Consider the following 71,859-nt stretch of genomic DNA (forward strand, 5'->3'; position numbering starts at 1 on the left):
CCAGGGCCAAAACCGGGATTCCTTCTCCAAATTTCTTTATATGCAAAGATTGTTCCCAGATGAAATCTGCCAGGAGAGACAGGTCTCATTGCCTTGGCCACCCAGGGGCCACCTCTCATCGGCCTTTGAGACACTGGGACCATGTACTTTTCTTTCTTATGGGAAAAAAACATCCATCTCAACCAGGCACCCATGGCCAAAATGGGGCATCAGCCTCCAGAATTCCCTATATCCAAGGATAGCTCCCAGACAAAAGCTGCCAGGGGAGACAAGTCCGGCTGGCCTTGGCTTCCTGAGGGGTGGCACTCATGTGCCTCTGAAACACTGGGGCTCTGTGCTTTCCTTGCTAATGAAAAGAACTCATCTTCCTGTCCAGGCGCCACGGCCAAAATTGAGATTCCACTTCCAAAATGCCCTGTGTCCAAGGATAGCCCCTAGACAAAAGGTGCCAGGAGAGACAGGTCTGGCTGGCTTGGCCTAAGGGTGGCCACCTTTCATCTTCTTCCAGAACACTTGGATTTTGTGCTTTTCTTTCCTATAGGAAAAAACCATCCATACTGACCAGGCACCCATGGCCAAAATTAGGATTCCACCTCCAAAACTCCGTACATCCAAGGATTGCTCCCCAGTGAAAGCAGCCAGGACTTAAAGGTTTGGCTGCCCTTGGCCTCTAGGGAGCTGCTTCTCACCTGCCTTGAAACACTGGGGCTCTATGCTTTTCTTCCTGTGGAAAAAAGCCATCCTTCTTCTCACGGTGTCCATGGTCAAAATTGAGATTCCTCCTCCCAAATTCCATATATCCAACGATCCTTTCATGACAAAAGCTGCCAGGACAAGCAGGTCTGGCCGGCTTGGCCTCCCAGGAGCCACCTCTCTCCTCTTCTGCCTTTGAAACACTTGGGCTCTGTGCTTTCCTTCCTACGGAAAAGAACCGTCCTTCTTATCTATGCAGAAATGGCCAAAATTGGGGTTCCACCTCCAAAATTCCCTATACCCAAGGGTTGCTTTCAGAAAAAAGCTACCAGTACAGAGAGGTCTGGCTGCCTTAGGCCTCTGGTGGCCATCTACCCTTGAAACACCGGTGTTCCATGCTTTCCTTCCTATGGAAAAGAACTGTCCTCCACCCCCAGGTGTCCATGTCTGAGACTGGGATTCCACCTCTAACATTCTGTATATCCAAGGGTTGCTCCCAGCCAAAATCTGCCAGTACCATCCATTCTGGCTGGCCTTGGCCTCTGGTGGCTGCCCCTGCCACACTGGGGCTCGGTTCTTTCCTTCCCATGGAGATCACTGTGACACGGTGGGGACCTCATGGAAGCAAGGGGATCATTGTGGCACCACTGGAGCCCATGGAACCAAGGGGCCATGGTGACACAGCGGGGCTTCATGGACCCAGAGACCATTATGACTCTGTGGGGCCTGTCGGAACCATGGAGGCCATTCTGACCCTTCAGGGCCTCGTGTCACCAAGGGGGCATTGTGACACCTCAGGGCCTCATGGAAGCAAGGGACCATTGGGACACTGTGGGGCCCCATGGAACCGAGGGAACATGGAACAGATCTGGCTGGCTTGGCCTCCCAGGGGCCACCTGACAGGTCTGGCTGATGTTGGAATGTTAAGGGCTGCCTCTCATCAGCTCCTGGAGCACTGGGGCTCTGTGCTTTCCTTGCCATGGAAAAGGACTGTCCCTCTTTTCAGATGCCCATTGCCAAAATTGGTATCCTCCCTAAAAAATATCCTCTATGCAAAGGTATCTCTCAGAAAAACCTGTGAACTCTGGCTGGCCTTGGCCTCCAGGGGTCACCTCTCATCTGCCCCTGAAACAGAGGGTTCTGTTCCTTCCTTCCTATGGATAAAATACAGCCTTCTTGCCAAAGACCATGGCAAAAATTAGACTTTGGCCTCCCAAATTCCGTATATCCAAGGATTGTGCCCAGACAAAAGTAGCCAGGACAGACAGGTCAGGCTGGCCCTGATCTCTGGTGATTTTCTTAGATTATGAGCTGAATGTTTTCACTTGAAAACATCCTGGAGAGGGCCCGGAGATCTTGCAAGCTGGGGTTTTGGGGCCTTGGGCACATGACCACTACATATGGACAAAGGAGCTCTGTGCTCTGTGCTGTTGTGGTTTTGCATCACAGAAGTGATGTCCTGAGAGAAGCTGCTAGCAGTTTCCTTGGTGTCCGACAAAAAAAAACAATCAGTAATTGGCTTTGAGAGCTGACAGTCTGTTAAACCACTAAGGAAACTGCACACGCTTCTGTGAAGACACAAGTTAAAGATGGAGAAGCCTGGCTGGGTCTGTTTCCCTTCTGGCCAGCAAAGAGGTGACCAGGCCGGCCCAGCCCCGTCTCAGCCAGGCCGGGCCGGGCGGCTCCTGCCGTGGGGCCGGGCCCCTTCCCAGGGAGCCGCCAGGCCCCATCGGCTGCCGGGCAGGGCAGGGGAGGCCGCGGGGCCGAGGCCGGGCCGGGCCGTGGCTGCGGTTGCTGACATCTGGCCGCTACCGAGCCCTGCTCCGCCGCCAGCCCGGGCCCAGCCAGGATCCGCCGGGCCCCAGGAGCAGCCCCGGGCCGGGCCGGCTCGGCCAAGGTTCTGCCGCCCTTGGGGTTCGCCCGCAACCAGCGGGCAGGGGGAGGAGAAGCCATGGGCCCCAGCCGTGCTGCTGCTGTGCTCTGGCCTGGCTGCTGAGATCCTGGCCCTGCCCCAGCGCGGCCCAGCCTGACACAGCCCCAGCGCAGCCGCTGCAGAAACCTCCATGGTAAAACAGCTCCGGCCGCAAGTACCGAGCCCGGCTGGGGTCACGGAACCATCTGCAGGCCCCGGCTGAGATATTGACTCTTCCAGTGCTTCCATCCTCCCTCGAGTGAGAGAAAAGGACAAAGTGCAGGCACACACAGGAGCAACATGAAGACACCGAGGTCAGTGAAGAGGAAGTTGAGTCCCAGATGGGAGGGATGAGGAGATGCCTTGATCTTGGGGCTGAAATCCTCTGGTAACGCTATGGAGAAGGATGTAATTGATACATCAGACTCTCTTTTTCCCTATAACACATTGAAAAGAATTGGCAGATGACTTGTTCAGCAAAGGCCTCCATGCTAATGTAAGGAAATGTTGAAGTAGCTGTGATCCCATGAGAAGTTTGAACAATGAAAGACAGCAGAGTGATGAGAACCTATGCCCCCAGGGAGAGACGAAGACCTCTGTTTCCAGAGATGAAGATGATTTCAGAAATAAGTGAAGAGAACCTTTGCTCTTAAACAGCTCATCTGTAAACTAATACCTCATAAGTTGGCATGGCCCATAAACACAGCTGTGGGAAAAGCTGTGAAAAATGGGAGGGACTTCACCATTGCAGGCAGCTGCTTTTCATGGAAATGAAAAGCCATGAGACAACTGTTTTCTTGTGGAGAAGTCTCCATAACATTTACAACAGGAACTTCTCTCCCTAAGTGAACTGAAGAAAGACTATTCTAGAGGTGGAAAACTGACTGAAAATTTTAGGTTTTGTCTCTTTACATTGTCAGGTTGTATGGAGAGAGGAAGTGTCCTGAAAGTTTTGTTCTGATTCTTATTACTCTTTATTCTACTTACTATAAATAAACTTTTCTTTATACCCTTTTAAAGTTTTGAGCCCACTTTGCCTTTCTCCTAATCTTATCTCAGAGCAAGAAATTAGTAAGTATATTCTAGTGAGTGCCCTGGTAATTAGCCAACACTGAACCCACCACAGTAATTAACACATTTGCCGAGAAATCTCAAATTGGAGAAGCAAAGCCAATACAAAATCTTCCTGATGAACTGCCTCAGACAAGAGGGAAATCAAGGCACAGCCATGGTTTCTCAGGATTTGTTTGTTCCTCATGAGCCCCGTGGTGCATTTAGAGCTGAGCCCTTGAACCTCAGGGCCCGAGAGGAGATTGCACAAAACTTTCCAGGAGCCAAAGTCAGAAGAAAACCCCAAAGTGTCTCAAAGCATAAATGGGACCACTGAGGTCCATCCCCAACAAAGGCTCCTCATGGACTCCTTGGAGGAGAGAACAGGAGGCCAGGATGGCACAAAAACTTCATGGCTGGAGCTTTTCCAGGAGGCCCCAGTGCCTCAGGACAAGGTGTCTCCTGACAGCCCTTGGTGGCACAGAGCCTGCTGTGCCCCAGGGCACCAAGACTTGGCTTCTCTTTGTCCCCACCTGTCATCAGTGCCTCCAGTTCTCTGCTCTGCCTGGGGCCTGGAGACACTTTCTCAGTCGTGTCCCTCAGTGGGACCCATTGTCAGGGTCCGCAAATGCATGCAGGGTCCCTGATAGGTTCTTTTTGGAGCTCTCAAAGCACAAAAGACACAGCAGGGGACACAACACTTTGCTTAAACAAAAATGCACTTTTATTTAGTGCCAACAACTGCGATAGTGGGAGAGAAATAAAGAGATAGAGTGAAAGACAGAGAAAGAGGGGAAGGGGATTATAGCTACCAGTCTGAAGAGACAAGGCCCTCGGAGCTTGACGAGATGCTCATAGGCTGTCTTCTCCAGGTGGGGTCTGGACAAAGTCCTCAAAACTCCTTCAGTCTTTTATAGGGTTCCTCAAAGCGGGTGGCATCTGGCCAAAGCGGCAGCTCTCCTGGCTACACGGTGGGTGTGGACTCGTTGTTTTGGGAACCAGTCGCAACCGTCGCGTCGGTGCGGGACCAAGGGTACAGGACCGAAGGTACAGGACGAACTGATTAGGACTCAGTCCACCATGACCAGTCCATTGTTCTCGCACTGAGTTCCCATGGCATCGCATACCACTCCTTAAGGCTTGGCAGTCTTTCCACCTCAGCCAGGCTAGAGGTACTTTCAGGGTCTAGGGTCTCAGTCCTTGGAGACAGTCGTGAGGCAAACATGAGGGATTTTCGGACAGACTCTGACAACTGTCTGCATCTTCAAACACCTTGGCTAGAGCAGCAGGAGTTCCTTTTACAGCTGTGAACAGCAGCCTGAACTTTGCAGCCCCAGCAGAGCTGCAAAGCCCCTCTGTCCGTCCCCAGTCACTCTTGTATCACCTTTCTACTGAAATGAGCTTTGTGTGAACTCTGCCCAGGTTGGCATCCCTCTGCTCCTGGCAGGAAATGGATACTTCAAACAAGTTGTATTAGTTCCACGGAGGAGTTTGGGAAACTCTTGTTCTCCCTTAGCAAGAAAAAAGTCTTGGTTTTGTTTTAAAACAAAAGCTTATTTCAAGCTCACTTTGGAAGTGACTGAGTTTCTCTCGGTGGACATAATTTTAACACTTAGAAACAATGAAAATTTTGGGTTTGTTCTAAAGTAACAGCTTATTTCAAGCTCATTTCTGAAATAACTGAGTTTCTCTGTGCTTTTAATTAAACCACCGAGAAACAGAATGTATGGAAGTAATTAACATTTATCAGGACTAGTAAGTATTGGGGTAAGAAGAGTAAAGCGGTTACAGTATTCTTTATGAAAACATTCCCTAAATTCAGTGTCTGAGACAAGAAAGAAAAAACCTCTTCTCCAGTCTCCGGTGCACCTGCTGTCACAGCAGATCCTCCCCTCTGCCACAGTCTGCAGGCACTGATGTGCCTGTGCCACTCCCCTTCCCACAGAAACCCACAGCAATCTCTTGTCCCCAGGGGATCAGGCTGGGAGCAGTGGCTGAAGGAGAAAATAGCATGTCTTTGTTGGGCAGCAGTAAGTTGAGTCTTTTGGGAAAAGGCACAGTTGGTGATGCACTAATTCACAGCAATCCGTATTTTGCATTTGACATGGGAGAAACTCCTCAGACAGCCACCAGAAATAATACTTGCTTAATAGTAGTTATTAGGTGGTTGACAGTTTTCCATTTATATTTTGCTTTTAGATGAGGTCTGATTTGTTGAAGGATTTGGTGTTTGGAGCTTTGAAGCAAAACATTTTTATTTAAGATATGACTAATATTTTAAATTTTTTTTTATAACATGTTTCTGGGCTCGTGTGTAGAGATAGGAACATAAAAGCCTTGATAAAAATACTTACGAAATTGGCCTGAAATACTTCTTTCCTAGTGTTTTGATGATAGGAGCAATATTCACGTGTTCTAAACAAGTCACGTTGGAGGTTGTGAGGTACCAGATGCTACACAAAGAAAAAGCTCTTTCTAGAAAACTGATCATCTGAAGGGGGGAGGCAGGGGAAGGGAAGGCAACGAAAGTGACCTCAGTGCCTTGCCCATCAAGTTTGTCAGGAATGTGGGGACATCCCAGATCTATTATACCTACCAAGGTGCAGGCCTGTGGATCCCACTTCTTTGTTTTACATCCTAATTTCTCTTCCCCGTGTTCCTGCACTGGAAGGAGCAGACACACAAAATCAGAGAACAAGCCCTGAGCAGGGAACAAAGAGCAGCTCTTGAGGCTAATTCGTCTGGGTCTCACTGCGATCAGCTTTTAGTGCTGATGCAGAGCTTTTCATACACAAGGGCTTTTCAAAGGTTGGAGATGCAAATAGGTAGAATGTCTTCCTCAATGCGCCTGCAGCCTTTGAACTGCACCTGACAAGAACAACCCAGGCACGGCCCCGCCCAGTGCGGCTGGGCGCGCGCGGGCCCGAGCGCAGCGCCCCCCTCAGGCCGCGCGCCGCCGGCGCAGCCGCGGCCGTTGCGCCGGGGCCGTTGTGGCGACAGCCGGCGAGCGGCGCCATGGCGGAGCTGCCGCTGCCCGCCGGGCTCAGAGCCAGCGCCTTCCCCGCCAAGCTGTGGCGCCTGGCGAACAGCCCCCGCGTCCGCTCCGTGCGCTGGGACAGCCGGGCCCGGGGGCTGCTCATCCACCGCTCCCTCTTCGAGCGGGAGCTGCTCAGCCCGGGCGACGCCCAGGGCCCGGCCCCGCACACCTTCAGGGCCACGCAGTTCCGCAGCTTCGTGCGCCAGCTCTACCGCTACGGCTTCCGCAGGGTGCCGGGCCGGGTTGGCTCAGCTGCGCCGGGCGATGCCGGGGCTTGGCTCCACTACAGCAACCCCTGCTTTCGCCGCGACCGCCCCGACCTCCTGCTCCGCATCAGGCGCCGGAGCGCGGCCAACAGGCAGCGGCCGGCGGCGGGGCGGGAGGGCCGCAGGCGCCCGCCCCGCGGCTCCCAGCAGCTCCCCGGGGCGCGGCCGCTGCCGCACGGGCGGGACGGGCGCAGCCGCTTCCAGCCGCTCTCCAGGGAGCGGCCGCCGCTGCCGCCCGGGCGCCCGCCCAGCGGCTTCCTGCTGCTGCACAGGGAGCGGACGCTGCCGGACGGGCGGGAGCTGCGCAGCCCCCGGCCTGGCCGCTTCCAGCCGCCCCCCGGGCAGCGGCCGCTGCTCGCCCGGCGCCCGCCCTGCGGCTTCCACCGGCTGCACAGGGACCGGCCGGTGCCGGCCCGGCGGGAGGGGCCGAGCCGCTTCCAGGAGCTCTATGGGGAGCGGCCGCCGCCCGCCGAGCGGGAGCTGCTGCGCATCCCGCCCTGCGGCTTCTTCGGTTTCTACGGGGAGCCGCTGCTGCCGCTCGGGCGGGAGGGGCCTCGCAGCCGCTTCCAGCAGCTCTACGGGGGGCAGCTGCCTCCCATCGACCGGGAGGTGCTCAGGATCCAGCCCTGCAGCTTCCAGCAGCTCCACAGGGAGCAGCAGCCCCCAGCCCACGACCCGCGAGGTATGAAAAGAGTTGTAGCCTTGCTTTTCCAAAAGGTCTTGAAAAGTGACTGCTTGAAGTATTTTTCCACAAGGCTCTGTCCTTCTCGGCCCAAAATTCTCAAGCTTATTTAGAAGGGGCACCTAGAAAGGCAAAAGATTCTCTGCCTGGTTTTCCTGCCTGCTTCCTCTGATGGTTGATCCAAGTCAGCAACAGAGATCAGTGTCCCAGAGCCACGTTGTGGAGTGTGACCAATGTCTTTGGATTCTTGCAGCCACCTCGGGCACTTCAGCCCCCAGCGCTCCACCTGGCAGTGCAGGTTGTGCAGCATCGACGGCCTCCGGCTCAGCCTGGAATGCACCTGGTGAAGAGCAATTGCCACCAGTGGATCTTGGCTTTGCCGTCGAGCAAATGATCCGGGAGATCAGGAGATCCCTGCCTGAAAGGTCTCCCTCTGCTCAGGTAACCCATTGGAGGGGAATGGAAGAGGCTGGGCTGAAAGCTTTTGAACACTGTTACATGGAGAAGGAGAGTAACCGTATCTTTGATGTGATTCCAGCAAAATACTGAATAATCCTTAGTTTTCTTTTTTTCTATTGTTCTTTTAAGGGCAATATGAATGTTGCCCCTGAGTCTTCAGGAGGGGAGCCTGTGAACGGGGCTGCAGCAGAGGAAACTTCATCTGGCACCGAGAGCTGCGAGAACAGTTCCCCAGAGCCCGAGGAGCCTGGTAAGGACAGAGCCCCCGTTGGTTTAGAGAGGTGTGAGACAGCTGCTCTGAGCCTGCCTCTGGCAGGAAGGGAGACGAGAAGAGTTGAGTTCTTGTCTGCAGGGTTGGTGCTTCCTGGTGCCTTTAGTTCAAAGGCACATGCACAACCTGCCCGAGCCCTGCCCTCCACGCTTCGCCAGAGGCTTGGGCACTGAGTCCTCTGCTGTGGCAAGAGAGCAGGGAATAAACCTGACCTTGTGGGAGTTGTGCCACCAAGCTGGGTGTCCCAGTCTGGTTCATACCTCAGCCCCCAGCAGCCTTCAGCCATTTCAGTGAGGACTGTGGTCTCTCTGTCACTGGGACTGTCTGTGTTTCCAGCTCTCGTGGGTGCCATTTGCACTGTGGGTGCTGAGGCTTTATTAGAATACTTAAATACTTTACACAGTTCCGTTTTGACAACTTGGAAGGATCCCTGTTCTTTATAGAGCAGGCTTCAAATTGCCAAGTGAGAGTCTGCCTTTCAGGCCGTCTTTTAATGTCCCTGATAGAAGGACAATTGGTTCTCAAGGGACACTTGCACAAGGGCCAGGATTGTCTCAGTGTTCCCTTTGCTTCCCAGATCCCGTGTGATCAACATGTCCAGGAGGGCTGCCCTGTGTGCCAGGAAGAGACAGAGACAGAGAGCCTGTGGTCATTGGGCAGGTAGAATTCCTCTGTCTCTAGTTATATTTATAGATGTGCATAGTTATATTTATTGATATATGTAGTTTTCTTTATAGATTTATGTAGTTATATTTATCTATCTACATAGATATTTGTCTAGTTAATTTATTTTTAGTTTTAGGTGTATATATTTATATTTTTAGATGTGCACTTATAGTTGTAGATGTCCATAGTTGCATTTACACATGTGTATAGTTACATTTACATATATATAGTTATATTTGTAGATAGGCATATTTATATTGATATATGGGGGTTTAGTTACATAGATTGGTATCTGTATAGGTGTAGGCCTCTTTTTAACCTCTTCCCCTGCTCTGCTTCCTCCCTCACCTCTTGCTTTTCCCCCGTGCCCCCTGTGTCCCCTGTCCCTGTGCTGGGTCCGAGCTGGCGGCCGGGCCGGGCGGAGCAGCAGTTCCAGCCCCGGGTGTCCCTGGAGCGGTGGGAGCTGCCGGTGGCCCCAGGCACTGTCCCCTGAGGTGCTGCTGAAGGACGGTGAGACTGAGGGGGCTGAGGGGGCGGTGACGCTGAAGGGACGGTGACCCTGAGGTGCTGCTGGGGCTGAGGGCTGTGGGGCAGCCGAGGGCGATGGTGGCACTGAGGTGACAGGGAAGTGGCACAGGCCGAGGGGTGGCGGGTCTAGGGGGATGGGATGGGTCAGAAGGGACTGAGGGGCTGAGAGGACTGTGAGGGGCTGAAGAAACTGAAGGGGGCTGGGGGTTTGCCGAGAGCATGGCGGGGCTGAGGGGATGGAGGGGGCCGGCAGGGAGCACAGAGGGCTCCGGGACTGCAGCTCTGCCAGGCCTTGGAACCAGTTGCAGAGCCTCCGCTTTTGCCACAGCTGCAGTGGAGACCTCGAGGACAGCCGGAGACTGACGGGAGCCAGCAGGGAGAAGCTGAAGGCCAGCAGCAAGAGCAGGGAACGGGGACCTGCTGCTGCATCACTGGAGAGAGCCCGGGTGAGGCCACAGGGCCGGGGAGGCAGGGTGGGGCTGAGGGTGGCGTGGGCTGTGGCCATGGGCACTGCCCGGCGGGGCAGCAGCGGACCCTGCCCGTGCTGGGGCTGCTCAGCGCAGCTGCCCCGGCCGGCACAGGGGCTGTCCTTGGGCAAGGCAGCTGTGCCGGCAGGGCCCGGGAGCTGTGCCGGCTGTGCCGGGCTGCCGGGGCTGCGGGACTGTCCCGCCGCGGCTGCGCTCACCACAGCCTGGCCCGCTCAGCTGCTTTTTCTTTCTAACCCTCCTGGGGAGGCTCTGAGTTCTTCCCTTCCCTGATGGAAGTGCAGCTGCTGCCAAGGAAAACGTCCCCATACTGACTCAGTGCTCCCTTTGCTTCCCAGCTGTGCCATCTGCCGTCCCTGTCCAGGAGAGCTGCTCTGCACGGGAGGAAGAGCCCGAGGGAGAGGCTTGGAAGATGGGGCAGCTGGGATCCCTCTGCTTGCTGTTCTGTTTAAAGTTATGTTGCAGTGATGTTTGTATTTATGCAGTTGGATGGGTATTTACCTTAGCACAGTGATATTTGTATATTTATAGACAGGTTTGGTTTATATATCTAATCTATTGATAGATATAAATGTATGTATATCTGTTGTATGTAGCATGTGATGTTTAATCTATATTTACATCTGTAAACTGTTATACTTGTATGTGCATTTATATATATGTGCATGTACATATGTATTTAATTTTATTTTAAGATGTATGGAGGGCATTGTTGTATAAGTCTATTGATTGAATTCTTAGTGTAGGACTATTTAGAGAGGGTATGCGTATTTCTGTATTTCTATATGGGCTCTACACTTGTAGAAATATGTAATAAATTAAGTTGTTAAACACGTAATTAACCTTTGTGTATAGTGAGTTGCTGTAGAGGTTGGCAATAAATTAAGTTTTATTAACTGAAGTTGGTATTTGTATATTTTTACCTAGACTGGTTGTAATAATCTAATAAATTCCTGGTTTTAACCTAAATTGAGATTTGTATAGTTCTGTATTGTCAGTGTGGGTGTAGCAATTTGTAATAAATGACATTTTCCAATGGATGAAATGGATTCTCGTGTGTTTGTCGATCAGCAGTGCGGCTGTAGCAATCTGCAGGAAATGCCATTTGTCAACTGCAGTGGGTGTTTTGTGATTTGTGCCACCCAGAGCCAGGAGCAGATGTAAATGCAGGAGGAGTTTGGCCATGAAAATCTTCAGCCATGCCCAGCACATGCCCCACTTGCACTCAGGCTGGGCAAGGGAAGGGCAGATTTGGGATGGCAGCAGAGCCACGCGTTGGCTCAGAACTCGCTGCAAAGGCCTGCTGAGGAGACTCCGGGACTCCACTGGGAGTAGAACTCCAAGCAGGAGCCACCCTGGCAGCAGAAATCATTCACCATGAAAAAAAGAGAGCAAATGTGGCAAAGCAGATGTGGGGATGCTCTGTGAGTCTGATAAAATGCTCTCAGTCACCGCTGCCTAGGCACGTCTCCTGCAAAAATATTTTGTTTAAAACTGAACACCTCCCATGAAAGATAGATTGCGCTTTCCCCTTCACTTACCTTGCTGTGTGAGTGGAGACACTCTGTCCTTCTCACTGAGAATTTGTGCCCCTCAGCACCTGACATTAACTCAAAGATTATGTACTACCACTTGGCACCATAAAGGAAAAGAGCCCTGCCCTCATGACAGTGTTTGCAAAGTCTTCCCTCCTCCTGTCCCCACATGTCCCAAACGGAACCATCCCCTTGCTGTCCAAACTGTGTCTGGGGTGACTGAGGGCTCCAGGAGCTCAGGAGGGTGCAAGAGCACTGCAGGTGGGAGCTTTTGCAAAGCTTCCTGAGCATCAGTAAACTCTGGCTTTGCCAGGCTTCCCCTGGAATGTTGTCCTACTCAAGAATGATCTTGGAGGACACTGTGCCTCCAGCTCACTCAAGTAAAGTTTGTTTTCTTCAAGGCTTGAATAGAGGAAAATGAAAATTGTGATTGTTAGAGTGAAATTTGGGGTTTGGTGCAGCTGGGTTTGCTCCATTCTTTATTGTGGAAAGTAGGGTAAAAGCTTTAAATTCCCAGCAGAAGCTGACTACCAGCCCACACAGACCTGAATGAGGCCCAGGTGTGCTTGCTGCACGCTGGTCCAAGGGAAAAGCTGGACCCAAGTCCCCTTTTATTGCAGATGGAGCCTGTCTGTACTGTTGTCTCCAGGGCTGTCTGTGGTAAGACACGGCAATCCAGCCGGGAGCTGTGGCTATGAGAGTTCCAACAGCAACCTGCTTCCCCAGAGTGAGGGACGAGGCCAGCCCAAAAGCCTGAAAGGTGTTCTGGGTACTGGAGGAGGCCAGGCTGTCATTGTGCAGGGATGGCCTTCAAGGGGGACCTCACACCTTGTGCTGCCGACAGAGGGCAGCTGGTGGCCTTCCACAAAATGTTTCTTTTGTCCAGCTCTTTGAAATGTTCCAGCCAGCAACAATTCCTGCTGCTCACACCAGCCCCTTTCCACACCAGGAGGATTTTTTTTTTTGTGTAAGCAGCCTGACAGCTCAGTGGCAGGAGAATAAAATACTCAGCTGAGTGTTATCAACTCTCTGCCAGAAGCTGCATCCTCAGCCCCTTATCTTTTCAGTTGTCTCAGACATGGAGGAAGCGGCAGGAAATCACTGGTCCTGGAAGGGAAAGCAGAAGGAGGAGTGTTGCCTTGATTTCTCAGGATTTTCTAAAGCCTTCTGAGTTTACATTCTTGTAGAGAATTTTCTCAGGCAACTTGCTGTAAACAACCTCTTGTTTTGCATTCCTTCATAGAGGCAGAGAAATTTGATAGACAGGTAGTTTTTCCAGTGTCGTTGGAGAGGTGGCACATTCACCCTCCAATCCACTGGCACCTTTTGAAAACTAGAAATGATTGGAGTCAGAAGAAATAAATTAGTCTCTTCATTGTGACCAAAGCTGAGTGAGACGTTTTTCCTTGTGTCCTCGGGTGACAGAGGAGAGGCAGTGGCTGCTACCTGGGGCCTTGGGAGCAGTGAGAGCCATCCAAAATAGGATCTCTACTGGGCTGTGGAGATAAGAGTGACCAGCCAGCAATGCTCTGTGTGAGACTGGAGCCATCTGTGAATGTGAGCATGGAAAGCTGACCTTGCAAAACAGAGAAAAAGGGGTCCTTGGGTGTTTGCCACAGCTTGGAGGGGCTCTGAGTCACCTGCTCCAGTGAAAGGCGTCCCTGCCTGTGGCAGAGGGGACTGGATCTAGAGGGTCTTTAAGGTCCCTTCCAACTCAAGCCCCTCTGTGAGTCTGAATTACAAACCCATGATGACAAAGAGAACACAGCAAACCTGGGTCCCGCTACATTATTGGAGGCTGCCGTAGTCACTTGTGTCACCTGGAGACTGGTTTGTACCTGGAGGAATTTTCATGGTCCCACAGTCTTTAGGTGTGACATTCCTGGTTTAGGGCCCCAAAAGATGCCAGAAGAGATTATTTGCAAGGAGAGAATTGGTTAAGCTGCCTGTGAACCTGATGGGAGAAATGTACTCATGTTATTGCAGTGTTTACCCTGTGCAGGTGATATTTAGTTTCCATTTGGAATAGGCAATGCTCTTGCACAATGCTTGTATATGCATAAATACTGGCTTTAAATCCTAATTCCATCTTCACGCAAGGATGTGTAATCCATCAGGAATATTTAACACGGAGCCATATTAGCTTTGGGCTTGATGGTACGGGTTGCTTAAAGTGTGTGATGAGTAATGGTAGCTCTAACAAATATCCCTCTTGTTAATTTGTGTTGGGGAAGATGAAATAGGAAAACCTTATAAATATGATTGCCTGGCAAAAGATTTGGAAAATCCAGACATTGAGATGAGAACTCGATTTGAAACAACAAACCTTGACTACTGAATAACTAGAAAACAATAGTATAGCCAGGTTGAAAGCAATCCCCCTTTCTGATTAAACAATGCCCTTTACCTGCAGATAGGTCCAAGGGTCAAATGGAATGCTCTGTCTCACCCCCAATGTATGGTTCATCCCACACCTGTGACCCTCCCCTGAAGTATCAGGTATCTGGGACCCCATTGGCCCAAGTCCTGTTCCAGCCCACCTTGAAGCCCCCTGATAAGGTGTGCCCGAGGGACCGGACGCTCTCTTGGACCTTCCTCTGGGACCCTCACCTGGAACCTTCGCTCCCTCTCTCTCCCTCTCCCTCTCTCCCTGGGCCTGCCACGAGTTGCGCCTGGCAACTCCAAGCAGGGCTTTTCATCCCTTTTAATAAACCACATCTTCTAAGACCTGACTTCAGAGAGCTCTCATCCATCCAAACCGCCTGGAGTCCCGCGCTCTCTACAAATTTGGGTCAGTCCTTTATCAACCCTGTTGCATAGAAATCACTGTGTTTTAATCCCTGTGTTAGCTTTCACCATCCCCTTTCTCTTCTGAAAAATGGCTCAGAATGCTTCTGTTTGCTTCTGTATTGCTCCATTATGTTGACATGTAAGTTTTGCTGTATTTGCCTACAGAAACCGTGCAGCATGGAGGGAGATGCTGTCTTGGAGCCACATCCAAGTGACCACAATTGCTTGAAAAGGAGACTTACCATCACTGTCACGAGCATGTGCAGGAGGTGCTCTGGCTACTTGGCGTCCCATTCGACCCCAAAAAGATTCTATCCCGAGAAAGTATTTTTCAATCTAAAAAATGTTTTCATTTTAAGAAACAAGGAACTGCACAACACTGAAATGGTTGTAGTTGCAAGGAAAGGCTGTTACAAATATTGGTTTATAACATAAAGGAAGGAAAAATCTTTGGTTAAAAAAAAAAAAAAAAACAACAACAAAGAAAGATATATGAAATAGTAACATAAAAAAAACCAAAAAACAGCCATAAACCAAACATGCACCCATCCACCACCATCACTCCCCAAAACAAAAAGAATTGAACCAACCAAGCTACCAAACCCAAACTAAAACCAAATATATCCAAGGAAATAGGGACTAATAGAAAAAAAAAACCAAAAAATTACTGTAGTAATTTTAAGCCCTGTGCTAGCTTTCACCATCCCCTTTCTCTTCTGAAAAAAGTCTCAGAAAACGTTTCTCTTAGCGCTAGTTTTCATGTTCCCTTATTAATGCTTTTTCTCTTCAAGCCAGGTCTCCTAAGCTCTCAGAGATAAGCATTATACCCTTGATAGCTCAGCTACCTCAGGTGGCATAAAGAAGCAGGATGGCTCCTGTGACAGTGTCGGAAACAAAAAGTTTTAGTAAAAGGCAAAATAAAAAAGCTCTTTACCGAGAAAACCCGAGCCAGGGCAAGAGGTTCTTGCTCCTGCTAAAACACTTCACAAAAGTGATGAACTGTTTTGTTCTCTTCTTTTTCTAGGGAATTGCTTAGGCGGGACTTTTTGGCTTCTGTCCAATTGGCTATCCTTAAGTTTGAGGTGAAGTCCCCAAGGTCCTATGAGGTGTCTTTTACCCAAACTGAGGAGAGAACCTTCCGGGCTTTTTTCCTTTTTAAGGAGACAAAGGGTAACTTGTTTACTCCGTCAACAGGGGGCACATTCCTACGCCTGATGTTTATATTTAAGTGTTGTTTGCCAACAGAAGCCGTGCAGCATGAAGGGAGACGCTGGCTGGGGACCCACATCCCAGTGACTGCAATTGCTTGAAAAGCAGACTTACCCTCAGGAGCAGGAACAGGAGCTGGAGCAGGAGGTGTACCACCAGTTTTGGGTTCAAAGTGAGCTTGCAAAGATTCTGTTTGGAGAAAGTAACTTTTAAAAAGTAAGGAAATGCAGAATACTGGAATGGTTATGGTTGCAAGGAAAGGTTATTACAAAATGTTAATGGTTTCTAATAGAAAGAATGGGAAAAGACTTTGTTAAAAAAAAAAAAAAAGGCAAAGAAAGAATAGAAAGAAAAGAAAGAAAAGAACAAACCCCTTCCATTTCCCCCTGCCACGTGGCAGGTGATAGCCAGTTACCCCAAGGTCCTGGCCATGCTCCTCCTGGCTGCTGCAAAAATTACCCCTGTCCTGGCCGGATCCAGGACACAGGATCTACCCTGCGGGTCCTGGCTCTTTCTCTGGGTGAGAGACCCCCATGACATCTGCCCCGGCAAAAGGGACTTCAGGACAACCGATCACTTATTGACATTCCCCCCTCTGCCCTGCACATACTGAACTGGCAGGAAGGTGACCCACATGTCACTCTAGGCACACTCTAGGCAGCAAGAACAAAGAACGTTTTTGAGGGGCCTGGGTCTCAAGGTCTTTTGTTCCAGAAGCACCACCTGTTACTTTCAGATTCTGCTCAGGGATAACCAGTGACCTCCTTTTTGCTCTACACCAGACAAAACCATGTGTGGCACATAGACTGTCACTTTTTTCCCCATTTATTTTCAAGTACATTCTCTCAGCAAGGACCATGGTGGCTCCTGCTCTGAGGTGCATTGGCCATCCCTCTAGTACATTGTTTAGATGTTTTTTGAGAAATGGGCTCAAAATGCCACAGGGTTACTTCCTTCATTCTTGGAGCTAAATATGGAGTTGCTGTGCAAGGAAAAGGCACTCCCGTATGAGCAGTGCAAAGGGGTCAGTCAAATCTGGTAACTGCAGAGCAGGGGTTGTCACCAATAACCTTTAAAAGATACAGAAAGGCTGTTGGACATTCTGGAGTCCAGTGTAACACCTCCATGGATTCCTTTAATGATTCATACACAGGCTTTTCCAATAGTTCATGACTGGGGATCCATAATCAACACCATCCAGTCATTCCCAAAAAGGGACACAGGTGTGGGCTCTGGTGTTTGACAAATTGCTTCCTCCCTTTCTTTCCCCAAACTGCACTGTCCTTGTGAGTGGGACAGCCAGGAAATCAGACATGGGTAGGTATAGACGTGGTCTTGAAAACAAATACAAGATGTCATTGAAAATGTGCTTTGGATGGTAATATTCAACACATTCTCAACTGCATGCTCTTATTCCCTCTCCCTGTAATGACTGGACAACACTTATTTTTGGTGCCAGCTGGCTTAAATCAGGAATAATCTTGGGTAGGGGGGAAAATGGCAATAAAACCATCATAAACTGAGTATAAAATGTTTATCTGCATGTGTCAGTAACTCCAACGGCCAGCTGCAGTCAGCACAATTATCAGCCTGTAATTGTGCTCAGGGCCAGCGTGGGCCTTTCCACGTCAGCTCCTCCTGCACAGCACATGGGGGCCTGGGCTTGCTGCTGGCTTGTTTCCTTTTAGGAGACTGGGATGAGGAAAGGCTGGGGGGTTTTGTCAAAGAGATAATATTTGAGTGACCGTGTATGTGCTGGAAGCCTCACAGACTGACTGGCCCATGACAGGATCACCCAGTGCTGGGGCGGGGGGGCCTGCACCTTGCTGCCCTGGTTAGGGGTGTTAAGCTTCTCCTTTGCCTCAGAGAGGGCCAAGTGCAGCACTTTTGTGCAGAAACACTTCATTAGCCCTGGTCTGCAAAGCTACTGCAGCAACTGGTGTGGCCAGAGCACCCCTTTCTGCACTTGGAAATGAGCGGAGTCAGTCATGGGACAAGGCAGGGCATTCCCCACCTGTGCCCATTGTGAATTCACTGTGCCCCGACTGTGTCACGTCCCGCTCCTCAGTGACATCCCACCCAGCCTGGAACATGGAACTCCCCGTTTCCAAGGACACGTGGCCATTGTCACCAGCACACAGCAGGACAGGTCAGACCCTTTGGCGGCTGCGTTGAGAGCGGAGGTGTCAGAGCGATAGCGAGTGTTGTTCCAGCTTGGTTGGTTCTAGCACACGCTGTTCAAGAGGCCGATCCACACACTGAGTGGAGGTAATTATTTACAGTTCTGTGCAGAAAGGGGGGGGCTCAGGGACAAATTCACAAAGCCAGCACCACAAGAACCAGAGTGTCTTCATATTTCTACATTTTAGCAAAGAAAGGAATTAGTGTTCACTGACTGCAAGTTCCCTAGTTCTCTTCATAATTAGTATTCTGTCTGCTGTTGGGTATTGATCCTCTCACTTCTCATGCTCAATAGTCTGCATGCTCAGACTCTCCCTTCTTCTTAGTGAGAGGCTTCTTGAGTGGATAGCCGTGGTCTGCCCCTGCTGGAATGGCCTTTTACCTCGCAGGAGGTGATTCAGCACAGTTTCTGCATTGGCTTTATCAGTTTGTTCCTTTCCTTGGGGATTCTGCCAAATGTCCTTGTGCCCATAAATTCTCCATTCTTTGTGTCCACCATCAGTGGTACATCCTTCTTCCCAAGCCTTGCTAACCTCCCCTGTGTCTGAGGAAACTGAAGCCTGTCAAGCCCTACACCTCCACAAGGCCATTCAGCCAAGAAGCAACCCGCCTTTCAAAGGCCTGGCCATCACTTAGAGCTTGTTGGCTACTTCTTGTTTCATGGGAATAATCTCCCTCCTTGTTGGTGAGCCTTGAAAGCCACAAAGGAGAAACATCAAAGAACACATTTTCCTAACAAATATTTTGCATTTTGCAGATTTTTCAGCAGGATCAGTGGCTGTGTGGGAGCCAGAGCACCCGAGGCAGAGCGGGATGGCGGAGCTGTGGGCCTGGGCACGATCCAGAGCGTTCGTCAGGGCCCCAACCCGCACTGCGTCCCGCAGGGCCCCCAACAGCACTGCGATGCCCGTCAGGGTGACCCAGGGGTCCCAGGACCAACAGGTGAGGGGCAGCTGTCGGGCTCTGCGGGTTGCCAGCGGGTGGGGGCTTGGCCGTGGTGTTGGTGTCAGGTGCTGCTGACCCCGCGGGACCTGTCGGGCAGGGCTGGGGCCCCACTGGTGCTCCAAGGGCCCCTTTGAGGCAGCTGCCCCGGTGGAAACGACTCACAGGGATGACACGGAGGAGGTGCCAGTGGAAGTGGGAAGTTCTCTGATGGAAGGGGTTCTCAGGGATGCCATTGAGGAGGTGCCAGTGAAAGTCAGATGTTCTCCATGCTGGGACACTCAGGAAATTCATGCTCTGGGCATGGCTCTTGGTCAAAATGCATAGATTTCTCATTGTTCTGTGTTTGCCCTGCACTCACCGAACATGTCAGGAGAAAGGAAATGCTCTAACAGTATTTTTTAGTACTAGGAGTAGCCATTTCTTTATTCTCAGGTGTGATGCATAGTGGAGAGCTCCAGCTACATGCACACCATTTTCAAAGCTTTTCCAAACAAAGAAATTTTAGCATTTTTAGCAGCCAAAGACATGAATCTTCATTGGTTCTAAATTACATCAGTTCTTCAATTACGTAATATTCTATCTTCTGTATTGATGTCTCTCTTCACATGGTAATTAGTGCACATCTTTCAGTCCATTTATCATAGCTTTTCAGATTTTTTCTAAGGCAATTTTGCCTACGGAATGAAGCAGTTGGATGGCAGTAGTTGTTTTCATTAAAAAATGTACTTAGGCTGATGAACATTTTAACCTCCAGTGGAATGCAATACATTCTGTACTAAATGATGAGATCAGCCAAGCAACCCAAATTTTGTAATATCTGATTAACCTAGGATAAACTGCTTCCATTTCACACCTGCAAAGAATTGCATCTAGAGCTGAGGACAAGAGAAAGGGCTCTCATGCCTGTTGAGAGTCGAAATTCACCTTATGCAGGTGAAATTCTTCTTGGAGCTGACTCCAGGATGTGCTTCCTTAATACCAAATAAATCCCAGCATCAGGTCGTGTCCAAAATTCTTACATTTTTGTCAACCACTCTCACCTGGATTGTTAGCTGAACACTGGCCAGTTCAGTTGTACTCAGGCACTTGATTTCAAGGGAAGCCTGTGCCTATAAATTCCAGCAATTGGGAAAGGATGACTTGCTACTTGAACGCTTGGCTGCATTAGAGGCTAAGGGAGGGTTGCTCTCTCAGGGCAGTTTTGTAGCCGGCTGCTTGCAGAGGGAGAACTGTGTCAAAGCAGCCCTTTTTAGTGATGTGACAGCAAGCCTTCTCAAATACAGCTCTTGTTTAAAGTGAAGGGCCTAGTTAATCAGCAGTGATGGAGAGTAGGCTGAAGTTTTTACAGAAAATATCTTTTTCCTTTTAGCCAAATGCCAGCGAGGCATTGCACAATGGAAGTGCGCACAATGTCCAATTGAATAACCCACTTGGAGGTATGGTTGCCTTTCACATTTTGCTCAATATCTGTAAGACTTTCAACTTGGTAATTCATTTTTGCAGCATATTCTCGGGACAGGGGATCTCTTGTGTTCAGAGATCTTGGCTGGAGGTGGTATGCCCTCAGGTCAACCTTGCAGTCTCTTGTCACTGCATGTAGCCACTGGTTTGTTTTCCCCTGAGAAAGCCTGCCAGTCCTTCCTTGTTCCCATACTGCTTGATGGGATGCAATTTGGAGCATTGAGGTCAAGGTTTGGACCACTCCATGCACCTAAATTTACTGCCTTGGTAGCTAAGCTTTTGGTTTTGGAGTATCTAGGCACTGTCGTTATCCTTTAAATTTAATTGGGAATTGAAAGAAAATGACCTTGAGGAAGTTGCGTAGAGAATTTCACAAGGTCAGCATGGGAAACTTTGCTTGTTTTAATTTTTTTGTCTTGGTCGTTGATAAGCGAGTGTTGCCACAACACTGTGCTGGGTTCTTTTCAAGGAAATGGAAAGGAAGATACTGATGTCATCTTCCCCACGGATTCCAGCATTTCCCACAAAGCACAACGTGCTTGGGTGATGTCATTTGTTATTAATCTGCTCTCAGTGCTGTTTCCCCAAGGAGCCTGGCTCCAGGCAGACTCGAGGTGCACATTCCCCGTACAGGCACTCAGTGGTGCTGCCTGCAGCAGTGAGCTGAGCCAGGTACAGCCAGCTGCCCTGAGAAAAGCAGGCTCTCACCTGGCTGTGGCTGCAGTCACCTGCCTGCAGGGACTTCCCTGCCACTGCAAGTGCAGCTCTTGCTCTGTCTTAGCCTCGTGCAGAGCATTTTAAACTAGCATCATGGTGGCTTTCCAGAGAGACAAAGCTAAACTTCAGATTTCTCCCTGGGGACGTTCTGTTTCACATGTGGATGATGATTTGTGTGATTCTTGGTGGTGGTCTACACAGATCTTAAGGGAATATTTAACATTCAGTAACTGGGGTGTGAGGACTGGCAGTAGTGAGACAATTGTGGAACTTGGTGCCGCTTTGGCTTTAGGCTGGCACAGAGAAACTCAGGTGAGACAGGTCTGGTTGCTGGTAGGGTACAGGGTGCCTTTGCAACCTGCTCCATGCAGTACCAGTTAGGGACTGGGCTTTGTCACAGAATCAGAGAATCAGAATCAGAGTTGGAAGGGATCCACAAGGATATGCAAGTGCAGCTCTGTCCCCAAGAATCCCACCAGGTGCCTGTGGAACTTGTCCAAATGTTTTCTGAGCTCTGGTGGACTTGGTACCATGAGCAGCCTTGTGGGGAGCCTGTCCCAATGCCTGATCACCCTCTGGGTGAAGAACTCTTACCTAATTTTCATCTTAATGCTTGGTTATGGTTTCAGGTAATTTTCTTTAGAAGTCATTCAGGGGTATGGTTTTAGGAGGTGTTTTGTTTGAATGCTGTGGGAAGTTTCTTTATCCACATTGGATTGAACTTCTCAAACATTAGTAGTGTCTTCACTCGACAACTGGCATGTTTACAGTGATCTCAATAATTGAAGTGTGTGATGTTTGTGCAATTAGGTTTGCAGACAAATACCAGAGAGGCATGGTTCAAGGAAGAGGAAGTGGAGAAAGGCATTAAAAATTTGACCTACACTGAAAGACTGAAGGAGCGTGTAAAGAAAGGTCAGTCTCCGTGTGTGTGATGGAAGAGACAAAGCTCCCGGATTTCTCACCAATACGCATGAAGTCTCCACCAGCCACTAAGCAGGAGTTCCTGGTTTCAAAACAGCGCCTGCTGCATCATATCCCCTCCCTTGACCTGCTGGCCACGCTTCACCTGATGCAGCCCAGGACACGGTTGCCTTTCTGGGCTGCCAGCACACGTTGCCAGCTCATGCCCAGCCTCTCATCCACCAGCACTCCCAAGTCCTCCTCACCTTCATCCCAGCCACCCCATCCCATCGCAGCATCCCTGCCCAGCAGGGACAGGGCATGTCCCAACCCCAAAGATGCAGCACTTTTCACTTGGCCTTGTTGAATCTGATGAGGTTCCCAGGGCCCTACTTGCCAAGGTTCTCCATGTCCCTCTGGATGGCATCCCAGGCCTCTGGTGTTGTCAAACTTGCCAAAGGTGCATTTAATCCCACTGTCCATATCATTCTTATGGACATCATATGAAGTCATATGAAAACCTCAAAGAAATCCTCAAAACTTGTTGTTTATCTAGAATAGCTGGCAGTGATAAATTCTTTGTAATGTTGTTGCTTCTCATGCCTTATTTGAACCCTCCCTCTTTTCCTTGCACTGTTGAACTGCTTGATGAAGTAACTTCACAGGGTGAAACTCTCAAGTGGGTGAAACACTTAGCTGAGGTCCTTAAAATACCCTGGGACAAGTTTCAGAGGAGAGAATTTTGGTAGCTGCACAGGGCAGTATTTCATTTGAACAGACTTGGTGGCCTCTCAATGGTATTTGCTTCTACTGGGGTCTGTGGGGGTTGCCTTCCAGGGAAGGGTGTTCCAGGCAAATCCTACATGAGAAAGGTGGTGGCCCAACTTTGAGCACAGAGTTTCTTTGCTCTTGTGTGGATTGAGTCTTCAACTTCCTTGGCACCTATTATTTCTCATAATTTTCCAGTTGTCCTTTTAGTGCCACTGGTATTTCTTTATTAAAGCCATTCATCCGATTCACATTGACTGAAGGATGCAGTGGCTGTTTCCTTCCTTGTTCAACAGTCCCCGTCAGTGTAGGCTGTTGCTGAATTATGCAAGCATTACCGCATCGAGTAGCAATATTTCCTTTTTAGCTAGGAAAAAATGATGGTAAGATTTCAAAGCTCAGCTCCTTAGAGGGCAAGAGATGAAAGAAAATTCTCCTTTCTGTTTCTTCTTGTTAATGTTTAAGGAGATTTTTTGCAGTGTGAACTGCCTCAAGATACTGGTTTGCATTCTGAAAGGGCTTTGTGAACAGCACTACATCCCGAAAATGGTTATTCACATTTTTCTTAACTTCATAGGGAGGGGGTGTTATTTTTTGCTATACATGAAAAACCAGTAGGGAGAACTTGCTGAGCTCTTATACTCACAGCCTTCCTTCTCTTCCCACACCGCCTTAGTTCTGCTTTTAAGAAGTGAATTCCTGATTCTGGGTATCTTTGTTACTTTTAAGCTGTTGAAGTGTAGCTCTAGGTAGGTTATCTCCTGTAAGAGTTCCATAGGAAGCTGTAGTTTCCTCTGAGCAGACACTTGAGAAAGAAAAGCAGTTCTGTTTGCAGAGACAAATGCCAGCATCCTGTGGTGCTTCATGGGATGATGAAAACATGCCCCATTACAGGTCCAGGCTGTGCTCTGCCATGGCAATGTAGCTGGGTGAAACAAGAGGGCAGCAGGAGTCCTCCTGAGGGTGGAAAAATATGGACTTGCTCATGGAGATGATGTTCTCTGGGTCCTACTCAAAAGAAGACAGAAAGGAAAAACCTGGCCTCTCCATGTATTTCAAATGGTGAAGACTGAGAGTTCTGGCATAGTGTACCTTGATTCTCAAAGCTGCATTAAAGACCAAAAAACCTGGATCTCTGGTGCAGGGACTTTGGCATTTACTTATATCCAAATTTCTACAGCCCAAATGGACCACAGCTGTTTAATCTTGTTGCCTCTTACATGACAGCTGCTTTGTTCTTCACATCAAACAAAAGTCCTGGAAAACTGATGCATGATTTTCTTTTCAGCTTTGCTTTAGCTTTGCACTACCAGTTTTACATCTGTAGTCTGCCTTTAGGTGTAGTGAATATTGACGTTTTAAATGTCTGCCCGTAGGTTGCCAGCCTGGGTGCAAATGAGAATTCTTTCAGTCTGAAGGAACATTTCTTCAAAGACATTCAGGTTGATTGGCCTGGCTACAGTGAAAGAGATAGAAAGACATTGGAGGTTACCCTTTTTCAGTAAGTTCAGTCAGGACAACAGCCATTTCAAAAAAAACCCTCTGGGAAATGAAGGTCTGTTTTTGCTGTGAGGAAAGAGCAATGACTGCTGATATTTTTGGCTTGTAACCTAAAATGTTGGACCATCCTTACAGAAAAACATCTCCATCTCCAAATGCCACCAGCACCAGCCAGTCACCGTCTCTGGGACCTTCTGAAAGAAATACTCCACCGAGAACGGCTCAGGTATTTTGTGAATTTTTAAACATTCTCTACCCTAGATGATGTTTTATCCCACTTGCTCTTGGTGTCCAAGCTGTGATATGAAGCAGTAGTGTTGTCTTTATATCATATAAACCTGAAGTGTGTACTTCTAATGGGATTCCTGTATACTTTCCAAGATGCTTACAATGTCAAAGCCTGCAACAAGCTTGCACACATGACTTGTTTCTTATGGTGCGTAGGAAACTCTGCTAAGGACAAGGTGTGGACATGTTTTTGGTACCTAGCTGTGTCTGTGCAGGGTTATTGACAATATGGCAGCTCTAGTACCTAAATCATGCACAGTAATGCCAGTGCTACTGTTTGAAGAGAAATCTTAGGGAAGTCTAGCATAAGGACATATTCCAGTACTGAGGCATTTGTAGGAAACTTGTTTTTCTGTCCTAAGCAGCATTTAGGCTCCCATTTTGATTCAGGCTATCCCATGTGTGAGGAGGGGACTCTGATTCATCAGGGAATACCTTGGACTTGTCAGGCTTAAAATCAAGAGATGGCCAGTACAAGAGGGCAAGGAAAAAGGTTTGAAAGAATCTTGGAAAACACTGCATGAAAGGTATATTTTCTATGCCTTAAAAGAATTCTCTTTAAACAGGAGGGAGGACACAGCTCTGGTTTTCCCTAGTTCTTTTCCCAGTCAGAGCAGGAAATGCTGCAGTGCCCAGCATCCTCTTATGTCCTACCTCCATGCCCACAGCATTTCTGTCAGCAGTTTCTGCAGCTCTGTCGTATCACAATGGAATCCTTGATTTCTTCATGTGACAATGGCTTCCTGGCACAATATTGCCTTACTTGTGTGTTTGATCATCTTCCATCATGTTACAATGGCCTCCTTGGAATGAAAAGCTCCACTGTTTCACAGTGGCTCCTTGGATCTATGTGGTTCTCTTAGGCACCACTGGAATCCTTGCTTTCTTCATGTCACAATGCCTCCTTGGCTCCATGTAGCCTTACCTGTTGGTTCAGTCATATTCCATCATGTCACAACGGTCTCCTTGGTCTCAAAAACCTCCATTGTGTCACAGTGGCCCCCTGTTCTATGCGGTTTCTCGTATCGCAATGCAATCCTTGATTTCTTTGTGACACAATGGCTACTTGGCGCTATTTTGCCTTACCTGTGAGTTTGATCATCTTCCATCATGTCACAATGGCCTCCTTGGCCTGAAAGAGCACCACTGTGTCACAGTGGCCCCTTGGTTCCATGTGGTCCTGTTAGGCCACAATGGAAACCTTGCGTTCTTCATGTCACAATGCCTCCTTGGCTCCATGCGGCTTTACCTGTTGGTTCAATCATCTTCCATCATGTCTCAATGGTGTCCTTGGTTTCAAAAAGCTCCACTGTGTCACAGTGGCCCCTTGGTTCCATGCGCTTCTGTCGTGTCACAATGTTAACCTTGCTTTCTTCATGTCACAATGGCTCCTTGGCTCCATGTGGCCTTACCTGTGAGTTCAATCATCTTCCATCATGACAAAAAAATTCCTTGGTCTGAAAAAGCTCCACTATGACACAATGGATCCTTGGTGCCAGGTGTCCTATCATATGGGTTCAATCATCTTCGATCATGTCACAAAGGGTTCCTTGGTTTATCGCCATGGTCCCGTGCTTCCATTCAGTTCTGTATTCCACAATGGAATCCTTGCTTTCTTCATGTCAAAATGCCTCCTTGGCTCCATGTGGCCTTTACCTCTGTGTTCAACCATCACGTCAGCATAGTCTCCTTGGATTCAAAAAGCTCTACTGTGCCACCATGGCTCCTCCGTTCCATGTGGTCTTACCTGGAGGTGTAATAAACTTCCATCATGTCACAATCGTCTCCTTGGTCTGAAAAACCTCCACTGTGTCACAGTAGCGCCATGGTTCCATGTGGTTCTGTAGGGACACAGGGGAATCCTTGCTTTCTTCATGTCACAATGCCTCCTTGGCTCCATTTGGCCTTACCTCTGAGTTCAATCATCTGCCATCATGTCATAATAGTCTCCTTGCATTGCAAAGCCCTACAGTGTCACCCTGGCTCCTCATTTTAATGTGGCCTTACCTGTGAGTTCAATCATCTTCCATCATGTCACAATCGTCTCCTGAGTTTGAAAAAACTCCACTGTGTCACAGTGGCTCCTTGGTTCCATGTGGTTCAGTCAGGCCACAGTGGAATCCTTGCCTTCGTCATGTCACAATGCCTCCTTGGCTCCATGTGGCCTTACCTGTTGGTTTAATCTTCTTCCATAATGTCACAATGGTCTCCTTGGCCTGAAAAAGCTCCAATGTGTCACAGTGGCCTCTTGGTTCCATGCGCCATGTGTTTCTGTTGTGTCGCAATGGAGTCCTTGCTTTCATCATATCAAAATGACTCCTTGAATGCATGTGGCCTTACCTGTGAGTTCAATCATCTTCCATCATGTCACAATAATCTCCTTGGTCTGAAAAAGCTCCACTGTGACACAATGGATCCTTGGCTCCAGGTATCCTATCATATGGGTGCAATCATCTTCGATCATGTCACAAAGGGTTCATTGGTTTATCTCCATGGCCCCGTGCTTCCATTCAGTTCTGTATTCCACAATGGAATCCTTGCTTTCTTCATGTCACAATGCCTCCTTGGCTCCATGTGGCCTTTACGTCTGCGTTCAACCATCACGTCAGCATAGTCTCCTTGGATTGAAAAAGCTCTACTGTGCCACCATGGCTCCTCAGTTCCATGTGGCCTTACATGGAGATGTAATAATCTTCCATCATGTCACAATGGTCTCCTTGGTATGAAAAACCTCTACTGTGACCCAGTGGCTCCTTGGTTCCATGTGGTTCTGTTAGGCGTCAATGGAATCCTTGCTTTCTTCATGTCACAATGCCTCCTTGGCTCCATGTGGCCTTACCTGTTGATTCAATCATCTTCCATCATGTCATAATAGTCTCCTTGGATTGCAAAAGCTCTACAGTGTCACCATGGCGCCATGATTCCATGTGGCCTAACCTGCTGGTTTAATCATCTTCCATCATGTCACAATAACTCCTTGGTCTGAAAAAGCTCCAATGTGTCACAGTGGCCCATTGCTTCCATGCGCCATGTGGCTCTGTAGTGTCACAAGGGAGTCCTTGCTTTCTTCATGTCAAAACGACTCCTTGGCTGCATGTGGCCTTACCTGTGAGTTCAATCATCTTCCATCATATCACAATGGACACCTTGGTCTGAAAAAGATCTTCTGTGTCGCAGTGGCTCCTTGCTTCCATGTGGTTCTGTTAGGCCACAGTGGAATCCTGGCTTTCTTCATGTCACAATGCCTCCTTGGCTCCATGTGGCCTTACCTCTGAGTTCAATCATCTTCCATCATTTCACAATAATCTCCTTGGTTTGAGAAAGCTCCAGAGTGTCACCATAACTCCGTGATTCCATGTGGCATTACCCGTTGGTTCAATCATCTTCCACAATGTCACAATGGTCTCCTTGATTTCAAAAAGCACCACTGTGTCACAGTGGCCCCTTAGTTCCATGCGGTTCTCTCATGTCACAATGGAAATCTTGCTTTCTTCATATCACAATGGCTCCTGGGCTCCATGTGGCCTTACCTGTTGGTTTAATCATCTTCCATCATGTCACAATGGTCTCCTTGGTCTGAAAAAGCTTCAATGTGTCACAGTGGCCCCTTGGTTCCATGCGCCATGCGGTTCTGTCATGTCACAATGGAGTCCTTGCTTTTTTCGTGTCAAAAAGAATACTTGGCTCCATGTGGCCTTACCTGTGAGTACAATCATCTTCCATCCTGTCACAATCGTCTCCTTGGACTGGAAAAGCTCCACTGTGTCCCAGTGGCTCCTTGGTTCCATGTGGTTCAGTCAGGCCACAGTGGAATCCTTGCCTTCGTCATGTCAAAATGCCTCCTTGGCTCCATTTGGCCTTACCTCTGAGTGCAATCATCTTCCATCATGTCACAATAATCTCCTTGGTTTGAGAAAGTTCCAGAGTATCACCATAGCTCCTTGATTCCATGTGGCCTTACCTGTAGGTTCAATCATCTTCCATCATATCACAATGGTGTCCTTGGTTTCAAAAAGCACCACTGTGTCACAGTGGCCCCTTAGTTCCATGCGGTTCTGATGTGTCACAATGGAATCCTTGCTTTCTTCGTGTCACAATGGCTCCCTGGCTGCATACGGCCTCACCTGTTGGTTTCGTCATCTTCCATCATGTCACAATAAGTCCCTGGTCTGAAAAACCTCCACTGTGTCACAATGGATCCTTGGATCCATGTGTCCTTTCTCATGGGCTCAATCATCTTCCATCATGTCACAAAGGATTCCTCCGTTTATTGCCGTGGCCCCTTGCTTCCATGCAGTTCTGTGTTCCAAAATGGAATCCTTAGATTCTTCGTGTCACAATGGCTCCTTAACGCCATATGGCCTTTCCGGTGAGTTTGAGCATCTTCCCTCATGTCATAATAACTCCTTGGTCTGAAAAAGCTCCACTGTGTCACAGTGGCCCCTTTGGTTCCATGCGCCACGCGGTTCTGTCGTGTCACATAGGAGTCCTTGCATTCTTCGTGTCAAAACGACTCCTTGGCTGCATGTGGCCTTACCTGTGAGTTCAATTATCTTCCATCATGTCCCAATTGACTCCTTGGTCTGAAAAAGCTCCACTGTGTCCCAGTGGCTCCTTGGTTCCATGTGGTTCTGTTAGACCACAATGGAATCCTTGCTTTCTTCATGTCACAATGACTCCTTGGCTCCATGTGGCCTTACCTCTGAGTTCAATCATCTGACATCATGTCATCATTGCCTCCTTGGATTGAAAAAGCTCTACAGTGTCACCATGGCGCCATGATTCCATGTGGCCTTACCTGTTGGTTTAATCATCTTCCATCATGTCACAATGGTCTCCTTGGTCTGAAAAAGCTCCAATGTGTCACAGTGGCCTCTTGGTTCCATGCGCCATGCGGTTCTGTTGTGTCACAATGGAATCCTTGCTTTCTTCGTGTCAAATCGACTCCTTGAATGCATGTGGCCTTACCTGTGAGTTCAATCATCTTCCATCACGTCACAATGGTCTCCTTGGACTGAAAAACCTCCACTGTGTCACAGTGGCTCCTTGGTTCCATGTGGTTCAGTTAGGCCACAGTGGAATCCTTGCTTTCTTCATGTCACAATGCCTCCTTGGCTCCATGTGGCCTTACCTCTGAGTTCAATCATCTTCCATCATGTCCCAATAATCTCCTTGGTTTGAGAAAGCTACAGAGTGTCACCATGGCGCCATGATTCCATGTGGCCTTACCTGTTGGTTCAATCATCTTCCACCATGTCACAATGGTCTCCTTGGTTTCCAAAAGCTCCATTGTGTCACAGTGGCCCCTTGGTTCCATGCAGTTCTGTCGTGTCACAATGGAATCCTTGCTTTCTTCATGTCACAATGGCCCTTGGCTCCATGTGGCCTTGCCTGTTGGTTTCAGCATCTTGTCACAATGACTCCTTGGTCTCAAAAAGCTCCACTGTGTAGCTGTGGCCCCTTGGTTCCACGCGGCATGCAGATCTGTCGTGTCACATAGGAGTCCTTGCTTTCTTTGTGTGAAAACGGCTGCTTGGCGCCATGTGGCCTTACCTGTGTGTTCAATCATCTTCCATCATGTCACAATCGTCTCCTGAGTTTGAAAAAACCCCACTGTGTCACAGTGGCTCCTTGGTTCCATCAGGTTCACTTAGGCCACAGTGGAATCCTTGCTTTCGTCATGTCAAAGTGCCTCCTTGGCTCCATGTGGCCTTTACCTCTGCGTTCAGCCATCTTCCATCACGCTACCCTAATCTCCTTGGCTTGAAAAAGCTCTACAGTGTCACCAGGGCTCCTTAATTCCATGGGGCCTTATCTGTTAGTTTAATCATCTTCCATCATATCACAATAACTCCTTGGTCCGAAAAAGCTCCACTGTGTAACAGTGGCCCCTTGGTTCCACGCGCCATGCGGTTCTGTCATGTCACAATGGAGTCCTTGCTTTTTTCGTGTCAAAAAGAATACTTGGCTCCATGTGGCCTTACCTGTGAGTACAATCATCTTCCATCATGTCACAATCGTCTCCTTGGACTGGAAAAGCTCCACTGTGTCCCAGTGGCTCCTTGGTTCCATGTGGTTCTGTTAGGCCACAGTGGAATCCTTGCTTTCTTCATGTCAAAATGCCTCCTTGGCTCCATTTGGCCTTACCTCTGAGTGCAATCATCTTCCATCATGTCACAATAATCTCCTTGGTTTGAGAAAGTTCCAGAGTATCACCATAGCTCCTTGATTCCATGTGGCCTTACCTGTAGGTTCAATCATCTTCCATCATATCACAATGGTGTCCTTGGTTTCAAAAAGCACCACTGTGTCACAGTGGCCCCTTAGTTCCATGCGGTTCTGCTGTGTCACAATGGAATCACATTGCTTTCTTCGTGTCACAATGGCTCCCTGGCTGCATACGGCTCTTACCTGTTGGGTTTCGTCATCTTCCATCATGTCACAATAAGTCCTGGTCTGAAAAACCTCCACTGGTGTCACAATGGATCCTTGGATCCATGTGTCCTTTCTCATGGGTTCAATCATCTTCCATCATGTCACAAAGGATCCTCCGTTTATTGCCGTGGCCCCCTTCTTCCATGCAGTTCTGTATTCCAAAATGGAATCCTTAGATTCTTCGTGTCACAATGGCTCCTTAACGCCATATGGCCTTTCCGGTGAGTTTGAGCATCTTCCCTCATGTCATAATAACTCCTTGGTCTGAAAAAGCTCCACTGTGTCACAGTGGCCCCTTTGGTTCCATGCGCCACGCGGTTCTGTCGTGTCACATAGGAGTCCTTGCATTCTTCGTGTCAAAACGACTCCTTGACTGCATGTGGCCTTACCTGTGAGTTCAATCATCTTCCATCATGTCCCAATTGACTCCTTGGTCTGAAAAATCTCCACTGTGTCCCAGTGGCTCCTTGGTTCCATGTGGTTCTGTTAGACCCCAATGGAATCCTTGCTTTCCTCATGTCACAATGACTCCTTGGCTCCATGTGGCCTTACCTCTGAGTTCAATCATCTGACATCATGTCATCATTGCCTCCTTGGATTGAAAAAGCTCTACAGTGTCACCATGGCGCCATGATTCCATGTGGCCTTACCTGTTGGTTTAATCATCTTCCATCATGTCACAATGGTCTCCTTGGTCTGAAAAAGCTCCAATGTGTCACAGTGGCCTCTTGGTTCCATGCGCCATGCGGTTCTGTTGTGTCACAATGGAATCCTTGCTTTCTTCGTGTCAAATCGACTCCTTGAATGCATGTGGCCTTACCTGTGAGTTCAATCATCTTCCTTCACGTCACAATGGTCTCCTTGGACTGAAAAACCTCCACTGTGTCACAGTGGCTCCTTGGTTCCATGTGGTTCAGTTAGGCCACAGTGGAATCCTTGCTTTCTTCATGTCACAATGCCTCCTTGGCTCCATGTGGCCTTACCTCTGAGTTCAATCATCTTCCATCATGTCACAGTAATCTCCTTGGTTTGAGAAAGCTACAGAGTGTCACCATGGCGCCATGATTCCATGTGGCCTTACCTGTTGGTTCAATCATCTTCCACCATGTCACAATGGTCTCCTTGGTTTCCAAAAGCTCCATTGTGTCACAGTGGCCCGTTGGTTCCATGCAGTTCTGTCGTGTCACAATGGAATCCTTGCTTTCTTCATGTCACAATGGCCCTTGGCTCCATGTGGCCTTGCCTGTTGGTTTCAGCATCTTGTCACAATGACTCCTTGGTCTCAAAAAGCTCCACTGTGTAACTGTGGCCCCTTGGTTCCACGCGCCATGCGGATCTGTCGTGTCACATAGGAGTCCTTGCTTTCTTTGTGTGAAAACGGCTGCTTGGCGCCATGTGGCCTTACCTGTGTGTTCAATCATCTTCCATCATGTCACAATCGTCTCCTGAGTTTGAAAAAACCCCACTGTGTCACAGTGGCTCCTTGGTTCCATGTGGTTCTGTTAGGCCACAGTGGAATCCTTGCTTTCGTCATGTCAAAGTGCCTCCTTGGCTCCATGTGGCCTTTACCTCTGCGTTCAGCCATCTTCCATCACGCTACCCTAATCTCCTTGGCTTGAAAAAGCTCTACAGTGTCACCAGGGCTCCTTAATTCCATGGGGCCTTATCTGTTAGTTTAATCATCTTCCATCATATCACAATAAGTCCTTGGTCTGAAAAAGCTCCACTGTGTAACAGTGGCCCCTTGGTTCCACGCGCCATGTGGTTCTGTCATGTCACAATGGAGTCCTTGCTTTTTTCGTGTCAAAAAGAATACTTGGCTCCATGTGGCCTTACCTGTGAGTACAATCATCTTCCATCATGTCACAATCGTCTCCTTGGACTGGAAAAGCTCCACTGTGTCCCAGTGGCTCCTTGGTTCCATGTGGTTCTGTTAGGCCACAGTGGAATCCTTGCTTTCTTCATGTCACAATGACTCCTTGGCTCCATGTGGCCTTACCTCTGAGTTCAATCATCTTCCATCATGTCATAATTGCCTCCTTGGATTGCAAAAGCTCTACAGTGTCACCATGGCGCCATGATTCCATGTGGCCTTACCTGTAGGTTCAATCATCTTCCATCATATCACAATGGTCTCCTTGGTTTCAAAAAGCACCACTGTGTCACAGTGGCCCCTTAGTTCCATGCGGTTCTGCTGTGTCACAATGGAATCCTTGCTTTCTTCGTGTCACAATGGCTCCCTGGCTGCATACGGCCTCACCTGTTGGTTTCATCATCTTCCATCATGTCACAATAAGTCCCTGGTCTGAAAAACCTCCACTGTGTCACAATGGATCCTTGGATCCATGTGTCCTTTCTCATGGGTTCAATCATCTTCCATCATGTCACAAAGGATTCCTCCGTTTATTGCCGTGGCCCCTTGCTTCCATGCAGTTCTGTATTCCAAAATGGAATCCTTAGATTCTTCGTGTCACAATGGCTCCTTAACGCCATATGGCCTTTCCGGTGAGTTTGAGCATCTTCCCTCATGTCATAATAACTCCTTGGTCTGAAAAAGCTCCACTGTGTCACAGTGGCCCCTTTGGTTCCATGCGCCACGCGGTTCTGTCGTGTCACATAGGAGTCCTTGCATTCTTCGTGTCAAAACGACTCCTTGGCTGCATGTGGCCTTACCTGTGAGTACAATCATCTTCCATCATGTCCCAATTGACTCCTTGGTCTGAAAAATCTCCACTGTGTCCCAGTGGCTCCTTGGTTCCATGTGGTTCTGTTAGACCACAATGGAATCCTTGCTTTCTTCATGTCACAATGACTCCTTGGCTCCATGTGGCCTTACCTCTGAGTTCAATCATCTGACATCATGTCATCATTGCCTCCTTGGATTGCAAAAGCTCTACAGTGTGACCATGGCGCCATGATTCCATGTGGCCTTACCTGTTGGTTTAATCATCTTCCATCATGTCACAATAACTCCTTAGTCTGAATAAGCTCCAATGTGTCACAGTGGCCACTTGGTTCCATGCGCCATGTGGTTCTGTTGTGTCACAACGAGTCCTTGCTTTCTTCATATCAAATCGACTCCTTGAATGTATTTGGCCGAATCTGTAGGTTCAATCATCTTCCATCACGTCACAATGGTCTCCTTGGTCTGAAAAAGCTCCAATGTGTCCCAGTGGCTCCTTGGTTCCATGTGGTTCAGTTGGGCCACAGTGGAATCCTTGCTTTCTTCATGTCACAATGCCTCCTTGTCTCCATGTGGCCTTACCTCTGAGTTCAATCATCTTCCATCATGTCCCAATAATCTCCTTGGTTTGAGAAAGCTACAGAGTGTCACCATGGCGCCATGATTCCATGTGGCCTTACCTGTTGGTTCAATCATCTTCCACCATGTCACAATGGTCTCCTTGTTTTCCAAAAGCTCCATTGTGTCACAGTGGCCCCTTGGTTCCATGCAGTTCTGTCATGTCACAATGGAATCCTTGCTTTCTTCATGTCACAATGGCCCTTGGCTCCATGTGGCCTTGCCTGTTGGTTTCAGCATCTTCCATCATGTCACAATGACTCCTTGGTCTCAAAAAGCTCCCCTGTGTAACTGTGGCCCCTTGGTTCCATGTGCCATGCGGATCTCTCGTGTCACAATGGAATCCTTGCTTTCTTTGTGTGAAAACGGCTGCTTGGCTTCAAGTGGCCTTACCTGTGTGTTCAATCACTTCCATTGTGTCGCAATGGTCTCCTTGGCCTTAAAAACCCCACTGTGTCACTGTGGCTCCTTGGTTCGATGTGGTTCTATTAGGCACCACTGGAATCCTTGCTTTCTTCATGTCACAATGCCTCCTTGTCTCCATGTGGCCTTACCTCTGAGTTCAATCATCTGCCATCATGTCATAATAGTCTCCTTGGATTGAAAAAGCCCTACAGTGTCACCATGGCGCCATGATTCCATGTGGCCTTACCTGTTGGTTTAATCATCTTCCATCATGGCACTATGGTCTCCTTAGTCTGAAAAAGCTCCAATGTGTCACAGTGGCCTCTTGGTTCCATGCGCCATGCGGTTCTGTTGTGTCACAATGGAATCCTTGCTTTCTTCGTGTCAAATCGACTCCTTGAATGCATGTGGCCTTACCTGTGAGTTCAATCATCTTCCATCATGTCCCAATTTACTCCTTGGTCTGAAAAAGCTCCACTGTGTCACAGTGGCTCCTTGGTTCCATGTGGTTCTGTTAGGCCACAGTGGAATCCTTGCTTTCTTCATGTCACAATGCCTCCTTGGCTCCATGTGGCCTTACCTCTGAGTTCAATCATCTTCCATCATGACACAATAATCTCCTTGGTTTGAGAAAGCTACAGAGTGTCACCATGGCGCCATGATTCCATGTGGCCTTACCTGTTGGTTCAATCATCTTCCACCATGTCACAATGGTCTCCTTGGTTTCCAAAAGCTCCATTGTGTCACAGTGGCCCCTTGGTTCCATGCAGTTCTGTCATGTCACAATGGAATCCTTGCTTTCTTCATGTCACAATGGCCCTTGGCTCCATGTGGCCTTGCCTGTTGGTTTCAGCATCTTCCATCATGTCACAATGACTCCTTGGTCTCAAAAAGCTCCACTGTGTAACTGTGGCCCCTTGGTTCCACGCGCCATGCGGATCTGTCGTGTCACATAGGAGTCCTTGCTTTCTTTGTGTGAAAACGGCTGCTTGGCGCCATGTGGCCTTACCTGTGTGTTCAATCATCTTCCATCATGTCACAATCGTCTCCTGAGTTTGAAAAAACCCCACTGTGTCACAGTGGCTCCTTGGTTCCATCAGGTTCACTTAGGCCACAGTGGAATCCTTGCTTTCGTCATGTCAAAGTGCCTCCTTGGCTCCATGTGGCCTTTACCTCTGCGTTCAGCCATCTTCCATCACGCTACCCTAATCTCCTTGGCTTGAAAAAGCTCTACAGTGTCACCAGGGCTTCTTAATTCCATGGGGCCTTATCTGTTAGTTTAATCATCTTCCATCATATCACAATAACTCCTTGGTCCGAAAAAGCTCCACTGTGTAACAGTGGCCCCTTGGTTCCACGCGCCATGCGGTTCTGTCATGTCACAATGGAGTCCTTGCTTTTTTTCGTGTCAAAAAGAATACTTGGCTCCGTGTGGCCTTACCTGTGAGTACAATCATCTTCCATCATGTCCACAATCGTCTCCTTGGTCTGAAAAACCTCCAATGTGTCACAGTGGCTCCTTGGTTCCATGTGGTTCTGTTAGGCCACAGTGGAATCCTTGCTTTCTTCATGTCAAAATGCCTCCTTGGCTCCATTTGGCCTTACCTCTGAGTGCAATCATCTTCCATCATGTCACAATAATCTCCTTGGTTTGAGAAAGTTCCAGAGTATCACCATAGCTCCTTGATTCCATGTGGCCTTACCTGTAGGTTCAATCATCTTCCATCATATCACAATGGTGTCCTTGGTTTCAAAAAGCACCACTGTGTCACAGTGGCCCCTTAGTTCCATGCGGTTCTGCTGTGTCACAATGGAATCCTTGCTTTCTTCGTGTCACAATGGCTCCCTGGCTGCATACGGCCTTACCTGTTGGTTTCGTCATCTTCCATCATGTCACAATAAGTCCCTGGTCTGAAAAAACCTCCACTGTGTCACAATGGATCCTTGGATCCATGTGTCCTTTCTCATGGGTTCAATCATCTTCCATCATGTCACAAAGGATTCCTCCGTTTATTGCCGTGGCCCCTTGCTTCCATGCAGTTCTGTATTCCAAAATGGAATCCTTAGATTCTTCGTGTCACAATGGCTCCTTGACGCCATATGGCCTTTCCGGTGAGTTTGAGCATCTTCCCTCATGTCATAATAACTCCTTGGTCTGAAAAAGCTCCACTGTGTCACAGTGGCCCCTTTGGTTCCATGCGCCACGCGGTTCTGTCGTGTCACATAGGAGTCCTTGCATTCTTCGTGTCAAAACGACTCCTTGGCTGCATGTGGCCTTACCTGTGAGTTCAATCATCTTCCATCATGTCCCAATTGACTCCTTGGTCTGAAAAAGCTCCACTGTGTCCCAGTGGCTCCTTGGTTCCATGTGGTTCTGTTAGACCACAATGGAATCCTTGCTTTCTTCATGTCACAATGACTCCTTGGCTCCATGTGGCCTTACCTCTGAGTTCAATCATCTTCCATCATGTCATAATTGCCTCCTTGGATTGCAAAAGCTCTACAGTGTCACCATGGCGCCATGATTCCATGTGGCCTTACCTGTAGGTTCAATCATCTTCCATCATATCACAATGGTCTCCTTGGTTTCAAAAAGCACCACTGTGTCACAGTGGCCCCTTAGTTCCATGCGGTTCTGCTGTGTCACAATGGAATCCTTGCTTTCTTCGAGTCACAATGGCTCCCTGGCTGCATACGGCCTTACCTGTTGGTTTCGTCATCTTCCATCATGTCACAATAAGTCCCTGGTCTGAAAAACCTCCACTGTGTCACAATGGATCCTTGGATCCATGTGTCCTTTCTCATGGGTTCAATCATCTTCCATCATGTCACAAAGGATTCCTCCGTTTATTGCCGTGGCCCCTTGCTTCCATGCAGTTCTGTATTCCAAAATGGAATCCTTAGATTCTTCGTGTCACAATGGCTCCTTGACGCCATATGGCCTTTCCGGTGAGTTTGAGCATCTTCCCTCATGTCATAATAACTCCTTGGTCTGAAAAAGCTCCACTGTGTCACAGTGGCCCCTTTGGTTCCATGCGCCACGCGGTTCTGTCTTGTCACATAGGAGTCCTTGCATTCTTCGTGTCAAAACGACTCCTTGGCTGCATGTGGCCTTACCTGTGAGTTCAATCATCTTCCATCATGTCCCAATTGACTCCTTGGTCTGAAAAATCTCCACTGTGTCACAGTGGCTGCTTTGTTCCATGTGGTTCTGTTAGACCACAATGGAATCCTTGCTTTCTTCATGTCACAATGACTCCTTGGCTCCATGTGGCCTTACCTCTGAGTTCAATCATCTGACATCATGTCATCATTGCCTCCTTGGATTGAACAAGTTCTACAGTGTCACCATGGCGCCATGATTCCATGTGGCCTTACCTGTTGGTTTAATCATCTTCCATCATGGCACAATAACTCCTTAGTCTGAATAAGCTCCAATGTGTCACAGTGGCCACTTGGTTCCATGCGCCATGTGGTTCTGTTGTGTCACAACGAGTCCTTGCTTTCTTCATATCAAATCGACTCCTTGAATGTATTTGGCCTAATCTGTAGGTTCAATCATCTTCCATCACGTCACAATGGTCTCCTTGGTCTGAAAAAGCTCCAATGTGTCCCAGTGGCTCCTTGGTTCCATGTGGTTCAGTTGGGCCACAGTGGAATCCTTGCTTTCTTCATGTCACAATGACTCCTTGTCTCCATGTGGCCTTACCTCTGAGTTCAATCATCTTCCATCATGTCCCAATAATCTCCTTGGTTTGAGAAAGCTACAGAGTGTCACCATGGCGCCATGATTCCATGTGGCCTTACCTGTTGGTTCAATCATCTTCCACCATGTCACAATGGTCTCCTTGTTTTCCAAAAGCTCCATTGTGTCACAGTGGCCCCTTGGTTCCATGCAGTTCTGTCATGTCACAATGGAATCCTTGCTTTCTTCATGTCACAATGGCCCTTGGCTCCATGTGGCCTTGCCTGTTGGTTTCAGCATCTTCCATCATGTCACAATGACTCCTTGGTCTCAAAAAGCTCCCCTGTGTAACTGTGGCCCCTTGGTTCCATGTGCCATGCGGATCTCTCGTGTCACAATGGAATCCTTGCTTTCTTTGTGTGAAAACGGCTGCTTGGCTTCAAGTGGCCTTACCTGTGTGTTCAATCACTTCCATTGTGTCGCAATGGTCTCCTTGGCCTTAAAAACCCCACTGTGTCACTGTGGCTCCTTGGTTCGATGTGGTTCTATTAGGCACCACTGGAATCCTTGCTTTCTTCATGTCACAATGCCTCCTTGTCTCCATGTGGCCTTACCTCTGAGTTCAATCATCTGCCATCATGTCATAATAGTCTCCTTGGATTGAAAAAGCCCTACAGTGTCACCATGGCGCCATGATTCCATGTGGCCTTACCTGTTGGTTTAATCATCTTCCATCATGGCACTATGGTCTCCTTAGTCTGAAAAAGCTCCAATGTGTCACAGTGGCCTCTTGGTTCCATGCGCCATGCGGTTCTGTTGTGTCACAATGGAATCCTTGCTTTCTTCGTGTCAAATCGACTCCTTGAATGCATGTGGCCTTACCTGTGAGTTCAATCATCTTCCATCATGTCCCAATGGTCTCCTTGGTCTGAAAAACCTCCACTGTGTCACAGTGGCTCCTTGGTTCCATGAGGTTCTGTTAGGCCACAGTGGAATCCTTGCTTTCTTCATGTCACAATGCCTCCTTGGCTCCATGTGGCCTTACCTCTGAGTTCAATCATCTTCCATCATGACACAATAGTCTCCTTGGTTTGAGAAAGCTACAGAGTGTCACCATGGCGCCATGATTCCATGTGGCCTTACCTGTTGGTTCAATCATCTTCCACCATGTCACAATGGTCTCCTTGGTTTCCAAAAGCTCCATTGTGTCACAGTGGCCCCTTGGTTCCATGCAGTTCTGTCATGTCACAATGGAATCCTTGCTTTCTTCATGTCACAATGGCCCTTGGCTCCATGTGGCCTTGCCTGTTGGTTTCAGCATCTTCCATCATGTCACAATGACTCCTTGTCTCAAAAAGCTCCACTGTGTAACTGTGGCCCCTTGGTTCCACGCGCCATGCGGATCTGTCGTGTCACATAGGAGTCCTTGCTTTCTTTGTGTGAAAACGGCTGCTTGGCGCCATGTGGCCTTACCTGTGTGTTCAATCATCTTCCATCATGTCACAATCGTCTCCTGAGTTTGAAAAAACCCCACTGTGTCACAGTGGCTCCTTGGTTCCATCAGGTTCACTTAGGCCACAGTGGAATCCTTGCTTTCGTCATGTCAAAGTGCCTCCTTGGCTCCATGTGGCCTTTACCTCTGCGTTCAGCCATCTTCCATCACGCTACCTAATCTCCTTGGCTTGAAAAAGCTCTACAGTGTCACCAGGGCTCCTTAATTCCATGGGGCCTTATCTGTTAGTTTAATCATCTTCCATCATATCACAATAACTCCTTGGTCCGAAAAAGCTCCACTGTGTAACAGTGGCCCCTTGGTTCCACGCGCCATGCGGTTCTGTCATGTCACAATGGAGTCCTTGCTTTTTTCGTGTCAAAAAGAATACTTGGCTCCGTGTGGCCTTACCTGTGAGTACAATCATCTTCCATCATGTCACAATCGTCTCCTTGGTCTGAAAAACCTCCAATGTGTCACAGTGGCTCCTTGGTTCCATGTGGTTCTGTTAGGCCACAGTGGAATCCTTGCTTTCTTCATGTCAAATGCCTCCTTGGCTCCATTTGGCCTTACCTCTGAGTGCAATCATCTTCCATCATGTCACAATAATCTCCTTGGTTTGAGAAAGTTCCAGAGTATCACCATAGCTCCTTGATTCCATGTGGCCTTACCTGTAGGTTCAATCATCTTCCAACATATCACAATGGTCTCCTTGGTTTCAAAAAGCACCACTGTGTCACAGTGGCCCCTTAGTTCCATGCGGTTCTGCTGTGTCACAATGGAATCCTTGCTTTCTTCGTGTCACAATGGCTCCCTGGCTGCATACGGCCTTACCTGTTGGTTTCGTCATCTTCCATCATGTCACAATAAGTCCCTGGTCTGAAAAACCTCCACTGTGTCACAATGGATCCTTGGATCCATGTGTCCTTTCTCATGGGTTCAATCATCTTCAATCATGTCACAAAGGATTCCTCCGTTTATTGCCGTGGCCCCTTGCTTCCATGCAGTTCTGTATTCCAAAATGGAATCCTTAGATTCTTCGTGTCACAATGCCTCCTTGTCTCCATGTGGCCTTACCTCTGAGTTCAATCATCTTCCATCATGTCCCAATAATCTCCTTGGTTTGAGAAAGCTCCAGAGTGTCACCATGGCGCCATGATTCCATGTGGCCTTACCTGTTGGCTCAATCATCTTCCACCATGTCACAATGGTCTCCTTGTTTTCCAAAAGCTCCATTGTGTCACAGTGGCCCCTTGGTTCCATGCAGTTCTGTCATGTCACAATGGAATCCTTGCTTTCTTCATGTCACAATGGCCCTTGGCTCCATGTGGCCTTGCCTGTTGGTTTCAGCATCTTCCATCATGTCACAATGACTCCTTGGTCTCAAAAAGCTCCCCTGTGTAACTGTGGCCCCTTGGTTCCATGCGCCATGCGGATCTGTCGTGTCACAATGGAATCCTTGCTTTCTTTGTGTGAAAACGGCTGCTTGGCTTCAAGTGGCCTTACCTGTGTGTTCAATCACTTCCATTGTGTCGCAATGGTCTCCTTGGCCTTAAAAACCCCACTGTGTCACTGTGGCTCCTTGGTTCGATGTGGTTCTATTAGGCACCACTGGAATCCTTGCTTTCTTCATGTCACAATGCCTCCTTGTCTCCATGTGGCCTTACCTCTGAGTTCAATCATCTGCCATCATGTCATAATAGTCTCCTTGGATTGAAAAAGCCCTACAGTGTCACCATGGCGCCATGATTCCATGTGGCCTTACCTGTTGGTTTAATCATCTTCCATCATGGCACTATGGTCTCCTTAGTCTGAAAAAGCTCCATGTGTCACAGTGGCCTCTTGGTTCCATGCGCCATGCGGTTCTGTTGTGTCACAATGGAATCCTTGCTTTCTTCGTGTCAAATCGACTCCTGGAATGCATGTGGCCTTACCTGTGAGTTCAATCATCTTCCATCATGTCCCAATGGTCTCCTTGGTCTGAAAAACCTCCACTGTGTCACAGTGGCTCCTTGGTTCCATGTGGTTCTTTCTGTTAGGCCACAGTGGAATCCTTGCTTTCTTCATGTCACAATGCCTCCTTGGCTCCATGTGGCCTTACCTCTGAGTTCAATCATCTTCCATCATGTCCCAATAATCTCCTTGGTTTGAGAAAGCTACAGAGTGTCACCATGGCGCCATGATTCCATGTGGCCTTACCTGTTGGTTCAATCATCTTCCACCATGTCACAATGGTCTCCTTGTTTTCCAAAAGCTCCATTGTGTCACAGTGGCCCCTTGGTTCCATGCAGTTCTGTCATGTCACAATGGAATCCTTGCTTTCTTCATGTCACAATGGCCCTTGGCTCCATGTGGCCTTGCCTGTTGGTTTCAGCATCTTCCATCATGTCACAATGACTCCTTGGTCTCAAAAAGCTCCACTGTGTAACTGTGGCCCCTTGGTTCCACGCGCCATGCGGATCTGTCGTGTCACATAGGAGTCCTTGCTTTCTTTGTGTGAAAACGGCTGCTTGGCGCCATGTGGCCTTACCTGTGTGTTCAATCATCTTCCATCATGTCACAATCGTCTCCTGAGTTTGAAAAAACCCCACTGTGTCACAGTGGCTCCTTGGTTCCATCAAGTTCACTTAGGCCACAGTGGAATCCTTGCTTTCGTCATGTCAAAGTGCCTCCTTGGCTCCATGTGGACTTTACCTCTGCGTTCAGCCATCTTCCATCACGCTACCCTAATCTCCTTGGCTTGAAAAAGCTCTACAGTGTCACCAGGGCTCCTTAATTCCATGGGGCCTTATCTGTTAGTTTAATCATCTTCCATCATATCACAATAACTCCTTGGTCTGAAAAAGCTCCACTGTGTAACAGTGGCCCCTTGGTTCCACGCGCCATGCGGTTCTGTCATGTCACAATGGAGTCCTTGCTTTTTTCGTGTCAAAAAGAATACTTGGCTCCATGTGGCCTTACCTGTGAGTACAATCATCTTCCATCATGTCACAATCGTCTCCTTGGACTGGAAAAGCTCCACTGTGTCCCAGTGGCTCCTTGGTTCCATGTGGTTCTGTTAGGCCACAGTGGAATCCTTGCTTTCTTCATGTCAAAATGCCTCCTTGGCTCCATTTGGCCTTACCTCTGAGTGCAATCATCTTCCATCATGTCACAATATTCTCCTTGGTTTGAGAAAGTTCCAGAGTATCACCATAGCTCCTTGATTCCATGTGGCCTTACCTGTAGGTTCAATCATCTTCCATCATATCACAATGGTCTCCTTGGTTTCAAAAAGCACCACTGTGTCACAGTGGCCCCTTAGTTCCATGCGGTTCTGCTGTGTCACAATGGAATCCTTGCTTTCTTCGTGTCACAATGGCTCCCTGGCTGCATACGGCCTCACCTGTTGGTTTCATCATCTTCCATCATGTCACAATAAGTCCCTGGTCTGAAAAACCTCCACTGTGTCACAATGGATCCTTGGATCCATGTGTCCTTTCTCATGGGTTCAATCATCTTCCATCATGTCACAAAGGATTCCTCCGTTTATTGCCGTGGCCCCTTGCTTCCATGCAGTTCTGTATTCCAAAATGGAATCCTTAGATTCTTCGTGTCACAATGGCTCCTTAACGCCATATGGCCTTTCCGGTGAGTTTGAGCATCTTCCCTCATGTCATAATAACTCCTTGGTCTGAAAAAGCTCCACTGTGTCACAGTGGCCCCTTTGGTTCCATGCGCCACGCGGTTCTGTCGTGTCACATAGGAGTCCTTGCATTCTTCGTGTCAAAACGACTCCTTGGCTGCATGTGGCCTTACCTGTGAGTTCAATCATCTTCCATCATGTCCCAATTGACTCCTTGGTCTGAAAAATCTCCACTGTGTCCCAGTGGCTCCTTGGTTCCATGTGGTTCTGTTAGACCACAATGGAATCCTTGCTTTCTTCATGTCACAATGACTCCTTGGCTCCATGTGGCCTTACCTCTGAGTTCAATCATCTGACATCATGTCATCATTGCCTCCTTGGATTGCAAAAGCTCTACAGTGTGACCATGGCGCCATGATTCCATGTGGCCTTACCTGTTGGTTTAATCATCTTCCATCATGTCACAATAACTCCTTAGTCTGAATAAGCTCCAATGTGTCACAGTGGCCACTTGGTTCCATGCGCCATGTGGTTCTGTTGTGTCACAACGAGTCCTTGCTTTCTTCATATCAAATCGACTCCTTGAATGTATTTGGCCTAATCTGTGAGTTCAATCATCTTCCACCACGTCACAATGGTCTCCTTGGTCTGAAAAAGCTCCAATGTGTCCCAGTGGCTCCTTGGTTCCATGTGGTTCAGTTGGGCCACAGTGGAATCCTTGCTTTCTTCATGTCACAATGACTCCTTGTCTCCATGTGGCCTTACCTCTGAGTTCAATCATCTTCCATCATGTCCCAATAATCTCCTTGGTTTGAGAAAGCTACAGAGTGTCACCATGGCGCCATGATTCCATGTGGCCTTACCTGTTGGTTCAATCATCTTCCACCATGTCACAATGGTCTCCTTGTTTTCCAAAAGCTCCATTGTGTCACAGTGGCCCCTTGGTTCCATGCAGTTCTGTCATGTCACAATGGAATCCTTGCTTTCTTCATGTCACAATGGCCCTTGGCTCCATGTGGCCTTGCCTGTTGGTTTCAGCATCTTCCATCATGTCACAATGACTCCTTGGTATCAAAAAGCTCCCCTGTGTAACTGTGGCCCCTTGGTTCCATGTGCCATGCGGATCTCTCGTGTCACAATGGAATCCTTGCTTTCTTTGTGTGAAAACGGCTGCTTGGCTTCAAGTGGCCTTACCTGTGTGTTCAGTCACTTCCATTGTGTCGCAATGGTCTCCTTGGCCTTAAAAACCCCACTGTGTCACTGTGGCTCCTTGGTTCGATGTGGTTCTATTAGGCACCACTGGAATCCTTGCTTTCTTCATGTCACAATGCCTCCTTGTCTCCATGTGGCCTTACCTCTGAGTTCAATCATCTGCCATCATGTCATAATAGTCTCCTTGGATTGAAAAAGCCCTACAGTGTCACCATGGCGCCATGATTCCATGTGACCTTACCTGTTGGTTTAATCATCTTCCATCATGGCACTATGGTCTCCTTAGTCTGAAAAAGCTCCAATGTGTCACAGTGGCCTCTTGGTTCCATGCGCCATGCGGTTCTGTTGTGTCACAATGGAATCCTTGCTTTCTTCGTGTCAAATCGACTCCTGGAATGCATGTGGCCTTACCTGTGAGTTCAATCATCTTCCATCATGTCCCAATGGTCTCCTTGGTCTGAAAAACCTCCACTGTGTCACAGTGGCTCCTTGGTTCCATGTGGTTCTGTTAGGCCACAGTGGAATCCTTGCTTTCTTCATGTCACAATGCCTCCTTGGCTCCATGTGGCCTTACCTCTGAGTTCAATCATCTTCCATCATGACACAATAATCTCCTTGGTTTGAGAAAGCTACAGAGTGTCACCATGGCGCCATGATTCCATGTGGCCTTACCTGTTGGTTCAATCATCTTCCACCATGTCACAATGGTCTCCTTGTTTTCCAAAAGCTCCATTGTGTCACAGTGGCCCCTTGGTTCCATGCAGTTCTGTCATGTCACAATGGAATCCTTGCTTTCTTCATGTCACAATGGCCCTTGGCTCCATGTGGCCTTGCCTGTTGGTTTCAGCATCTTCCATCATGTCACAATGACTCCTTGGTCTCAAAAAGCTCCACTGTGTAACTGTGGCCCCTTGGTTCCACGCGCCATGCGGATCTGTCGTGTCACATAGGAGTCCTTGCTTTCTTTGTGTGAAAACGGCTGCTTGGCGCCATGTGGCCTTACCTGTGTGTTCAATCATCTTCCATCATGTCACAATCGTCTCCTGAGTTTGAAAAAACCCCACTGTGTCACAGTGGCTCCTTGGTTCCATCAGGTTCACTTAGGCCACAGTGGAATCCTTGCTTTCGTCATGTCAAAGTGCCTCCTTGGCTCCATGTGGCCTTTACCTCTGCGTTCAGCCATCTTCCATCACGCTACCCTAATCTCCTTGGCTTGAAAAAGCTCTACAGTGTCACCAGGGCTCCTTAATTCCATGGGGCCTTATCTGTTAGTTTAATCATCTTCCATCATATCACAATAACTCCTTGGTCCGAAAAAGCTCCACTGTGTAACAGTGGCCCCTTGGTTCCACGCGCCATGCGGTTCTGTCATGTCACAATGGAGTCCTTGCTTTTTTCGTGTCAAAAAGAATACTTGGCTCCGTGTGGCCTTACCTGTGAGTACAATCATCTTCCATCATGTCACAATCGTCTCCTTGGTCTGAAAAACCTCCAATGTGTCACAGTGGCTCCTTGGTTCCATGTGGTTCTGTTAGGCCACAGTGGAATCCTTGCTTTCTTCATGTCAAAATGCCTCCTTGGCTCCATTTGACCTTACCTCTGAGTGCAATCATCTTCCATCATGTCACAATAATCTCCTTGGTTTGAGAAAGTTCCAGAGTATCACCATAGCTCCTTGATTCCATGTGGCCTTACCTGTAGGTTCAATCATCTTCCAACATATCACAATGGTGTCCTTGGTTTCAAAAAGCACCACTGTGTCACAGTGGCCCCTTAGTTCCATGCGGTTCTGCTGTGTCACAATGGAATCCTTGCTTTCTTCGTGTCACAATGGCTCCCTGGCTGCATACGGCCTTACCTGTTGGTTTCGTCATCGTCCATCATGTCACAATAAGTCCCTGGTCTGAAAAACCTCCACTGTGTCACAATGGATCCTTGGATCCATGTGTCCTTTCTCATGGGTTCAATCATCTTCCATCATGTCACAAAGGATTCCTCCGTTTATTGCCGTGGCCCCTTGCTTCCATGCAGTTCTGTATTCCAAAATGGAATCCTTAGATTCTTCGTGTCACAATGGCTCCTTGACGCCATATGGCCTTTCCGGTGAGTTTGAGCATCTTCCCTCATGTCATAATAACTCCTTGGTCTGAAAAAGCTCCACTGTGTCACAGTGGCCCCTTTGGTTCCATGCGCCACGCGGTTCTGTCGTGTCACATAGGAGTCCTTGCATTCTTCGTGTCAAAACGACTCCTTGGCTGCATGTGGCCTTACCTGTGAGTTCAATCATCTTCCATCATGTCCCAATTGACTCCTTGGTCTGAAAAAGCTCCACTGTGTCCCAGTGGCTCCTTGGTTCCATGTGGTTCAGTTAGACCACAATGGAATCCTTGCTTTCTTCATGTCACAATGACTCCTTGGCTCCATGTGGCCTTACCTCTGAGTTCAATCATCTTCCATCATGTCATAATTGCCTCCTTGGATTGAAAAAGCTCTACAGTGTCACCATGGCGCCATGATTCCATGTGGCCTTACCTGTAGGTTCAATCATCTTCCATCATATCACAATGGTCTCCTTGGTTTCAAAAAGCACCACTGTGTCACAGTGGCCCCTTAGTTCCATGCGGTTCTGCTGTGTCACAATGGAATCCTTGCTTTCTTCGTGTCACAATGGCTCCCTGGCTGCATACGGCCTTACCTGTTGGTTTCGTCATCTTCCATCATGTCACAATAAGTCCCTGGTCTGAAAAACCTCCACTGTGTCACAATGGATCCTTGGATCCATGTGTCCTTTCTCATGGGTTCAATCATCTTCCATCATGTCACAAAGGATTCCTCCGTTTATTGCCGTGGCCCCTTGCTTCCATGCAGTTCTGTATTCCAAAATGGAATCCTTAGATTCTTCCTGTCACAATGGCTCCTTAACGCCATATGGCCTTTCCGGTGAGTTTGAGCATCTTCCCTCATGTCATAATAACTCCTTGGTCTGAAAAAGCTCCACTGTGTCACAGTGGCCCCTTTGGTTCCATGCGCCACGCGGTTCTGTCGTGTCACATAGGAGTCCTTGCATTCTTCGTGTCAAAACGACTCCTTGGCTGCATGTGGCCTTACCTGTGAGTACAATCATCTTCCATCATGTCCCAATTGACTCCTTGGTCTGAAAAAGCTCCACTGTGTCACAGTGGCTGCTTGGTTCCATGTGGTTCTGTTAGACCACAATGGAATCCTTGCTTTCTTCATGTCACAATGACTCCTTGTCTCCATGTGGCCTTACCTCTGAGTTCAATCATCTGACATCATGTCATCATTGCCTCCTTGGATTGAAAAAGCTCTACAGTGTCACCATGGCGCCATGATTCCATGTGGCCTTACCTGTTGGTTTAATCATCTTCCATCATGTCACAATAACTCCTTAGTCTGAATAAGTTCCAATGTGTCACAGTGGCCACTTGGTTCCATGCGCCATGTGGTTCTGCGAGTCCTTGCTTTCTTCATATCAAATCGACTCCTTGAATGTATGTGGCCTAACCTGTAGGTTCAATCATCTTCCATCACGTCACAATGGTCTCCTTGGTCTGAAAAAGCTCCAATGTGTCCCAGTGGCTCCTTGGTTCCATGTGGTTCAGTTGGGCCACAGTGGAATCCTTGCTTTCTTCATGTCACAATGCCTCCTTGTCTCCATGTGGCCTTACCTCTGAGTTCAATCATCTTCCATCATGACACAATAATCTCCTTGGTTTGAGAAAGCTCCAGAGTGTCACCATGGCGCCATGATTCCATGTGGCCTTACCTGTTGGCTCAATCATCTTCCACCATGTTACAATGGTCTCCTTGTTTTCCAAAAGCTCCATTGTGTCACAGTGGCCCCTTGGTTCCATGCAGTTCTGTCATGTCACAATGGAATCCTTGCTTTCTTCATGTCACAATGGCCCTTGGCTCCATGTGGCCTTGCCTGTTGGTTTCAGCATCTTCCATCATGTCACAATGACTCCTTGGTCTCAAAAAGCTCCCCTGTGTAACTGTGGCCCCTTGGTTCCATGTGCCATGCGGATCTCTCGTGTCACAATGGAATCCTTGCTTTCTTTGTGTGAAAACGGCTGCTTGGCTTCAAGTGGCCTTACCTGTGTGTTCAATCACTTCCATTGTGTCGCAATGGTCTCCTTGGCCTTAAAAACCCCACTGTGTCACTGTGGCTCCTTGGTTCGATGTGGTTCTATTAGGCACCACTGGAATCCTTGCTTTCTTCATGTCACAATGCCTCCTTGTCTCCATGTGGCCTTACCTCTGAGTTCAATCATCTGCCATCATGTCATAATAGTCTCCTTGGATTGAAAAAGCCCTACAGTGTCACCATGGCGCCATGATTCCATGTGGCCTTACCTGTTGGTTTAATCATCTTCCATCATGGCACTATGGTCTCCTTAGTCTGAAAAAGCTCCAATGTGTCACAGTGGCCTCTTGGTTCCATGCGCCATGCGGTTCTGTTGTGTCACAATGGAATCCTTGCTTTCTTCGTGTCAAATCGACTCCTGGAATGCATGTGGCCTTACCTGTGAGTTCAATCATCTTCCATCATGTCCCAATGGTCTCCTTGGTCTGAAAAACCTCCACTGTGTCACAGTGGCTCCTTGGTTCCATGTGGTTCTGTTAGGCCACAGTGGAATCCTTGCTTTCTTCATGTCACAATGCCTCCTTGGCTCCATGTGGCCTTACCTCTGAGTTCAATCATCTTCCATCATGACACAATAATCTCCTTGGTTTGAGAAAGCTACAGAGTGTCACCATGGCGCCATGATTCCATGTGGCCTTACCTGTTGGTTCAATCATCTTCCACCATGTCACAATGGTCTCCTTGTTTTCCAAAAGCTCCATTGTGTCACAGTGGCCCCTTGGTTCCATGCAGTTCTGTCATGTCACAATGGAATCCTTGCTTTCTTCATGTCACAATGGCCCTTGGCTCCATGTGGCCTTGCCTGTTGGTTTGAGCATCTTCCATCATGTCACAATGACTCCTTGGTCTCAAAAAGCTCCACTGTGTAACTGTGGCCCCTTGGTTCCACGCGCCATGCGGATCTGTCGTGTCACATAGGAGTCCTTGCTTTCTTTGTGTGAAAACGGCTGCTTGGCGCCATGTGGCCTTACCTGTGTGTTCAATCATCTTCCATCATGTCACAATCGTCTCCTGAGTTTGAAAAAACCCCACTGTGTCACAGTGGCTCCTTGGTTCCATCAGGTTCACTTAGGCCACAGTGGAATCCTTGCTTTCGTCATGTCAAAGTGCCTCCTTGGCTCCATGTGGCCTTTACCTCTGCGTTCAGCCATCTTCCATCACGCTACCCTAATCTCCTTGGCTTGAAAAAGCTCTACAGTGTCACCAGGGCTCCTTAATTCCATGGGGCCTTATCTGTTAGTTTAATCATCTTCCATCATATCACAATAACTCCTTGGTCCGAAAAAGCTCCACTGTGTAACAGTGGCCCCTTGGTTCCACGCGCCATGCGGTTCTGTCATGTCACAATGGAGTCCTTGCTTTTTTCGTGTCAAAAAGAATACTTGGCTCCGTGTGGCCTTACCTGTGAGTACAATCATCTTCCATCATGTCACAATCGTCTCCTTGGTCTGAAAAACCTCCAATGTGTCACAGTGGCTCCTTGGTTCCATGTGGTTCTGTTAGGCCACAGTGGAATCCTTGCTTTCTTCATGTCAAAATGCCTCCTTGGCTCCATTTGACCTTACCTCTGAGTGCAATCATCTTCCATCATGTCACAATAATCTCCTTGGTTTGAGAAAGTTCCAGAGTATCACCATAGCTCCTTGATTCCATGTGGCCTTACCTGTAGGTTCAATCATCTTCCAACATATCACAATGGTGTCCTTGGTTTCAAAAAGCACCACTGTGTCACAGTGGCCCCTTAGTTCCATGCGGTTCTGCTGTGTCACAATGGAATCCTTGCTTTCTTCGTGTCACAATGGCTCCCTGGCTGCATACGGCCTTACCTGTTGGTTTCGTCATCTTCCATCATGTCACAATAAGTCCCTGGTCTGAAAAACCTCCACTGTGTCACAATGGATCCTTGGATCCATGTGTCCTTTCTCATGGGTTCAATCATCTTCCATCATGTCACAAAGGATTCCTCCGTTTATTGCCGTGGCCCCTTGCTTCCATGCAGTTCTGTATTCCAAAATGGAATCCTTAGATTCTTCGTGTCACAATGGCTCCTTGACGCCATATGGCCTTTCCGGTGAGTTTGAGCATCTTCCCTCATGTCATAATAACTCCTTGGTCTGAAAAAGCTCCACTGTGTCACAGTGGCCCCTTTGGTTCCATGCGCCACGCGGTTCTGTCGTGTCACATAGGAGTCCTTGCATTCTTCGTGTCAAAACGACTCCTTGGCTGCATGTGGCCTTACCTGTGAGTTCAATCATCTTCCATCATGTCCCAATTGACTCCTTGGTCTGAAAAAGCTCCACTGTGTCCCAGTGGCTCCTTGGTTCCATGTGGTTCAGTTAGACCACAATGGAATCCTTGCTTTCTTCATGTCACAATGACTCCTTGGCTCCATGTGGCCTTACCTCTGAGTTCAATCATCTTCCATCATGTCATAATTGCCTCCTTGGATTGAAAAAGCTCTACAGTGTCACCATGGCGCCATGATTCCATGTGGCCTTACCTGTAGGTTCAATCATCTTCCATCATATCACAATGGTCTCCTTGGTTTCAAAAAGCACCACTGTGTCACAGTGGCCCCTTAGTTCCATGCGGTTCTGCTGTGTCACAATGGAATCCTTGCTTTCTTCGTGTCACAATGGCTCCCTGGCTGCATACGGCCTTACCTGTTGGTTTCGTCATCTTCCATCATGTCACAATAAGTCCCTGGTCTGAAAAACCTCCACTGTGTCACAATGGATCCTTGGATCCATGTGTCCTTTCTCATGGGTTCAATCATCTTCCATCATGTCACAAAGGATTCCTCCGTTTATTGCCGTGGCCCCTTGCTTCCATGCAGTTCTGTATTCCAAAATGGAATCCTTAGATTCTTCCTGTCACAATGGCTCCTTAACGCCATATGGCCTTTCCGGTGAGTTTGAGCATCTTCCCTCATGTCATAATAACTCCTTGGTCTGAAAAAGCTCCACTGTGTCACAGTGGCCCCTTTGGTTCCATGCGCCACGCGGTTCTGTCGTGTCACATAGGAGTCCTTGCATTCTTCGTGTCAAAACGACTCCTTGGCTGCATGTGGCCTTACCTGTGAGTACAATCATCTTCCATCATGTCCCAATTGACTCCTTGGTCTGAAAAATCTCCACTGTGTCACAGTGGCTGCTTGGTTCCATGTGGTTCTGTTAGACCACAATGGAATCCTTGCTTTCTTCATGTCACAATGACTCCTTGGCTCCATGTGGCCTTACCTCTGAGTTCAATCATCTGACATCATGTCATCATTGCCTCCTTGGATTGAAAAAGCTCTACAGTGTCACCATGGCGCCATGATTCCATGTGGCCTTACCTGTTGGTTTAATCATCTTCCATCATGTCACAATAACTCCTTAGTCTGAATAAGTTCCAATGTGTCACAGTGGCCACTTGGTTCCATGCGCCATGTGGTTCTGCGAGTCCTTGCTTTCTTCATATCAAATCGACTCCTTGAATGTATGTGGCCTAACCTGTAGGTTCAATCATCTTCCATCACGTCACAATGGTCTCCTTGGTCTGAAAAAGCTCCAATGTGTCCCAGTGGCTCCTTGGTTCCATGTGGTTCAGTTGGGCCACAGTGGAATCCTTGCTTTCTTCATGTCACAATGCCTCCTTGTCTCCATGTGGCCTTACCTCTGAGTTCAATCATCTTCCATCATGACACAATAATCTCCTTGGTTTGAGAAAGCTCCAGAGTGTCACCATGGCGCCATGATTCCATGTGGCCTTACCTGTTGGCTCAATCATCTTCCACCATGTTACAATGGTCTCCTTGTTTTCCAAAAGCTCCATTGTGTCACAGTGGCCCCTTGGTTCCATGCAGTTCTGTCATGTCACAATGGAATCCTTGCTTTCTTCATGTCACAATGGCCCTTGGCTCCATGTGGCCTTGCCTGTTGGTTTCAGCATCTTCCATCATGTCACAATGACTCCTTGGTCTCAAAAAGCTCCCCTGTGTAACTGTGGCCCCTTGGTTCCATGTGCCATGCGGATCTCTCGTGTCACAATGGAATCCTTGCTTTCTTTGTGTGAAAACGGCTGCTTGGCTTCAAGTGGCCTTACCTGTGTGTTCAATCACTTCCATTGTGTCGCAATGGTCTCCTTGGCCTTAAAAACCCCACTGTGTCACTGTGGCTCCTTGGTTCGATGTGGTTCTATTAGGCACCACTGGAATCCTTGCTTTCTTCATGTCACAATGCCTCCTTGTCTCCATGTGGCCTTACCTCTGAGTTCAATCATCTGCCATCATGTCATAATAGTCTCCTTGGATTGAAAAAGCCCTACAGTGTCACCATGGCGCCATGATTCCATGTGGCCTTACCTGTTGGTTTAATCATCTTCCATCATGGCACTATGGTCTCCTTAGTCTGAAAAAGCTCCAATGTGTCACAGTGGCCTCTTGGTTCCATGCGCCATGCGGTTCTGTTGTGTCACAATGGAATCCTTGCTTTCTTCGTGTCAAATCGACTCCTGGAATGCATGTGGCCTTACCTGTGAGTTCAATCATCTTCCATCATGTCCCAATGGTCTCCTTGGTCTGAAAAACCTCCACTGTGTCACAGTGGCTCCTTGGTTCCATGTGGTTCTGTTAGGCCACAGTGGAATCCTTGCTTTCTTCATGTCACAATGCCTCCTTGGCTCCATGTGGCCTTACCTCTGAGTTCAATCATCTTCCATCATGACACAATAATCTCCTTGGTTTGAGAAAGCTACAGAGTGTCACCATGGCGCCATGATTCCATGTGGCCTTACCTGTTGGTTCAATCATCTTCCACCATGTCACAATGGTCTCCTTGTTTTCCAAAAGCTCCATTGTGTCACAGTGGCCCCTTGGTTCCATGCAGTTCTGTCATGTCACAATGGAATCCTTGCTTTCTTCATGTCACAATGGCCCTTGGCTCCATGTGGCCTTGCCTGTTGGTTTGAGCATCTTCCATCATGTCACAATGACTCCTTGGTCTCAAAAAGCTCCACTGTGTAACTGTGGCCCCTTGGTTCCACGCGCCATGCGGATCTGTCGTGTCACATAGGAGTCCTTGCTTTCTTTGTGTGAAAACGGCTGCTTGGCGCCATGTGGCCTTACCTGTGTGTTCAATCATCTTCCATCATGTCACAATCGTCTCCTGAGTTTGAAAAAACCCCACTGTGTCACAGTGGCTCCTTGGTTCCATCAGGTTCACTTAGGCCACAGTGGAATCCTTGCTTTCGTCATGTCAAAGTGCCTCCTTGGCTCCATGTGGCCTTTACCTCTGCGTTCAGCCATCTTCCATCACGCTACCCTAATCTCCTTGGCTTGAAAAAGCTCTACAGTGTCACCAGGGCTCCTTAATTCCATGGGGCCTTATCTGTTAGTTTAATCATCTTCCATCATATCACAATAACTCCTTGGTCCGAAAAAGCTCCACTGTGTAACAGTGGCCCCTTGGTTCCACGCGCCATGCGGTTCTGTCATGTCACAATGGAGTCCTTGCTTTTTTCGTGTCAAAAAGAATACTTGGCTCCGTGTGGCCTTACCTGTGAGTACAATCATCTTCCATCATGTCACAATCGTCTCCTTGGTCTGAAAAACCTCCAATGTGTCACAGTGGCTCCTTGGTTCCATGTGGTTCTGTTAGGCCACAGTGGAATCCTTGCTTTCTTCATGTCAAAATGCCTCCTTGGCTCCATTTGACCTTACCTCTGAGTGCAATCATCTTCCATCATGTCACAATAATCTCCTTGGTTTGAGAAAGTTCCAGAGTATCACCATAGCTCCTTGATTCCATGTGGCCTTACCTGTAGGTTCAATCATCTTCCAACATATCACAATGGTGTCCTTGGTTTCAAAAAGCACCACTGTGTCACAGTGGCCCCTTAGTTCCATGCGGTTCTGCTGTGTCACAATGGAATCCTTGCTTTCTTCGTGTCACAATGGCTCCCTGGCTGCATACGGCCTTACCTGTTGGTTTCGTCATCTTCCATCATGTCACAATAAGTCCCTGGTCTGAAAAACCTCCACTGTGTCACAATGGATCCTTGGATCCATGTGTCCTTTCTCATGGGTTCAATCATCTTCCATCATGTCACAAAGGATTCCTCCGTTTATTGCCGTGGCCCCTTGCTTCCATGCAGTTCTGTATTCCAAAATGGAATCCTTAGATTCTTCGTGTCACAATGGCTCCTTGACGCCATATGGCCTTTCCGGTGAGTTTGAGCATCTTCCCTCATGTCATAATAACTCCTTGGTCTGAAAAAGCTCCACTGTGTCACAGTGGCCCCTTTGGTTCCATGCGCCACGCGGTTCTGTCGTGTCACATAGGAGTCCTTGCATTCTTCGTGTCAAAACGACTCCTTGGCTGCATGTGGCCTTACCTGTGAGTTCAATCATCTTCCATCATGTCCCAATTGACTCCTTGGTCTGAAAAAGCTCCACTGTGTCCCAGTGGCTCCTTGGTTCCATGTGGTTCAGTTAGACCACAATGGAATCCTTGCTTTCTTCATGTCACAATGACTCCTTGGCTCCATGTGGCCTTACCTCTGAGTTCAATCATCTTCCATCATGTCATAATTGCCTCCTTGGATTGAAAAAGCTCTACAGTGTCACCATGGCGCCATGATTCCATGTGGCCTTACCTGTAGGTTCAATCATCTTCCATCATATCACAATGGTCTCCTTGGTTTCAAAAAGCACCACTGTGTCACAGTGGCCCCTTAGTTCCATGCGGTTCTGCTGTGTCACAATGGAATCCTTGCTTTCTTCGTGTCACAATGGCTCCCTGGCTGCATACGGCCTTACCTGTTGGTTTCGTCATCTTCCATCATGTCACAATAAGTCCCTGGTCTGAAAAACCTCCACTGTGTCACAATGGATCCTTGGATCCATGTGTCCTTTCTCATGGGTTCAATCATCTTCCATCATGTCACAAAGGATTCCTCCGTTTATTGCCGTGGCCCCTTGCTTCCATGCAGTTCTGTATTCCAAAATGGAATCCTTAGATTCTTCCTGTCACAATGGCTCCTTAACGCCATATGGCCTTTCCGGTGAGTTTGAGCATCTTCCCTCATGTCATAATAACTCCTTGGTCTGAAAAAGCTCCACTGTGTCACAGTGGCCCCTTTGGTTCCATGCGCCACGCGGTTCTGTCGTGTCACATAGGAGTCCTTGCATTCTTCGTGTCAAAACGACTCCTTGGCTGCATGTGGCCTTACCTGTGAGTACAATCATCTTCCATCATGTCCCAATTGACTCCTTGGTCTGAAAAATCTCCACTGTGTCACAGTGGCTGCTTGGTTCCATGTGGTTCTGTTAGACCACAATGGAATCCTTGCTTTCTTCATGTCACAATGACTCCTTGGCTCCATGTGGCCTTACCTCTGAGTTCAATCATCTGACATCATGTCATCATTGCCTCCTTGGATTGAAAAAGCTCTACAGTGTCACCATGGCGCCATGATTCCATGTGGCCTTACCTGTTGGTTTAATCATCTTCCATCATGTCACAATAACTCCTTAGTCTGAATAAGTTCCAATGTGTCACAGTGGCCACTTGGTTCCATGCGCCATGTGGTTCTGTTGTGTCACAACGAGTCCTTGCTTTCTTCATATCAAATCGACTCCTTGAATGTATTTGGCCTAATCTGTGAGTTCAATCATCTTCCACCACGTCACAATGGTCTCCTTGGTCTGAAAAAGCTCCAATGTGTCCCAGTGGCTCCTTGGTTCCATGTGGTTCAGTTGGGCCACAGTGGAATCCTTGCTTTCTTCATGTCACAATGACTCCTTGTCTCCATGTGGCCTTACCTCTGAGTTCAATCATCTTCCATCATGTCCCAATAATCTCCTTGGTTTGAGAAAGCTACAGAGTGTCACCATGGCGCCATGATTCCATGTGGCCTTACCTGTTGGTTCAATCATCTTCCACCATGTCACAATGGTCTCCTTGTTTTCCAAAAGCTCCATTGTGTCACAGTGGCCCCTTGGTTCCATGCAGTTCTGTCATGTCACAATGGAATCCTTGCTTTCTTCATGTCACAATGGCCCTTGGCTCCATGTGGCCTTGCCTGTTGGTTTCAGCATCTTCCATCATGTCACAATGACTCCTTGGTATCAAAAAGCTCCCCTGTGTAACTGTGGCCCCTTGGTTCCATGTGCCATGCGGATCTCTCGTGTCACAATGGAATCCTTGCTTTCTTTGTGTGAAAACGGCTGCTTGGCTTCAAGTGGCCTTACCTGTGTGTTCAGTCACTTCCATTGTGTCGCAATGGTCTCCTTGGCCTTAAAAACCCCACTGTGTCACTGTGGCTCCTTGGTTCGATGTGGTTCTATTAGGCACCACTGGAATCCTTGCTTTCTTCATGTCACAATGCCTCCTTGTCTCCTTGTGGCCTTACCTCTGAGTTCAATCATCTGCCATCATGTCATAATAGTCTCCTTGGATTGAAAAAGCCCTACAGTGTCACCATGGCGCCATGATTCCATGTGGCCTTACCTGTTGGTTTAATCATCTTCCATCATGGCACTATGGTCTCCTTAGTCTGAAAAAGCTCCAATGTGTCACAGTGGCCTCTTGGTTCCATGCGCCATGCGGTTCTGTTGTGTCACAATGGAATCCTTGCTTTCTTCGTGTCAAATCGACTCCTGGAATGCATGTGGCCTTACCTGTGAGTTCAATCATCTTCCATCATGTCCCAATGGTCTCCTTGGTCTGAAAAACCTCCACTGTGTCACAGTGGCTCCTTGGTTCCATGTGGTTCTGTTAGGCCACAGTGGAATCCTTGCTTTCTTCATGTCACAATGCCTCCTTGGCTCCATGTGGCCTTACCTCTGAGTTCAATCATCTTCCATCATGACACAATAATCTCCTTGGTTTGAGAAAGCTACAGAGTGTCACCATGGCGCCATGATTCCATGTGGCCTTACCTGTTGGTTCAATCATCTTCCACCATGTCACAATGGTCTCCTTGTTTTCCAAAAGCTCCATTGTGTCACAGTGGCCCCTTGGTTCCATGCAGTTCTGTCATGTCACAATGGAATCCTTGCTTTCTTCATGTCACAATGGCCCTTGGCTCCATGTGGCCTTGCCTGTTGGTTTGAGCATCTTCCATCATGTCACAATGACTCCTTGGTCTCAAAAAGCTCCACTGTGTAACTGTGGCCCCTTGGTTCCACGCGCCATGCGGATCTGTCGTGTCACATAGGAGTCCTTGCTTTCTTTGTGTGAAAACGGCTGCTTGGCGCCATGTGGCCTTACCTGTGTGTTCAATCATCTTCCATCATGTCACAATCGTCTCCTGAGTTTGAAAAAACCCCACTGTGTCACAGTGGCTCCTTGGTTCCATCAGGTTCACTTAGGCCACAGTGGAATCCTTGCTTTCGTCATGTCAAAGTGCCTCCTTGGCTCCATGTGGCCTTTACCTCTGCGTTCAGCCATCTTCCATCACGCTACCCTAATCTCCTTGGCTTGAAAAAGCTCTACAGTGTCACCAGGGCTCCTTAATTCCATGGGGCCTTATCTGTTAGTTTAATCATCTTCCATCATATCACAATAACTCCTTGGTCCGAAAAAGCTCCACTGTGTAACAGTGGCCCCTTGGTTCCACGCGCCATGCGGTTCTGTCATGTCACAATGGAGTCCTTGCTTTTTTCGTGTCAAAAAGAATACTTGGCTCCGTGTGGCCTTACCTGTGAGTACAATCATCTTCCATCATGTCACAATCGTCTCCTTGGTCTGAAAAACCTCCAATGTGTCACAGTGGCTCCTTGGTTCCATGTGGTTCTGTTAGGCCACAGTGGAATCCTTGCTTTCTTCATGTCAAAATGCCTCCTTGGCCCCATTTGACCTTACCTCTGAGTGCAATCATCTTCCATCATGTCACAATAATCTCCTTGGTTTGAGAAAGTTCCAGAGTATCACCATAGCTCCTTGATTCCATGTGGCCTTACCTGTAGGTTCAATCATCTTCCAACATATCACAATGGTGTCCTTGGTTTCAAAAAGCACCACTGTGTCACAGTGGCCCCTTAGTTCCATGCGGTTCTGCTGTGTCACAATGGAATCCTTGCTTTCTTCGTGTCACAATGGCTCCCTGGCTGCATACGGCCTTACCTGTTGGTTTCGTCATCTTCCATCATGTCACAATAAGTCCCTGGTCTGAAAAACCTCCACTGTGTCACAATGGATCCTTGGATCCATGTGTCCTTTCTCATGGGTTCAATCATCTTCCATCATGTCACAAAGGATTCCTCCGTTTATTGCCGTGGCCCCTTGCTTCCATGCAGTTCTGTATTCCAAAATGGAATCCTTAGATTCTTCGTGTCACAATGGCTCCTTGACGCCATATGGCCTTTCCGGTGAGTTTGAGCATCTTCCCTCATGTCATAATAACTCCTTGGTCTGAAAAAGCTCCACTGTGTCACAGTGGCCCCTTTGGTTCCATGCGCCACGCGGTTCTGTCGTGTCACATAGGAGTCCTTGCATTCTTCGTGTCAAAACGACTCCTTGGCTGCATGTGGCCTTACCTGTGAGTTCAATCATCTTCCATCATGTCCCAATTGACTCCTTGGTCTGAAAAAGCTCCACTGTGTCCCAGTGGCTCCTTGGTTCCATGTGGTTCAGTTAGACCACAATGGAATCCTTGCTTTCTTCATGTCACAATGACTCCTTGGCTCCATGTGGCCTTACCTCTGAGTTCAATCATCTTCCATCATGTCATAATTGCCTCCTTGGATTGCAAAAGCTCTACAGTGTCACCATGGCGCCATGATTCCATGTGGCCTTACCTGTAGGTTCAATCATCTTCCAACATATCACAATGGTCTCCTTGGTTTCAAAAAGCACCACTGTGTCACAGTGGCCCCTTAGTTCCATGCGGTTCTGCTGTGTCACAATGGAATCCTTGCTTTCTTCGTGTCACAATGGCTCCCTGGCTGCATACGGCCTTACCTGTTGGTTTCGTCATCTTCCATCATGTCACAATAAGTCCCTGGTCTGAAAAACCTCCACTGTGTCACAATGGATCCTTGGATCCATGTGTCCTTTCTCATGGGTTCAATCATCTTCCATCATGTCACAAAGGATTCCTCCGTTTATTGCCGTGGCCCCTTGCTTCCATGCAGTTCTGTATTCCAAAATGGAATCCTTAGATTCTTCCTGTCACAATGGCTCCTTAACGCCATATGGCCTTTCCGGTGAGTTTGAGCATCTTCCCTCATGTCATAATAACTCCTTGGTCTGAAAAAGCTCCACTGTGTCACAGTGGCCCCTTTGGTTCCATGCGCCACGCGGTTCTGTCGTGTCACATAGGAGTCCTTGCATTCTTCGTGTCAAAACGACTCCTTGGCTGCATGTGGCCTTACCTGTGAGTACAATCATCTTCCATCATGTCCCAATTGACTCCTTGGCCTGAAAAATCTCCACTGTGTCACAGTGGCTGCTTTGTTCCATGTGGTTCTGTTAGACCACAATGGAATCCTTGCTTTCTTCATGTCACAATGACTCCTTGGCTCCATGTGGCCTTACCTCTGAGTTCAATCATCTGACATCATGTCATCATTGCCTCCTTGGATTGAAAAAGCTCTACAGTGTCACCATGGCGCCATGATTCCATGTGGCCTTACCTGTTGGTTTAATCATCTTCCATCATGACACAATAACTCCTTAGTCTGAATAAGCTCCAATGTGTCACAGTGGCCACTTGGTTCCATGCGCCATGTGGTTCTGCGAGTCCTTGCTTTCTTCATATCAAATCGACTCCTTGAATGTATGTGGCCTAACCTGTAGGTTCAATCATCTTCCATCACGTCACAATGGTCTCCTTGGTCTGAAAAAGCTCCAATGTGTCCCAGTGGCTCCTTGGTTCCATGTGGTTCAGTTGGGCCACAGTGGAATCCTTGCTTTCTTCATGTCACAATGCCTCCTTGTCTCCATGTGGCCTTACCTCTGAGTTCAATCATCTTCCATCATGACACAATAATCTCCTTGGTTTGAGAAAGCTCCAGAGTGTCACCATGGCGCCATGATTCCATGTGGCCTTACCTGTTGGCTCAATCATCTTCCACCATGTTACAATGGTCTCCTTGTTTTCCAAAAGCTCCATTGTGTCACAGTGGCCCCTTGGTTCCATGCAGTTCTGTCATGTCACAATGGAATCCTTGCTTTCTTCATGTCACAATGGCCCTTGGCTCCATGTGGCCTTGCCTGTTGGTTTCAGCATCTTCCATCATGTCACAATGACTCCTTGGTCTCAAAAAGCTCCCCTGTGTAACTGTGGCCCCTTGGTTCCATGTGCCATGCGGATCTCTCGTGTCACAATGGAATCCTTGCTTTCTTTGTGTGAAAACGGCTGCTTGGCTTCAAGTGGCCTTACCTGTGTGTTCAATCACTTCCATTGTGTCGCAATGGTCTCCTTGGCCTTAAAAACCCCACTGTGTCACTGTGGCTCCTTGGTTCGATGTGGTTCTATTAGGCACCACTGGAATCCTTGCTTTCTTCATGTCACAATGCCTCCTTGTCTCCATGTGGCCTTACCTCTGAGTTCAATCATCTGCCATCATGTCATAATAGTCTCCTTGGATTGAAAAAGCCCTACAGTGTCACCATGGCGCCATGATTCCATGTGGCCTTACCTGTTGGTTTAATCATCTTCCATCATGGCACTATGGTCTCCTTAGTCTGAAAAAGCTCCAATGTGTCACAGTGGCCTCTTGGTTCCATGCGCCATGCGGTTCTGTTGTGTCACAATGGAATCCTTGCTTTCTTCGTGTCAAATCGACTCCTGGAATGCATGTGGCCTTACCTGTGAGTTCAATCATCTTCCATCATGTCCCAATGGTCTCCTTGGTCTGAAAAACCTCCACTGTGTCACAGTGGCTCCTTGGTTCCATGTGGTTCTGTTAGGCCACAGTGGAATCCTTGCTTTCTTCATGTCACAATGCCTCCTTGGCTCCATGTGGCCTTACCTCTGAGTTCAATCATCTTCCATCATGTCCCAATAATCTCCTTGGTTTGAGAAAGCTACAGAGTGTCACCATGGCGCCATGATTCCATGTGGCCTTACCTGTTGGTTCAATCATCTTCCACCATGTCACAATGGTCTCCTTGGTTTCCAAAAGCTCCATTGTGTCACAGTGGCCCCTTGGTTCCATGCAGTTCTGTCATGTCACAATGGAATCCTTGCTTTCTTCATGTCACAATGGCCCTTGGCTCCATGTGGCCTTGCCTGTTGGTTTCAGCATCTTCCATCATGTCACAATGACTCCTTGGTCTCAAAAAGCTCCACTGTGTAACTGTGGCCCCTTGGTTCCACGCGCCATGCGGATCTGTCGTGTCACATAGGAGTCCTTGCTTTCTTTGTGTGAAAACGGCTGCTTGGCGCCATGTGGCCTTACCTGTGTGTTCAATCATCTTCCATCATGTCACAATCGTCTCCTGAGTTTGAAAAAACCCCACTGTGTCACAGTGGCTCCTTGGTTCCATCAGGTTCACTTAGGCCACAGTGGAATCCTAGCTTTCGTCATGTCAAAGTGCCTCCTTGGCTCCATGTGGCCTTTACCTCTGCGTTCAGCCATCTTCCATCACGCTACCCTAATCTCCTTGGCTTGAAAAAGCTCTACAGTGTCACCAGGGCTCCTTAATTCCATGGGGCCTTATCTGTTAGTTTAATCATCTTCCATCATATCACAATAACTCCTTGGTCCGAAAAAGCTCCACTGTGTAACAGTGGCCCCTTGGTTCCACGCGCCATGCGGTTCTGTCATGTCACAATGGAGTCCTTGCTTTTTTCGTGTCAAAAAGAATACTTGGCTCCGTGTGGCCTTACCTGTGAGTACAATCATCTTCCATCATGTCACAATCGTCTCCTTGGTCTGAAAAACCTCCACTGTGTCCCAGTGGCTCCTTGGTTCCATGTGGTTCTGTTAGGCCACAGTGGAATCCTTGCTTTCTTCATGTCAAAATGCCTCCTTGGCTCCATTTGGCCTTACCTCTGAGTGCAATCATCTTCCATCATGTCACAATAATCTCCTTGGTTTGAGAAAGTTCCAGAGTATCACCATAGCTCCTTGATTCCATGTGGCCTTACCTGTAGGTTCAATCATCTTCCAACATATCACAATGGTCTCCTTGGTTTCAAAAAGCACCACTGTGTCACAGTGGCCCCTTAGTTCCATGCGGTTCTGCTGTGTCACAATGGAATCCTTGCTTTCTTCGTGTCACAATGGCTCCCTGGCTGCATACGGCCTTACCTGTTGGTTTCGTCATCTTCCATCATGTCACAATAAGTCCCTGGTCTGAAAAACCTCCACTGTGTCACAATGGATCCTTGGATCCATGTGTCCTTTCTCATGGGTTCAATCATCTTCCATCATGTCACAAAGGATTCCTCCGTTTATTGCCGTGGCCCCTTGCTTCCATGCAGTTCTGTATTCCAAAATGGAATCCTTAGATTCTTCGTGTCACAATGGCTCCTTGACGCCATATGGCCTTTTCGGTGAGTTTGAGCATCTTCCCTCATGTCATAATAACTCCTTGGTCTGAAAAAGCTCCACTGTGTCACAGTGGCCCCTTTGGTTCCATGCGCCACGCGGTTCTGTCGTGTCACATAGGAGTCCTTGCATTCTTCGTGTCAAAACGACTCCTTGGCTGCATGTGGCCTTACCTGTGAGTACAATCATCTTCCATCATGTCCCAATTGACTCCTTGGTCTGAAAAATCTCCACTGTGTCCCAGTGGCTCCTTGGTTCCATGTGGTTCTGTTAGACCACAATGGAATCCTTGCTTTCTTCATGTCACAATGACTCCTTGTCTCCATGTGGCCTTACCTCTGAGTTCAATCATCTGACATCATGTCATCATTGCCTCCTTGGATTGAAAAAGCTCTACAGTGTGACCATGGCGCCATGATTCCATGTGGCCTTACCTGTTGGTTTAATCATCTTCCATCATGTTACAATAACTCCTTAGTCTGAATAAGCTCCAATGTGTCACAGTGGCCACTTGGTTCCATGCGCCATGTGGTTCTGTTGTGTCACAACGAGTCCTTGCTTTCTTCATATCAAATCGACTCCTTGAATGTATGTGGCCTTACCTGTGAGTTCAATCATCTTCCACCACGTCACAATGGTCTCCTTGGTCTGAAAAAGCTCCAATGTGTCCCAGTGGCTCCTTGGTTCCATGTGGTTCAGTTGGGCCACAGTGGAATCCTTGCTTTCTTCATGTCACAATGCCTCCTTGGCTCCATGTGGCCTTACCTCTGAGTTCAATCATCTTCCATCATGACACAATAATCTCCTTGGTTTGAGAAAGCTCCAGAGTGTCACCATGGCGCCATGATTCCATGTGGCCTTACCTGTTGGTTCAATCATCTTCCACCATGTCACAAGGGTGTCCTTGGTTTCCAAAAGCTCCATTGTGTCACAGTGGCCCCTTGGTTCCATGCAGTTCTGTCATGTCACAATGGAATCCTTGCTTTCTTCATGTCACAATGGCCCTTGGCTCCATGTGGCCTTGCCTGTTGGTTTCAGCATCTTCCATCATGTCACAATGACTCCTTGGTCTCAAAAAGCTCCACTGTGTAACTGTGGCCCCTTGGTTCCACGCGCCATGCGGATCTGTCGTGTCACATAGGAGTCCTTGCTTTCTTTGTGTGAAAACGGCTGCTTGGCGCCATGTGGCCTTACCTGTGTGTTCAATCATCTTCCATCATGTCACATTCGTCGCCTGAGTTTGAAAAAACCCCACTGTGTCACAGTGGCTCCTTGGTTCCATCAGGTTCACTTAGGCCACAGTGGAATCCTTGCTTTCGTCATGTCAAAGTGCCTCCTTGGCTCCATGTGGCCTTTACCTCTGCGTTCAGCCATCTTCCATCACGCTACCCTAATCTCCTTGGCTTGAAAAAGCTCTACAGTGTCACCAGGGCTCCTTAATTCCATGGGGCCTTATCTGTTAGTTTAATCATCTTCCATCATATCACAATAACTCCTTGGTCCGAAAAAGCTCCACTGTGTAACAGTGGCCCCTTGGTTCCACGCGCCATGCGGTTCTGTCATGTCACAATGGAGTCCTTGCTTTTTTCGTGTCAAAAAGAATACTTGGCTCCGTGTGGCCTTACCTGTGAGTACACTCATCTTCCATCATGTCACAATCGTCTCCTTGGACTGGAAAAGCTCCACTGTGTCCCAGTGGCTCCTTGGTTCCATGTGGTTCTATTAGGCACCACTGGAATCCTTGCTTTCTTCATGTCACAATGCCTCCTTGGCTCCATTTGGCCTTACCTCTGAGTGCAATCATCTTCCATCATGTCACAATAATCTCCTTGGTTTGAGAAAGTTCCAGAGTATCACCATAGCTCCTTGATTCCATGTGGCCTTACCTGTAGGTTCAATCATCTTCCAACATATCACAATGGTGTCCTTGGTTTCAAAAAGCACCACTGTGTCACAGTGGCCCCTTAGTTCCATGCGGTTCTGCTGTGTCACAATGGAATCCTTGCTTTCTTCGTGTCACAATGGCTCCCTGGCTGCATACGGCCTCACCTGTTGGTTTCGTCATCTTCCATCATGTCACAATAAGTCCCTGGTCTGAAAAACCTCCACTGTGTCACAATGGATCCTTGGATCCATGTGTCCTTTCTCATGGGCTCAATCATCTTCCATCATGTCACAAAGGATTCCTCCGTTTATTGCCGTGGCCCCTTGCTTCCATGCAGTTCTGTATTCCAAAATGGAATCCTTAGATTCTTCGTGTCACAATGGCTTCTTAACGCCATATGGCCTTTCCGGTGAGTTTGAGCATCTTCCCTCATGTCATAATAACTCCTTGGTCTGAAAAAGCTCCACTGTGTCACAGTGGCCCCTCTGGTTCCATGCGCCACGCGGTTCTGTCGTGTCACATAGGAGTCCTTGCATTCTTCGTGTCAAAACGACTCCTTGGCTGCATGTGGCCTTACCTGTGAGTTCAATCATCTTCCATCATGTCCCAATTGACTCCTTGGTCTGAAAAATCTCCACTGTGTCCCAGTGGCTCCTTGGTTCCATGTGGTTCAGTTAGACCACAATGGAATCCTTGCTTTCTTCATGTCACAATGACTCCTTGGCTCCATGTGGCCTTACCTCTGAGTTCAATCATCTTCCATCATGACACAATAATCTCCTTGGTTTGAGAAAGCTACAGAGTGTCACCATGGCGCCATGATTCCATGTGGCCTTACCTGTTGGTTCAATCATCTTCCACCATGTCACAAGGGTGTCCTTGGTTTCCAAAAGCTCCATTGTGTCACAGTGGCCCCTTGGTTCCATGCAGTTCTGTCATGTCACAATGGAATCCTTGCTTTCTTCATGTCACAATGGCCCTTGGCTCCATGTGGCCTTGCCTGTTGGTTTCAGCATCTTCCATCATGTCACAATGACTCCTTGGTCTCAAAAAGCTCCCCTGTGTAACTGTGGCCCCTTGGTTCCATGTGCCATGCGGATCTCTCGTGTCACAATGGAATCCTTGCTTTCTTTGTGTGAAAACCGCTGCTAGGCTTCAAGTGGCCTTACCTGTGTGTTCAATCACTTCCATTGTGTCGCAATGGTCTCCTTGGCCTTAAAAAGCACCACTGTGTCACTGTGGCTCCTTGGTTCGATGTGGTTCTATTAGGCACCACTGGAATCCTTGCTTTCTTCATGTCACAATGCCTCCTGGTCTCCATGTGGCCTTACCTCTGAGTTCAATCATCTGCCATCATGTCATAATAGTCTCCTTGGATTGAAAAAGCCCTACAGTGTCACCATGGCGCCATGATTCCATGTGGCCTTACCTGTTGGTTTAATCATCTTCCATCATGGCACTATGGTCTCCTTAGTCTGAAAAAGCTCCAATGTGTCACAGTGGCCTCTTGGTTCCATGCGCCATGCGGTTCTGTTGTGTCACAATGGAATCCTTGCTTTCTTCGTGTCAAATCGACTCCTTGAATGCATGTGGCCTTACCTGTGAGTTCAATCATCTTCCATCATGTCCCAATGGTCTCCTTGGTCTGAAAAACCTCCACTGTGTCACAGTGGCTCCTTGGTTCCATGTGGTTCTGTTAGGCCACAGTGGAATCCTTGCTTTCTTCATGTCACAATGCCTCCTTGGCTCCATGTGGCCTTACCTCTGAGTTCAATCATCTTCCATCATGTCCCAATAATCTCCTTGGTTTGAGAAAGCTACAGAGTGTCACCATGGCGCCATGATTCCATGTGGCCTTACCTGTTGGTTTAATCATCTTCCATCTAGTCACAATAACTCCTTAGTCTGAATAAGCTCCAATGTGTCACAATGGCCACTTGGTTCCATGCGCCATGTGGTTCTGTTGTGTCACAACGAGTCCTTGCTTTCTTCATATCAAATCGACTCCTTGAATGTATGTGGCCTTACCTGTGAGTTCAATCATCTTCCATCATGTCCCAATGGTCTCCTTGGTCTGAAAAAGCTCCAATGTGTCCCAGTGGCTCCTTGGTTCCATGTGGTTCTGTTAGACCACAGTGGAATCCTTGCTTTCTTCATGTCACAATGCCTCCTTGTCTCCATGTGGCCTTACCTCTGAGTTCAATCATCTTCCATCATGACACAATAATCTCCTTGGTTTGAGAAAGCTCCAGAGTGTCCACCATGGCGCCATGATTCCATGTGGCCTTACCTGTTGGTTCAATCATCTTCCACCATGTCACAATGGTCTCCTTGTTTTCCAAAAGCTCCATTGTGTCACAGTGGCCCCTTGGTTCCATGCAGTTCTGTCATGTCACAATGGAATCCTTGCTTTCTTCATGTCACAATGGCCCTTGGCTCCATGTGGCCTTGCCTGTTGGTTTCAGCATCTTCCATCATGTCACAATGACTCCTTGGTCTCAAAAAGCTCCCCTGTGTAACTGTGGCCCCTTGGTTCCACGCGCCATGCGGATCTGTCGTGTCACATAGGAGTCCTTGCTTTCTTTGTGTGAAAACGGCTGCTTGGCGCCATGTGGCCTTACCTGTGTGTTCAATCATCTTCCATCATGTCACAATCGTCTCCTGAGTTTGAAAAAACCCCCACTGTGTCACAGTGGCTCCTTGGTTCCATCAGGTTCACTTAGGCCACAGTGGAATCCTTGCTTTCGTCATGTCAAAGTGCCTCCTTGGCTCCATGTGGCCTTTACCTCTGCGTTCAGCCATCTTCCATCACGCTACCCTAATCTCCTTGGCTTGAAAAAGCTCTACAGTGTCACCAGGGCTCCTTAATTCCATGGGGCCTTATCTGTTAGTTTAATCATCTTCCATCATATCACAATAACTCCTTGGTCCGAAAAAGCTCCACTGTGTAACAGTGGCCCCTTGGTTCCACGCGCCATGCGGTTCTGTCGTGTCACATAGGAGTCCTTGCATTCTTCGTGTCAAAACGACTCCTTGGCTGCATGTGGCCTTACCTGTGAGTTCAATCATCTTCCATCATGTCCCAATTTACTCCTTGGTCTGAAAAAGCTCCACTGTGTCACAGTGGCTCCTTGGTTCCATGTGGTTCTGTTAGGCCACAGTGGAATCCTTGCTTTCTTCATGTCAAAATGCCTCCTTGGCTCCATTTGGCCTTACCTCTGAGTGCAATCATCTTCCATCATGTCACAATAATCTCCTTGGTTTGAGAAAGTTCCAGAGTATCACCATAGCTCCTTGATTCCATGTGGCCTTACCTGTAGGTTCAATCATCTTCCATCATATCACAATGGTGTCCTTGGTTTCAAAAAGCACCACTGTGTCACAGTGGCCCCTTAGTTCCATGCGGTTTCTGCTGTGTCACAATGGAATCCTTGCTTTCTTCGTGTCACAATGGCTCCCTGGCTGCATACGGCCTTACCTGTGGTTTCATCATCTTCCACTCATGTCACAATAAGTCCCTGGTCTGAAAAACCTCCACTGTGTCACAATGGATCCTTGGATCCATGTGTCCTTTCTCATGGGTTCAATCATCTTCCATCATGTCACAAAGGATTCCTCCGTTTAATGCCGTGGCCCCTTGCTTCCATGAAGTTCTGTATTCCAAAATGGAATCCTTAATTCTTCGTGTCACAATGGCTCCTTGACGCCATATGGCCTTTTCCGGTGAGTTTGAGCATCTTCCCTCATGTCATAATAACTCCTTGGTCTGAAAAAGCTCCACTGTGTCACAGTGGCCCCTTTGGTTCCATGCGCCACGCGGTTCTGTCGTGTCACATAGGAGTCCTTGCATTCTTCGTGTCAAAACGACTCCTTGGCCTGCATGTGGCCTTAACCTGTGAGTTCAATCATCTTCCATCATGTCCCCAATGGTCTCCTTGGTCTGAAAAACCTCCACTGTGTCACAGTGGCTCCTTGGTTCCATGTGGTTCTGTTAGGACCACAGTGGAATCCTTGCTTTCTTCATGTCACAATGCCTCCTTGGCTCCATGTGGCCTTACCTCTGAGTTCAATCATCTTCCATCATGTCCCCAATAATCTCCTTGGTTTGAGAAAGCTACAGAGTGTCACCATGGCGCCATGATTCCATGTGGCCTTACCTGTTGGTTTAATCATCTTCCATCTAGTCACCAAATAACTCCTTAGTCTGAATAAGCTCCAAATGTGTCACAATGGCCACTTGGTTCCATGCGCCATGTGGTTCTGTTGTGTCACAACGAGTCCTTGCTTTCTTCATATCAAATCGACTCCTTGAATGTATGTGGCCTTACCTGTGAGTTCAATCATCTTCCATCATGTCCCAATGGTCTCCTTGGTCTGAAAAAGCTCCAATGTGTCCCAGTGGCTCCTTGGTTCCATGTGGTTCTGTTAGACCACAGTGGAATCCTTGCTTTTCTTCATGTCACCAATGCCTCCTTGTCTCCATGTGGCCTTACCTCTGAGTTCAATCATCTTCCATCATGACACAATAATCTCCTTGGTTTGAGAAAGCCTCCAGAGTGTCACCATGGCGCCATGATTCCATGTGGCCTTACCTGTTGGTTCAATCATCTTCCACCATGTCACAATGGTCTCCTTGTTTTCCAAAAGCTCATTGTGTCACAGTGGCCCCTTGGTTCCATGCAGTTCTGTCATGTCACAATGGAATCCTTGCTTTCTTCAATGTCACAATGGCCCTTGGCTCCATGTGGCCTTGCCTGTTGGTTTCAGCATCTTTCCATCATGTCACAATGACTCCTTGGTCTCAAAAAGCTCCCCTGTGTAACTTGTGGCCCCTTGGTTCCACGCGCCATGCGATCTGTCGTGTCACATAGGAGTCCTTGCTTTCTTTGTGTGAAAACGGCTGCTTGGCGCCATGTGGCTTACCTGTGTGTTCAATCATCTTCCATCATGTCACAATCGTCTCCTGAGTTTGAAAAAACCCCACTGTGTCACAGTGGCTCCTTGGTTCCATCAGGTTCACTTAGGCCACAGTGGAATCCTTGCTTTCGTCATGTCAAAGTGCCTCCTTGGCTCCATGTGGCCTTTACCTCTGCGTTCAGCCATCTTCCCATCACGCTACCCTAATCTCCTTGGCTTGAAAAAGCTCTACAGTGTCCACCAGGGCTCCTTAATTCCATGGGGCCTTATCTGTTAGTTTAATTCATCTTCCATCATATCACAATAACTCCTTGGTCCGAAAAAGCTCCACTGTGTAACAGTGGCCCCTTGGTTCCACGCGCCATGCGGTTCTGTCGTGTCACATAGGAGTCCTTGCATTCTTCGTGTCAAAACGACTCCTTGGCTGCATGTGGCCTTACCTGTGAGTTCAATCATCTTCCATCATGTCCCAATTTACTCCTTGGTCTGAAAAAGCTCCACTGTGTCACAGTGGCTCCTTGGTTCCATGTGGTTCTGTTAGGCCACAGTGGAATCCTTGCTTTCTTCAAATGTCAAAATGCCTCCTTGGCTCCATTTGGCCCTTACCTCTGGAGTGCAATCCATCTTCCATCATGTCACAATAATCTCCTGGTTTGAGAAAGTTCCAGAGTATCACCATAGCTCCTTGATTCCATGTGGCCTTACCTGTAGGTTTCAATCATCTTCCATCATATCACAATGGTGTCCTTGGTTTCAAAAAGCACCACTGTGTCACAGTGGCCCCTTAGTTCCATGCGGTTCTGCTGTGTCACAATGGAATCCTTGCTTTCTTCGTGTCACAATGGCTCCCTGCTGCATACGGCCTTACCTGTTGGTTTCATCATCTTCCATCATGTCACAATAAGTCCCTGGTCTGAAAAACCTCCACTGTGTCACAATGGATCCTTGGATCCATGTGTCCTTTCTCATGGGTTCAATCATCTTCCATCATGTCACAAAGGATTCCTCCGTTTAATGCCGTGGCCCCTTGCTTCCCATGAAGTTCTGTATTCCAAAATGGAATCCTTAGATTCTTCGTGTCACAATGGCTCCTTGACGCCATATGGCCTTTCCGGTGAGTTTGAGCATCTTCCCTCATGTCATAATAACTCCTTGGTCTGAAAAAGCTCCACTGTGTCACAGTGGCCCCTTTGGTTTCCATGCGCCACGCGGTTCTGTCGTGTCACATAGGAGTCCTTGCATTCTTCGTGTCAAAACGACTCCTTGGCTGCATGTGGCCTTACCTGTGAGTTTCAATCATCTTCCATCATGTCCCAATTGACTCCTTGGTCCTGAAAAAGCTCCACTGTGTCACAGTGGCTCCTTGGTTCCATGTGGTTCTGTTAGACCACAATGGAATCCTTGCTTTCTTCATGTCACACAATGACTCCTTGGCTCCATGTGGCCTTACCTCTGAGTTCAATCATCTTCCATCAACATGTCATAATTGCCTCCTTGGATTGCAAAAGCTCTACAGTGTCACCATGGCGCCATGATTCCATGTGGCCTTACCTGTAGGTTCAATCATCTTCCATCATATCACAATGGTCTCCTTGGTTTCAAAAAGCACACCACTGTGTCACAGTGGCCCCTTAGTTCCATGCGGTTCTGCTGTGTCACAATGGAATCCTTGCTTTCTTCGTGTCACAAATGGCTCCCTGGCTGCATACGGCCTTACCTGTTGGTTTCGTCATCTTCCATCATGTCACAATAAGTCCCTGGTCTGAAAAACCTCCACTGTGTAACAATGGATCCTTGGATCCATGTGTCCTTTCTCATGGGTTCAATCATCTTCCATCATGTCACAAAGGATTCCTCCCGTTTATTGCCGTGGCCCCTTGCTTCCATGAAGTTCTGTATTCCA

General features: G+C 48.1%; 1 long non-coding RNA gene across 1 annotated transcript; it reads left to right on the forward strand.

The window, feature by feature from the left end:
* Positions 1-18,613: 18,613 nt before the first annotated feature.
* LOC137466025 (uncharacterized) lies at positions 18,614-21,834 on the forward strand. The gene is made up of 3 exons (XR_010994951.1): positions 18,614-18,706; positions 20,079-20,145; positions 21,698-21,834. It is a non-coding gene; the product is annotated as an uncharacterized lncRNA (long non-coding RNA).
* The last annotated feature ends 50,025 nt before the right edge of the window (positions 21,835-71,859 follow it).

This window comes from Anomalospiza imberbis, unplaced genomic scaffold (assembly GCF_031753505.1).
Source record: "Anomalospiza imberbis isolate Cuckoo-Finch-1a 21T00152 unplaced genomic scaffold, ASM3175350v1 scaffold_128, whole genome shotgun sequence".
Taxonomy (NCBI): Eukaryota; Metazoa; Chordata; class Aves; order Passeriformes; family Viduidae; genus Anomalospiza; species Anomalospiza imberbis.